At 36.7% G+C, this 72,089-nt stretch overlaps 3 protein-coding genes and 1 pseudogene across 4 annotated transcripts; 3 read left to right on the forward strand and 1 right to left on the reverse strand.

The window, feature by feature from the left end:
* The first annotated feature begins 4,143 nt into the window (after positions 1-4,143).
* On the forward strand, positions 4,144-5,082 carry LOC309401472 (olfactory receptor 5BS1-like; annotated as a pseudogene). The gene has a single exon. The product of its transcript is annotated as an olfactory receptor 5BS1-like (transcript).
* Positions 5,083-8,076: 2,994 nt separating this feature from the next.
* LOC309401474 (olfactory receptor 5V1-like) lies at positions 8,077-9,012 on the forward strand (the record flags this gene model as incomplete). The annotated part of the gene is made up of 1 exon (XM_081970537.1): positions 8,077-9,012. The coding sequence occupies one exon, from the start codon at positions 8,077-8,079 to the stop codon at positions 9,010-9,012; it is 936 nt and encodes a 311-aa protein (XP_081826663.1).
* A 7,942-nt stretch (positions 9,013-16,954) lies between these two features.
* LOC309401475 (olfactory receptor 5V1-like) lies at positions 16,955-17,890 on the forward strand (the record flags this gene model as incomplete). Its single annotated transcript, XM_081970538.1, has 1 exon — positions 16,955-17,890. The coding sequence occupies one exon, from the start codon at positions 16,955-16,957 to the stop codon at positions 17,888-17,890; it is 936 nt and encodes a 311-aa protein (XP_081826664.1).
* An 8,885-nt stretch (positions 17,891-26,775) lies between these two features.
* On the reverse strand, positions 26,776-27,696 carry LOC309402057 (olfactory receptor 13G1-like; the record flags this gene model as incomplete). Its single annotated transcript, XM_081971565.1, has 1 exon — positions 26,776-27,696. One exon carries the CDS (start codon positions 27,694-27,696, stop codon positions 26,776-26,778), a length of 921 nt encoding a protein of 306 aa, XP_081827691.1.
* Positions 27,697-72,089: the final 44,393 nt, after the last annotated feature.

Raw genomic sequence — 72,089 nt, forward strand, 5'->3', positions numbered from 1 at the left:
GCTTCCCTCAGGTAAGCAACTAAGTGCATGGAGGGGCAGCGAGGGTGGCAGGAAGCTAGTTTATGCCAGCTCGCGGCTTTTGCGAGGGAAGGCCTTCAGACCTTGCCTCGCAAAAGCCGCAAGCTGGTGTATGCTGCATGGCCGAAAGGGGGGGTTTGCCTAGCTTACACCAGCTCATGGCTTTCGTGATGGAAGGCCTGAAGGTTACGCCAGCTCGCAGCTGAAAGGAGGTGGCTGCTGGTGGCGGCGGCGGGGGGCGAGCTGGCTGTGCCGCCACTGACAGCAAGCCACTCCCACCCAGTCACATGGGCAGCAAGCCACTCCCACAAAGCAGGCCACCCCTACATAAGAGGTTCCAAAAAATTTTGAAACCCACCACTGGTATGTATGTATGTATGTATGTATGTATGTATGTATGTCAGTGACGTGCGGTGAGGTTTATGACTGGTGAGGCACTGACACAGTGCTGGGTTTCAAATACTTTTAGACTTGTGGACTTCAACTCCCAGAATTCCACAGCCAGGCATGCTCAGTTCCAATTTAAAATGACAGCATTTGTTTTTCTCCTTTGCTCCTTCTTTCTTTTTCTTTTTCTTCTCCTTTCCCTCCTTCCTCCCTCTCTCCCTTCCTCCCCCTCTCTCAAACACACACACACACACACACACACACACACACAGTAGTTGGATTGGACTATCTCTCCTACCCCTTCCCTCTCTCACTCACTCTCAAACAAACCCCCCCCACACACACAAAAGTTGGATTGGATATCTTTTCCAGTGGCTTGAAAGCAGCTCCTCTGCCACCACCACCACCACCCCATTCCCCTGCTGCCTTTCCCAAACACCTCCACCATTGCAAGTGCAGCCTGCTGTCTGGATGGGAAATGCCTGGAACACAATAAAGCCCACCCACCACCTCCTGCTGGCAGGCTGGGGTGAGAGGAGAGGCAGAGAAGCCGGAGGGGAGCCGAGCCGAGCCTTCCAAAAAAAAGAGGCTGGGGGGAAGTGTGTGTACTACAGCATGGCTCTTTGCCTGGCTTCCTGTCTCCTCCTGTGGTCTCCTCAGTGCTCGCTTGTGCTCTCCCTCCCCAAGTGTAGTTTGATTGCAGGTGGAGCCACATTGCCTTTTCAAACTTGTAATCAGTGAAGCTGGGCTAGATTTTTATATAGTTTTATCCAGCTGTCTGTGTGTGAGAGAGAAATGAATGGGGGCCTGTGGAGGAAGTCACTACACTTGGGGAGGGAGAGCACCAGTGAGGTTAAGCAGAGTCATCCACGGTGAGGCAGCAACTAGCTCAGCTTTTTCCTTTTACTTTTTTTTCATGATGAGAGTGGTGAGGCTGTGCCTCACCTGCCTCACCTGACTGCACGTCACTGATGTATGTATGTATGTATGTATGTATGTATGTATGTATGTATGTATGTTGGTCTTGTTGTATTTGGGTCTTTTCCATTGTAAGATAGAGATTGTCTTGGCAACATTTCGGCGAAGTCTCACCCGCCATCCTCAGGCTGGTGTTTTTGGCTTAAAAACTGGGACTGTTTTGTGTTCTGTTTTGGAGATTAATTTGGTTCCTTCAAAATCAATTTCATGTCCTGTTGCTTGATTGATTTTGATGGAACCAAATTAATCTCCAAAGCAGAACATTTCAACAAGAGAATAATTATGGAAGCCATTGAAATAGAGAAACACCCCCACAACATGAATAAACATAGCAATACCACCCACCTACCAGACATCTGGAAACCATCCCTAGTCAACAAACGAACCCCACCCACCACCCAGGCCATTACAACACAAAAGTAAACACCAGCCTGAAGGTGGCGAGTGGGACCTCACTGAAATATTGCCAAGACAATCTCAATATTACATAGGAAAAGACCCAAATACAACAAGACCAGCATACCTACACCCGTGAAAATCTACAAAAACAATATATATATATGCTGGTTTTGTTGTATTCGGGTCTTTTCCCGTGTAAGGTTGAGATTGTCTTTGCAACGTTTCGGCAGGATCTCACCTGCCATCTTCAAGCTGTGGGCTTAAAATGTATATATTTTATATTTATTTTTTTATATTATATATATATGAATAAAACCTAATTTATCTATCTAATGTTCTGATTCCTATTGCTCTATTAGATGCCCCTAACATTCTAAATTTAAAGAATGCAGTATATATACAACATTATTATGATTCAACAAATGAATACAACTAATTCATACATCTAAAGTTTATTTGCTTCAGCTGCTTACTCTGTATAGTCATCTCCCCTGTCTTAAAGTATCAAATTAGTGATATAATTCACCTTTTAATTAATACTTATATTAGCATTGTTATGTTCAACATTGTACAGATGTATTCCCTGACCATAGAAATTTAATTATAAAAAGTTATATCTAATATGGAACAATGGTAGTGGGGCAGGAGTTGAAATGATTTTTTTTCTTCTTTTGTCATTTTCAGTGCATTTGTATACATTTCAGATTTTATGAGAATGTTATCAATGATTCCACAAAATCTCTATTGTCATATAATCTTATATCAAATTCTTTATGCCAATTTAAATCTCAAGCTTACAGTCATGTCAGAACACACAAACCGGGGACTCCATCTTCTTCAATATATACATTCTTCAAAGAACAAACACTTTCAAACCAAAATATTTATGCCAACCTATTTGTTATCTTTAAAATCTGATAGGCTGCATCTCTCTTCTTCCAAAACTTCAAATGGAAGAGAGCAAATGTTCCAATGTGTCCTCTGTATTGAAAAGTAATGCATTCTTCCTCTGAGAAAATTCTGCAAATTATTTTTAATAGTGAAATGCAGAAATCTCTTTTAACAAATAACCATATTAAATAAAACTGTTTATACATACTCAAAGAGTCCCACTCACACACTATTAATTAGCCTTTGGGGATAAGTCTTTCCACTTCTTCTCCATGTTTTTGTGGTTCAGGAAATCTCCTTACCATTTGTTCCAACAATATAAATAAGATTTGTTCATGAGTTAAGTGAGCAATCAAACCTTTCTGAAACATATCAGGTATTTTTTCCCCAATTCTTTTTATATTATGTACATCTATTTTATGAATAATGAAATCAATGCATTTGTTATAACAAAATAGACGCAGATCTTTTTTTAAAAAAATCAGTGCATATGATTTTACATTGTTGCAGAAGAAGTATTGCTAACAAAAACATTCAGTTTAGTTACAGTATATGTAGATATTATTACATATTTTCCTTATATATACTATACTTTCAAGAAACAAAAGTGGTTTAGAAGTTTTAATAAATAATTGGTTTTATTGTTCTACATATTTTTATTCTTTTAAAAAGAATAAAAAGGAAGATTTTGAGGGTTTTCTCTTAAAATCAAAGCAAATAATCCTAATATAGTTTTCAAAAATTGCTTCAAGTATTACTTTCAGCTACATCATTCTGAGAGAAAAGCAGGGGGAATAAATAACACTTCCAGCTTGTAATAACTGTTCTCTCTCAGATGTTCTCAATATCATCAAAATTATGCTTTCAAGTTCATTCTTTGTGATAAAGAAAATATAAGAGCGAAGTGATATATTGTATGTATAGGTCCTGTATCAAAACACTTTCTATATGAACAACATAAACTGTTAGAGCCTTTTTGTAAAGATTGGATCACAAACTCTTAGATTATTGATGTTCATCTTCAATATGTCCTTGGTTTATCATCAACATTTATGCCTTTATTTTGCAATAGAAAGTATTTTTCTCCATACTACCAATCACAATTTCAAAATATATTTCTGTTGTCTTTTTTTAAAGACTTACCAAAAGAGCCATGAATCCAAAGTAATCACCTTTAAGAAAGCCATGTTTACACATTTTAAATAATGTAAGTGATTGGTTAATAAAAGTTGCTGATGATTGAAGTATCATTGATGGATTAACATAATTATTTTTATGGAATAAGAATATTAAATATTTGGTGAAGGTTACATGCTTATTATTCTTTTAATTATTTGATATATTGTATTTTATTTCTGTTCAGATAAGTCATCCCTATTTATTTACTACTTGTAATATTTTTATTGTACAATATTTATATTGTATAATATTGTAATGTTTTGTTCACACTGTAGATGGTGGTTTGCTGAAATGGAAAAGGAAAATCTGAATGCCACAGTGACTTATTTCATTCTATCTGGTTTTTCATATAATGTTCCAGTCCAGATCTTTCTTTTTCTTGTGTTTTCACTCATTTATGCAATAACATTAATAGGTAATATAGTCATCATAATAGTAATAAAAAACTGCAGTCATCTTCAAAGTCCCATGTACTTTTTCCTGAATCACCTTTCTTTTCTGGATATTTGCTATTCCTCAGTCACAGTCCCTAAAATTATCCTTGATTTCTTCAATGGCCAAACCATTTCCTATAACAAATGCATTACTCAGATGTTTTTTATCCTTCTAACAGGTGGGGCAGAAGTATTTATTCTAACAGCAATGGCTTATGACTGATACATTGCCATACATGATCCACTTCATTATATAAAAACAATGAATGCATTATTTTGCAAACAGTTAGTAGGAAGTGCTTGGACTACTGGATTGTTATATGCTATTGCAAATACTGTACCTGTACTAAAGCTCTTATTCTGTGGTCCAAATATTATCAGACATTTCTCTTGTGAATTTCCATCTCTTCTTGCCTTGTCTTGCACTGAGACCACAGCAAGTAAAATAATGTTCTATGTTACTGGTGCCATAGTTGGGATGTTCACATTCTCACTTACTCTAGTTTCCTATATCAATATTTTCATCACAATCCTGAAGATGAAATCAGCAGAAGCTAGGAGGAAAACCTTTTCCACCTGCAGTTCTCATCTCATTGTGGTGGCTTTATTCTATGTTACAGGCTACTTTCGGTATCTGAGACCCAATTCAATCTCTTCAGTTGTTATGGATGAACTCTTCTCTGTGCAATATAGTATTTCTACACCCATGTTAAACCCAATTATCTACAGTCTGAAGACTAAAGAAGTAAGGGAGGCCATTAAACAGCTGTTGAATATTAAACAAATAAACCAATGAATATCTATTCCAAGCTTTGTTTTCTTTATCTGACACTGTTTATATATTTCTCAATACATTCATTTCAGTTTAGATTATAAACATTGAGTTTTCCTCTAAAAGCTTCCTTTCCTTTACTCCCCTCCCTTCTCTTTTCTTCTCTCTTTTTTCTTTCCTTTCCTTGCCCTTTCCTTCCCTTCCCTTCTATTATTTTGTGGCTTATATCTAGAAATCTTCCCCTAAAATGTGCATATACTTATCCCTCCATCATTCAAGATAATAGTTGGAAAGCAACTCATGGAAGTTATATGGACTGTTTTCCAAACCCATCTTCACTGGTAAATTTCTCAATCAGGTACTTTACTACATGACTATTACATACACTTTAATTAGTTGCTGGTTCTGTATATTTAAGGAAAAATAATAAATAAATATATTTTAATAAATACATGAAAATCTAGAGAGCCAGATCAACTGGAAAGATAGCAGAAACATTGCTGGTTTGACAGTGGTTCATATAGAGGGAGACCATGAGTGAGACTGTGTACCCAACTCATTAACTGCTTATTTATCTCTAAATAGAAAGGGAATATACAATATGAATTTTATTAATAGTTCTATACATACACTTATACATATACAAATATACATACACATTACAGTGACATTTTGCGGGAATTTATTTATTCATTTATTTATTTGTTGTGGAATATTGTTGTGAGCCATTTAGTATTATCATATATAAGATAGGCAGCCATACAAGTGTAGCAGGGGTGGGTTCCTGCCAGTTCTAACCTCTTCTATAGAAGAGGTTCCACAAATTTACAGTGCCATTTAGAACCAGTTCCAGCTCCCTCCCCCTGCCTGTCTGCACATAATCAAGATGAAGAGTGAGAGGAGGAATTCTGGATTTGAAGTCCACAAGCCTTAAGCTGTCAAGTTTGAACACCCCTGGGTTTTTTTCTAAAAGGTTAGGGGTGCAAGGGTCTTGTAAATTGACAACTTTAAGACTTGCACACTTCAATCCCAGAGTTCCTGAGCCAACATGACTGGAGGAGGAATTCTGGGAGTTGAAGTCCACAAGTCTTAAAGCTGTCAAGTTTGAAGATCCCTGGGGTTTTTTTTTCTAAAGGGTTAGGGGTGCAAGGGTCTTGTAACTTGACAGCTTTAAGATTTGCATGCTTCAAATGCTAGACTTTTGAGCCAACATTTTGGTTGCTAAGCAAGAGCATTGTTAAGTGAGTTTCACCACATTTTACAAGTTGGCCACACCCACCCAGTCACACAGCCGGCAAGCCACTCCCACAAGGCAGCTACACCTCTACACCTACAGAAGAGGTTCTAAAATTTTTTGAAACCCACCACTGAAGTGTGGGTGTGAGTGTGTAACATATCTGATATACTTATATAAAAGGTTGAAAGAAGCCTGGGTGGGAGGAAGGAATTGGTTTGTTTCCATGATACATCAAGCTATTTACTGCCTAAATAGCTTTCAGAACCTGAATGCTTTCCTTGAATGCTTTCCTTGAAAGCATTCCTTGAATGCTTTCCTTAAAAAAACCTATTTTTTAAAAAATTATTTAGGTAATAAAAGTATGAGGAAAAGAAAAATGAAAAAAAAAAACCCACGAAGGCATCTTGTGTCATCTGACTTGGATAAGGTCATGTGAAATTTTGAAACCCACATGACCATCCATTACACTAATCACAGAAATCTCTAATCATACCCTTCTGCATTTTGTTGTTACAAACTGTAATCCCAAAACATATTGCCAAGGCAAGCTTCCATATACAATCCACCTCTGTGGATCTAATCTGATTGTGTGTACGCACATAGATAGCAGCACACTCATTTCAACCCATACTATTGGCTCCCACAATTAGCTACCATCCTCACCAATCACTTTAATCAACATTTACGATCATCACCTATGTTAGAATCTTAAAACAGTTAAGGAGGTAATCCGTCTAAACAGCCTAGCAAAATGCTACTACTAAACTAATCTTCACCCATTCCAGTAGATTCCTCTTGCTTTGCTCTGGATGGAGGATTTTCCTTAGTTTCTGAATGACTTTATTTTTTTAAAAAAAAAAGTCCTTTGAGAAATGACAAACTAGGGAAATTTCATGGGAAAAATTACACAAGATACATCCTTGTTACTCAGCTTAAAAAGAATCTGAGCAGAACTGATTTTGTAAGAAGTTCATTATGGGATCAGTTCACAAAGATTCTGAAAGTGGGCCGGAAAAGAGCTAGGTTGGGAAACAACAGTATTGTTTTAAAACAAATTGGCTGATGATCACAAAGTGTACAGGTGAGTCAAAGGATTTTTAAGAAGTGTGTTTAAATAATATGTGTCTATGTATAATATGAAGTAAAAATCTTTTAAAACTAATAGTAGAGTTTCAATTTTCTTAATTCTTTTTCATTGATTTGGATTTTCAGTATATATACACACAAACACACACTCTCTCACACATACACACGTGTGTGTGTGTGTGTGTGTGTGTTAATTTTTTTGAAGTTTTTTACCTTTGAGAGCTGACTCCAAATTCTCATTGACAACTATTTTTTAAAAGCGTTAAACATTTTCAAACACAGCATTGAGACAAGTTAGGACAGTGTGCAATGGGAGTCACAGAGTCTACTAATTGTAGTTTGTGTCAAGCTAATATAGGAAATTCAACTTATTCTGAAAATGTACTAACCTTAAAGAGAAGTCGTAATTTTTAAGCAACCTGTAACGTCAAAACTGCTAATATAATGCTTTGAATTCTTGGTAAAAATGTGCATGGCTTCAAGTGAAATATTTATATTATTTTAAAAAGTCTAAAAATCAATGTTTCACAGCAGAACACTGTAGAAATAAATAATAAACTTTAAATAAATAATATATAGTAATTTCAACACATTTTTTAACAGTAGAAATATTTATTCATGTTTTAAAATGTATGAACTCTTAATTTCATATTTTTTTCACATTTACAGACCTTACTGATATTGGCCAATTGTCAATGGAAAATCAAACCATGATTACAGAATTTATACTCTTGGGACTTTCAAGTAATCCTGAAGTACAGATGATTCTTTTCTTTATATTTTTAATTATATACACAATAACAGTGTTAGGAAACGTTTTGATCATATTGATAATCAGGATTGATCACCATCTCCATACACCCATGTTCTTCTTTCTCAGTCATCTAGCCTTCATTGACATTTGCTACTCAACAGTCACTGTCCCAAAGATGCTGACAAATTATATAGCAAGCCAAAAAACAATCTCTCTATTAGGATGCATTGTGCAAATCTTTTCCATTATTGATTTTGCTTGTGTAGATTTCTCACTGCTTTCAGTAATGGCATATGATCGCTATGTTGCAATATGCAACCCATTACATTATTCAACAATTATGAGAAAGCAAACATGCAGACAGATTGTTGGAGGATCCTGGATAATGGGATTCTTAGATGCGTTGATCAATACTTTACCTTTGAAACATTTGAGGTTTTGTTGGATGCCTTCAATCAATCATTACACCTGTGAACTTCCTGTGATCTTGAGCTTGTCATGTAGCCAGACTTTTAATAATTATATGTTGTTGATTGCCACAAGCATTATTTTTGTTTTTACACCCTTGTTTCTTATTATTTTGTCTTACATTTATATTATTTCTTCTATTTTTCATATTCACTCAGCAAAAGGCAGGAGCAAAGCGTTTTCCACATGCAGCTCTCATCTCATTGTGGTTTGCATGTTTTTGTTTTCAGTTGTTTTCCGATACCTGAAACCAAATTTTAAATCTCCCACAGATCTGGAAAAAGTGATCTCTATCCAATACACTGTATTAACACCTATGTTGAACCCAATTATATACAGCCTCAAAAACAAAGAAATTAAAGTAATAATTGGAAACAGTTTAAGAAACATAGGCAAAATTTCTATTTAGTTTACTGCTCAGAAATCTCAAACTAGTTCCATCCTCCACAGTTATGTTTATATAGTACCCTTATTAAATATTTTCTAAAAAAGTTTAGAACAAGCACAAATGCCTATCCAAATGTTTGCTTTCTGCTAATGAAAAAAAATCTTTTTTGGATTCTCTGAATTCAAATTGAGAGTTGACCCCATGGGAATAGCAAGGTTAGTTATCTGGAGGCTGTAAATGGGTAAAGCAATCTGTATAATGCACTTCTTCACCCAGCTTTCTAACTAAGATTGGCAGAAAAGGGATACTGCATCCAACCCATGCATTGAGATCAATGCTACAAAATAATTTTGTAATTGTATTCCATTTGTGGTTCATACAAGAAGATTAATAATCAAATATGGCAAAATATAACAAATGTAATTTTTTTCTCTTGTTTGCTGTCTTGTTTGCTGTATTTTTTAATAAATATTTTTATTGGTTTTTAAACATTTATGGGAAAAGGTAAGGGGATACATAGAATATTTTGGCAGCTCCCATGCTAGTGGTAGAAATAACTCCAAATCTCACAATTTTTACAATATTAAAAACAACATATAAAAGATAAGCAAAAAACAGAATTTTATTCTACGTTGTGTCAACCATGTGTTCAATCATTTTTCCTTTATCACTTTCTAGTATATCAACAATTACAAATATTTCAAATACTTTTTATTTTTGTGACCAGATCTCAATAACTCCTTTATTGTATAATTTCTTTGATAAGGAGGAGTATTTCCTCCTTCTTTCTCTTATCTTTTTCGGAATTTGCTTAAGAATGGTGATGTCTTCATCTTTATATTTTAGTGGTCCTTCCCTTTGGGCCCCTAGCACCTCATCTCTTGTGGTCCTCCTGAGAAATTTAACATGTACCTCCCTTGGAACATTATGACTTCTAGCATATGCTGAATTAATCGTATAGACCAGGTCCATGTCCCACCACAACTATTGTTTGTCTCTCTTAATATATTCTGCTAAAATTGTACTCATAATATCCTTAAGATCTTCATTTTCTGTCTCTGGTAGGTTCTGGAATCTGAGAAAAAAGGACATTCTTTCAAATTCTATTTTTGCCATGAGGTTTTCCAATTCTGCATTTCCCTTCCGGACTGCTTTAACCTCCTCCCCTAGCCCAGCCGTCCCCTCCTCCAACACCATAATTCTCTGTTTGTTTTCTGAAATATGATGTTGAACACCCCTGAGTTCATCTTTGAGATCTGTCACCTCTTTTTTCAACTCATTTTGACCCCTCATAATTTCTTGAAACATTTGGGTAACAGATAGCTCTTTTGGGGTTTCTCCATTCCCTTCTTCTTGTTGTAACAATAAAGTAATTTTTGTTTGCTGCAAGCTTGGACTGGAGGTGTCGACGCAGGGGCCACTGTCTTGTTTGCTGTCTTGTCTTTATACATTTTTTTTTTCCTCACAGTTGATAGGAAAGTATATTATATGTGTTAACTTTGAGGGATAGGGAGGAAAGGAATGAAGTCAATTGTATCTATAGTAATGAACATTCATATGGGTGTTTATATGCATGTAGTTATAATTATAGTTATTATCTGTTTTAGTAACACTGACTAAAGTGTTACTAAAGCTTAGCTTGTTGAATAAGACAAAAACAAGCCAAATTTAATGTAAGTAATATTTTATTCTAATGTTACTAAGTCCACATGTGATCAAATCTGAACAGGATAGGCAGCAAGGGTGAAACTTATAATACTCATTCACTTATATGTGAACAAGGACAAGATATAACTACCAAAATAAATTTCTAGAAGAAACATGTGTGTGCATATTTCTAACCAGGTTAAAGTGAATAAATATTTTTTGTTCTTCAAATCAGTGGATCTGATTATATAAAATATGATTGGAATAAAAGAAGAGATTGAAAATAGGATGACTGCCTTTCTTAGGGCCAATACTTGAAACTGTAATTACTTCAGAGTTTTTTTTTCAAAAAAAACAAAAAACAAAACTTCTTGCAACATGCATTTCTATACATTGAAAAGCTCTGAATAAAATTGTTTGGGAACTCATTGAGTTTATTTTGGAATTTGCAAAAACAAATGTTGGAAGTATCATGTTTTACCCCTGAAATAAGCACTTGGCCTTATTTTTGGGAAGGTCTTACTATTTTGGGGGTGCAGGGGGTGGCGAGCATGGTCACTTCCTGGCTGCTGCTGTGTTGCAATATTTTTGGAAGACTTATTTTCAGGAGAGGGCTTATTTTAGCACATGCTCTCAAAAGCCCAGTTAGACTAATTATCTGGGGAGGTCTTATTTTGGGGAAAACAGGGTACAAGTGTTCATGAATCCTCAAATATTGGTTGAAATAATTCAAAAAATATTATCTCAATCTGTCTAAATAGAGAAGCCAAATGGGGTTTGCGTTGAGTTTGAATGGTTTGGTTAGAAGAAACAAAAAGGCCAGAATATATTGCCTCCTGAAGATAATGTCCAGATAAGCAGGGGTTAACAACTAATTAACAGGCCAACAATTTTATTCTTTTCTTTTTCATCTGTTTTTGGAATGGTAAAGTTTCCTGGATGGCTAACTGATATTAAATAACAACATTTTTCTTTAAACACAGATAATGTCTGTATAGAAATGCATGATGCAGTTCAACACCAAAGGATGGTCATAATACATACTGTATATTCACAGTAACAATGTTAAACTATCTTCCTAGAAGAATCTCTGGACAGTCAAAAATTTCTATGCCATGGAAAATAGATTTGGTTTGCAATATTGGATTTATTGATTCAATACTTGGCACAAATTACAGCAAATCAATATAATTGATCTTAACACTAGGCAAGGCTTCCCAACAGTATGCAAAACCTCATTTCTTTAGCTTGAACATAATTTTTAGTGTCAGTGTGATGAAACTCATCCTGTACTTGTCAGAGTAAATACCATAAATCTTGTGCTGCAGAGGAAATTAAAGGAACTCGTAGACGGACATTGCAAAACTGCATTATTATTATTTTTACAAATATTATTGTCCATTAATTTTTGAGAGCTCCTCTGAGATCCATTGTGAAAAATATGAATCCTTTTCTGTTAAATTTAATTGAAAGTCCATGACTAATTAGGACAAGAATTTATTGCACTTGAGCACAAAAAATATGATGAACACCCATACCTCAGCCTTCCACAAGCAAATGGACATGTATATAAGTAATGGACACCATCTTCACACTAGCTTTAAATTTTCCCTCTATTCTAGACTTTTCTGATTTTGAGGAGAACCCATCAGACTCTCAGCCTGCAGTTTATAAATGTTCTATCTGTAGCTGGTCACTGATTCAAATGCTGAAGAGTCAAAGCCTGTTATCTGGACAGCATCAAGCCCTAAGTCAGGGGTCTCAAACTCAAGGCCCATAGGCCAGATCCAGTCTGCAATGTGGTCAGATTTGGTCACTTAGCTGTCCTGGAAATGGTAAGGTGCCAGTCTGCAATTTCTTTGGCCCAGTGAATCCTATCCTGGCAGGTGTGTGTGCGCATAGAAGCAGGTAGGCATATGTGTGCATACCAGGATGGGGTGGGCCAGGCCAAAGTGATTGGGCCAGCCCCTTACCATTTCCAGGATGACAGTGCTTACCAACCTTTCAAGTGTGTGTGTGTGCAGGGGGGAGGTGTATGGTAGCAGTGGCTCCACAGCTGGCCATCCAAGGTGCAGGCACAGTGGCAGCACCAATGGCAGACAGAGTCAGGAGGGATGGCAAGTGATGCAGACCACAGAATGTGCCTGCTCCATCCCATATGACTGGGACAGGCCAGGTGGCTTCCCGGTACATCCAGTTGGCCAGACCGCATGCCTCTCCACTGACCTCTGCCTTTGACTGCTGCTCTGGGCCAAAACAAGGTGAGAAGGTGTGGGGTGTTTGCTGCCAGACACCATTGGCCCACCTATCCTGTCCAATCTGTTTTGGCTTGCAGTTGTACAGCAGGTCACCATTGGTCATCTCTTCGACCCCTTCGCAAGTCTGGGCTCATGCATGGAGCACATTCCCCTCATGCACCCAATGCAGCTCAGCACCACTATGGGCTACTGCCACTAACGAGGTCACCAGCGGCTCACACAGGTCTATTAGGCTGCCACCATCACCCCCTGGAGCACTAGGCCGCCCAATCATGAATGAGGTGAAGCAGCCAGTTAGAAAGGCCAAGTGGAGGTGGTAGAGCACACCCAGGCCAAGCAGGCAAAAGGCAGCTACTGCGAGTGAGGAAATCCTCCCCATCTCTGGTGGACTTGGTGGCCAGGTCCGGGGATCTGGCTTTCTCGCTCATGGACATTCTACCTGGTCACTTCACCTCCTTTGGGCTGTGTGGGTTTGATGAGCTGTGGCAGCAGCAGCCCATGGCAGGCCCAAGTTGCATCGGGTGCATGAAGAGAACATGCTCTTCATGCAGGCCAAGGGCAAGACCTTCAAAGTGGCTGAGAAGATGACCACTGGTGACCTGCTCTTCAGTCACTAGCCAAAATAAACAGTGGGATGGGAAAATGCAGGAACTAGTCCAGGAGTCAAAACTGATTTGAAGGTGCACAAAGCATATGCTGGCCTGGAGCAAAACAAAGCATGAGTGTGCCTGTCTTAATTGTAGGAAAACATTCAGCTCACTTCTACACATAAACTCTCTGCTTGGTTGCATGCAGGGATCTCATTGCTTGCTTGCAAAGTTGGGGATAAAACCAACACGATGAATTCAATTTGAATGCCAACTGCATCTCCTAAACTAGCACTTTCTCCATTTCCATACTTGTCCATCCCCCACCCCCTGGGATCTCAGAAATCATGCTAGCGTAATGCTAGAGCTATGAGGAGATGACCTTCCTTTTTCCTCTGCCTTCCTTCCCTTGAAAGATCTCTATGGTCTGAATGCCCGTGTGTGCTGGAGAAAGAGGAGTGGCTCCCATCCCTGAGTGTTTTCCTTTGTACTCGTGCTCTGTAGATATGAGTGAAGTGGGTAGGATGTTGTAGGAAAATGAAGCCAAAACAGACAGTGGGACAAGGTGGCACATCCAGCTTTCAACATCATGTGTCCCCGCCTCTGCCTGCTGCTGATGCCACTGTTCTGCATGCTATTGGGATGGTGAGCCAAGTGAAGCTGTCTCCAGAGTCACAGAGTGTGCCAGATGAGGGGCTGGAAAACATGAGCCCTGCACACAAAGGCCTGTGAGCGAGTAATGGCTGACATTTTCCAGCATCAGCCACTCTACTCCTTGCATCACCTTATAGCAGCAGCACCTATTCTCCACCCCCTGCATCACCCCACCTCATCTCCTGGGTGATGAGCCTACCACCCACTGTCCCACCAGCTGGAGACCCCTGGATTCCCTCACCAACACTGGCCTGCCCCACAAGTGATGTCAAGCTGGCCACACCCCTCAAGCCACACCCAATCAGCCATGACCACCCCAGCCATGCCCCTGCCCTGGACCCCCAAGGACAACCACAATGTCAATGTGGTCTTCAATCCAATCGAGTTTACAGCTGAGTCATGCTGTGAACTAAGCAATAGTGCTAAGCATGGGAAAGCAGTAGAGCTAACTATGGCTGTTTCAGAGGCAAGGTTTTAAATTCTGTAATTATGAATGACCAGGAATGTTGGTTATGTAAAGAGCATGTTCCTAATCTCTTCCTTTGGTTGGAAACCACTCTCTTGTTTCCCAAGATGTGTTCCTGTCATATCCTATTCTAAATGCATGCTATATCTTGTATGTCATGAATTTATTCCGTTTTACTTTGGACCAACTTTTCTGCTATTCTTTAATGTAAAGTCAACCCAAAATGCAGATACTCCATTTTGCTCAGAACAGATAATGTGTACCTACACACGATGGCACCCAAGGTGTGATAATGGCAATTATTTTCCATTATAGCTTGTAGATATTTTTTTTCCTCTGATCTCAAATTGGCATTAAAATTCAGATCCAACCTCAAATTGAATCATTTTTTTTCTCTGAATATAAAACCTCCAGTTCAAAGTTTACTTGGTGTATGGCTTTTTTTTTTACAAATGGATCTCCTTCAAGAATTCTCAAAGCCGAAGAAATTTCAAGGGAAAATTTACACAAGACAATTCTTTGTTTCCCACTTCAAAAATAAATTGAGCACAATCTGATTCTTTAAAAAGGCTATCATGAGATCAGTTTATAAAGGTTTTAATGGTGGTGGCTGAGTAAGTTTATATATGAAGGAAACAGATTACTAAGGTAGTGAAATTGGGAAACAATTGGATAATTTTAAAATTAATTGGTTACTTAGCTCATTAAGATTACAGGTGAGTCTAAGGATTGTTTTTTAAAGTTACCTTTAAGCATAGTGTCAATTCACTACCTCATTTAAATGATTATTTTGATTATGGAAAATTACTTTTCTTTCATCTAAGGAACTTTTCATATTCTACCTAGATATGACTATTTTGAGCCATTCATATTACTTTCATTACAAACTAATAAGTAGCACTAGACATCTGTAGCTAAAATTACAAAAATCATAACTTGTCTTCAACTTTGATGGGGAAATGGATTGGATTTGGTCTCTTCTCTGACAAACTGCTAAAAAGCAAATTATATTGTTTATGATACAACAGCTTAGAATATGTAGAGAAAAATTAATTTAAAGAAAATTAAACATGAAAAATTAGCAATAATTTCAGTTTTCTGGTCACTATATTCTTGTGGTTAATATCAAAGACACTTTGAAATACATTTTTTTAAAAAAATATTTTAACTGAAATCTAAAAAGGCAACCTAATAGAAAGGACAAAAAATATTTACAATCATAATTAGAGATTAAAAGTATGTTTAATCACTATGAAAACTGTCATTTTAAAATAAAAGTTCTTTTTAATGTATTTTTTTAAGAATAAATGAGCTGGAAGGGACCTTGGAAGTCTTCTAGTCCAGCCCCTTGCTCAAGCAGGAGAACCTATATTATTTCAGATAAGTAACTGTCTAGTCCAGGGGTATCAAATTTGCATTGTCATGGCAGCATCACATGATGTATTGGGACATTTTCCCCCTTCGCTAAACTGGGTGTGGGTGTGGCCAGCTTGTGATGCATCCAGTCGGCAGGCCATGAATTTGATAGCTCTGGTCTAGACTCTTCTAAAAAATATTCAGTGATGGAACTCCCATGATTTCTGGAGGCAAGCTGTTCCACTGGTTAATTGTCCTCACTGTTAGGACATTTTTACTTAATTCCAGATTGTTTCTCTCTTTGATTAGTTTCCAACCATTGTTTCTTGCCCTCTTCTGCTTTGTAAAATAATTTGATCCCCTCTTCTTTTTGGCAGCCATCAAGTACTGAAATGTGGCTATCATGTCACTCCTGACTCTTCTCTTCTTTAGACTAACCAAACCCAAATCCTGCAATATTAGGCACTCACTTTTTTCAAGCATTCAAGCATTTTAAAAGATTATCGCCCCAAAACTTTAAAATAAATAAGAAATTTCAATCTAATGTTTGGTATTTTATATTGGCATATTTTGAAACAATGTACAATATTGTCACAATAATAAACAGAATATGTGTAATGCTCCTATTGAAATCTCAACCTATACCTAATATGGACTTCATTTTACCAAGAAGCTGCAATTTCTTTAAGTAATCTGTAACCAGGAATTAAATAAAATGTCACAACTTGTTAAATAAATGTACTGATATCTACATAACTTGTATATTAAGCATCAAGGTCTAACTAAAAGTCAATATTCTTCATAAATACAGTATATAGCTAAATATTTATTTTCATCAAATATATTCTAATATATTCAAAATATAATCATAATTACTTTAATAGATAGTACACCAACAGCAAATATATATTTATCTAGTAAATATTCATATTTTTAATATATATATGTGTGTGTTTTCTCTTCTGACAGACTATATTGTTGCTTGTCAATTCTCAATGGAAAATCAAAACATAACTACAGAATTTATACTCTTGGGACTTTCAAGAAATCCAGAAATTCAGATGATTCTATTCTTTGTGATTCTAACTATATACACAATAACAGTATTAGGAAACCTTTTGATCATACTGATAATTGGGACTGAACATGACCTTCAGACTCCTATGTTCTTCTTTCTCAGTCATCTAGCCTTCATTGACATTTGCTACTCAACAGTCACTGTCCCAAAGATGCTGGGAAATTATATTACAAATAAAAAAACAGTTTCTTTGGTAGGATGCATTGTGCAAATCTTTTCTTTTACCCATTTTGTTTGTGTGGATTACTTTCTGCTTTCAGTAATGGCATTTGATCGTTATGTTGCAATTTGTAACCCACTGCATTATTTATTAATTATGAAAAAACAAATGTGCAAGCAGTTGGTGGGAGGATCCTGGATAATGGGATTCTTGGATGCATTGATCAATTCTCTGCCTTTGAAATATTTGAAATTTTGTCGGGTGCCTTTAGTCAATCACTATACATGTGAACTTCCTCTGCTTTTGAGCTTATCATGCAGCAAAACATTTACCAATTATATGTGCTTACTTGGCTCAGTTATTATTTTTGCTATTACACCCTTCTTTCTTATTGTTGTATCTTACATTTATATTATTTCTTCTATCTTAAGAATTCATTCAGCAAAAGGCAGGAGCAAAGCCTTTTCCACATGCAGCTCCCATCTCTTTGTGGTTTGCATGTTTTTATTTTCAGCTTTTTTCAGGTACCTGAAACCAAGTTCTCAATCTCCTACAGATCTGGAGAAAGTGATCTCTATCCAATACACTGTGTTAACACCCATGTTGAATCCAATAATATACAGCCTAAAAAATAAAGATATAAAAATGGCAGTTAAGAAAAAATGGCAAACCTTGCGTAAAATGATGATGTAGTTGGTTGTTCAGAAAGGAAAAAGACAAGAACCACTTAAGAAATTAAAGAAAAAGAAGAAAAATCTTCCCAATAAGAAAAAAATCTTTTCCAGTATTATGTTTTGGCATATGCCCAAACCGATCCTCAGAAAATAAATTCATTTCTTATGCTCTGAATTTGTCTATGAAATTAGATGGATAATTCCTCAGCAGTCCTCACCATTTCTAGGGACCACAGCAATTGTGGCAATGGAGAGGGAATGGTTGTGCACGTGCAACCTAATGCCACGCGTGCACAAATGAAGCTTCACATGCTTACTTGCTGCTTGCATGGCCTGATAGTTAATGGGCTACAGACCAGTAACAGTCATGGACCAGGGGGTTGTGGATCCGTGATGTTCAATATCACCAATTATAAGAATAACAGAGCACTATTCTTTACTTATTTCATCAGCTTTTTCTACTTGTAATGGATTATTCACAATTTATGTTGCAATGAGTAGAAGTTCAATTCTCCAATTTTTTATTTTATTGTGAATATGCCACTATTAATCTTGGGAAGGAAAAAAGTGGTTTCCATAGCGTTTACAGGAAGATTTCTTTAATTTTATGTGAAATAACATCATTATTTTGCTTTTTATAATATTGTCAAATAAGACATTAACATTTTATTTCTTGCAAATTCTGCACAACAGTCAACATAGAATCAGGTAAAAATAATAGTAATCACAATGATAAAATACTTTCTACCTTCTTCAGCATTACTTTTTGTATCAGTGTTTTCCATTTTCTGTTCTAGTTTTGTATTTTTTTAAAAAAACATATATTTTTTTAATACAGGAAGCCTTTTGCTTTAACATATATTTTTCTTTTAAAAATGAAATATGTTTATGAACACACATATTTTTAGTATAAGATCTAATATTCATTTCAGCTAAGGAATAATAACAAGTTGTATTTACAATAATGACAATTTCTTTTTCATATTCTAATTTTATTCCAGTAATACTCAATTACTGCCTCTTCTTACCAGAATCACAAAACTCTTCTTCCATTTTTCTGTAACATATGGATAAAACTAATCTGAATTAATATCATTTTTTTTTTACATTTTTTCCTTGGAATCCCACTGGAGTAGAAGGGGAGAAAACCCAGATATCTTAAGATTCTGAAATTGTGATCAAAATACATATTAGCAGCATCTCCTCTGACATTCTTAGAAGGCAGCAATGATTTTGGACTTTGAGATGGGAGAAGGGATCTGATTCATTGTTTTAAATCCTATGTTAAACCTAGTTATATGCAGACTTAAAAAGAAAGAAATTAAAGACTTTATTTGAAAATAATTTCAAATATGTTCCTAGAGATACAAAACTATTTATATAAACATATAAATGCACAACCCTCATGTACAACAAAAAGTTGTTGGTTTATATTTCACATTGTTATATTACAATATTGATGTAGAGCAAATAGTCATTCTGAGTGTAACATGTAGAAAGTACTAGAAGTGTAATAAAATAAATAATAAGAAACATTTTATTGATTAAGTGACTGCACTTAGAATTGCATGCCATAATAAGATTAATGTGTTATTTTTCAAAGGGAAAATTTAAAAAATGAAATGAATGCTTATAAAATATAAACGCTTTTGTTAATTAGGTTCATTCTTCTATTGTTCAAGAAAAAAGACAAATAGAATGACTTAAATATTTCTTTATTGGTAAGTTTATTTAATAATAAATACACTTGGAGAATAAGAAACAATTAAAATTAAAAAAAGGTTCTTATTTAAGCAGATAAGGGATTGTTTATTTGAATTGGCTTAGGAAATTTTATGGTTATTTGTGATTTTTATTTATTGTCTCAATGTTTGCCATTGTATTTATGTCAAGTAAAGGTATATGATAATTGGCTTGTGGTCCTACTTGTTTGATAGAATATATTATATTTTTCTTTCCCTCCGTCCTCATCTTCACTTGGGATATAAAGTTAGAAAGGGGGAGACCATTTCTAGTCCCTCCTTAGGCAAGAAAGCCATCTGGGTGACTTTGAGCCATTCATTCTCTCTCAGCCGAACACATCACACAAGGTTATAGTTGTGGGGAAAATAGGAAGAGGAAGCTGCATTGGATATGTTCGGTGCCTTGAGTTATTTGTAAAAATAATAAAGACAGAATACAAGTAAACTAAATAAAAAATAAAATTAATAATAGAATCATGAGGATCAATAGCTAATGGTGGACATGATATAATATTATCCTTTTGTAAATCTGGGGGAAAGTAGCAAATATTTTCAGAAGTCATGGAACAGAGTAGTGAAATACATCATCTCTGGAAAAGCAACAAATAGTGATGACCTGCAGATAACATCCATAAAATACGATATAAGCAGCAAATCTACCAGCCATGTCTAAAATGAAGAGCCTAACCACACATCAAGGCTGGAAGTTAAATCTATAAATACAGAATTTATAAATCTGAGTAAAACAAAAAAAAATAGTAGACATCAAAACAATTCTGACCCTCAGATGGCTGATGCCTGAAGGTATGCTAATTTTCTGGGAGGACACAAGAGTCAGAATTAATACAACCATAGAGGCTCAGGCCTTTATGGAAAAAAATAGAGCCCTCCTAGATAAGCCTGATGATACTACACCAGATACACAAGACACGGGAGGGGCCGGAGCTCTGCTGGCGGGGGGAGAAGGGGCAACATCGAGAAAACTCAGATCACAAAAATGAACAAGAAAATCTGTTTGATGTAAAGTGATTGAAATTATTTGAAGATAAAAGTTTATATGCTGACAAAATACCATCGATTTGTAATAATCTAATGTATTAATAAATGAAATGTATGAGTACAGGGGGAGGGACCACCTCCTGCATATTGTAACTGCCAAAATTTGTAACTTATTCCACTACCCCTTTCCTTGTTTATTTTTTTTAAAAACCAATAAAATTTTGTTTAAAAAAAAAAAAATTCTGACCCATCCTCCCAGTGCTCATAGTGATATAAAATTTCAACACCAACTTAATACATCTGCCCAATTCAGGTTTTCACTTTCTAAACCATCTCACACCATATGTCTCATTTATTTGGATGTGCAGAAGGTTCTAAGCACATTTCTCAATCTCAAAAAATCTTTATTTATCACCAAAAGTCCTAAATGTACAATACTTAACTTTTTCACAGAGTGAAAGTGACACAAATAATGACTCTTCTTATAGCTCCACACCATCAATATTCAAGGGAGCATGCAATTCCAAGTAGTTGTAATCAATAATAATGCCTACTAAATAAGTCAACACATTCTCAGAAACCCATTCTGGAGGTATACCTTCACCTTCAAATATGAGAGCCTCTCCAGAACCTGACTCACAAAAGAAAGTTTCCTTCATCTTTTCTTTCACAGGAAAAGCCAAATAATGTTCTTCCTATTAAAAAATTGGAATCTCTGCTTGCCAGCAATCTACATTATGCTTTCCATTTTGCATTGATTCTGCCCATCTGTTTGCCAGAATCTAAAGCTCTCCTGATTTCTCATGAGAAAAAAAAACTTGATAAATGGATAGTGCAAAAGAGAGAGAAAAAACTTGATGTACCCTCTTTATGACCCCAAAGACAGATATAAAATTACAACTGGAAAATCAAAGACTAATTGAAACAAGAAAATATATTTGCAGATTTGCCATGTGTAAGCAACCAGAAGCATTCATGAATAGTCTCAGACAGAAGCTTAATTGTTAGTCATGTATGCTACAAGAATCTCAACAGATTGACTGGATTCCTTTAAGAATGATCAGATATTTCAGGGATTCAGAGAGAGGACAAACCTATGTAACTTTCAGCAGTGCAAGGACCTTAAGCTTGGCCCTATTTTAACAATTCCCTCCAGTCTAGCTGAAGAGCTTTAGGGAAGAACAATTCACAATTGATCAATAACTAGTGATCATCTCATTGAAATATATTCCTTCCATAAAACAATCTCCCCTTATTTGACATCTTCATAAACTTTGATTCCATATTCCAAGTTACATTGTGAAAGAAATTGAGGCTTCCTCAATTGACCAACATCTTTGGCATATACCAGCAATGGTGAACCTTTTTTGGCTCACGTGCCATAAGTGGGGGGGAGTGCAGGGTGGTAGTGTGCGGGCATGCTGCACCCATAATGCAATGTGTGACCCCCCCCCAGTGTGCATGCACACATGAGAAGCACTCCCCCCATTTTTTGTATGCTTTTTTGCCCTCCCTAGGCTCCAGAGGCTTTATAGGAGCCTGGGAAGCCCTCTGGAGGCTTGAGGGACCTTCAGGACGCTTCCCTGAAGCCTCCGGAGCAGTCAAAATAAACCTCCAAGCAAACTGGAAGTGACTTCCAGTTTGCTCAGAGGGTCGTTTTGAGTACTCCAAAGGTTTGAAGGACCTTTAGGGCGCTTCCTTGAAGCCTCCGGAGCAATCAAAACAACCGTCCGAGCAAACCGGAAGTCCGTTCCAGAACTTCTGGTTTACCCGTAGGGCCGGCTTTTTGCACTCAGGGAAGCTCATGAAGCCTCCAGAGGGCCTCCGGGTGGAGGGGGTGGGGGAGGCTCTTTTTACCCTCCCCAGGCTCTTATAAAGGCTCTAGAGCCTGGGGAGGGTGAAAAATGGCTTTAAAAAAGGGCGAACTCAGCTGGCCAGCACTCACATGCGCGCTGGCCAGCTGACAGGGCAGCGCCTCGCGTGCCCTGACAAATGGCTCCAAGTACCACCTGAGGCACGGGGGCCATAGGTTTGCCATCACTGGCATATACTGTGTATACTACATTAAGGAAACTCACTCAAAGTAAGATATAATTCCCAGGATCATCTCACCAGTGCCATTTCTGTTCTACTCTTCAAATGATGTTGCAATATTTTCAAGAGCACTCATTGACCTTAAAAGAGTACTGAAAACAGTTAATTCAGGGAAAAAATGATTTAAGTCTGGGAAAAGGGCCCCTTATCAATCAACAGGAGTGCTGATTTACTTATCAGATACTTATGAGACAGGACTTGGCAGCATAAGAAACAACAGCCATCAACATCCCAATCAACAACTAAAAAGCCATACACAATCAGGCACCACTATTGTGTAGTGCACTTCAGTAGGCAAGAACCAGACCAGCGTAGTTACAACAGCATTTATTAACTCAAACTGGAACTGATGAATAGCAGACATATTCCTGTAATTCATACTCTGGGTCTTAACCAATCATAATGCTTGAAAAACCGACCCAAATATGAATGCTCTAAGTTTCCCTCCAAAACAGTTGGAGTTTTAGTTAATTCTAACTGTTAGTTTCATTCTAGCAGGGCTTAACACAACTATAAATATTCAATATATAACAACCACACAAATACTATACATAGAATGCATTCTACTGAGAGAGAAGTTCCCTGAGACTGAAAGCATGAGTCTGAGGAAGACTAAACCACTGGTCCCGGTGACCAAACCAGATTGGATCCTGCAACATTATCCTGGGACATGTATATTTGCCTTCATTCTTATTAGAGTGTTGTGCTACGGTTGTGTACAATCCAAAAAGAAAGATCCTCCCAAGATATGGATTATGAAGGATTCTAGCATTTTCCCTTATTCTGAGAAGATTTTTTTATGGAGTGAATGAGGAGCTAATTTATGAATTAGGATTGTATGTCTATTCTGAGACTTTCCAGCAGTTCAGAGGGCTGCTAAGAGGGAAGGAAGGGAAGATCAGAGGCCTTTAAATTTCAAACACTACCGTCATGTCACCATTACTGCATAAATATCCACAGTTCATATGAGAATTCTATCCCTCCCGACTACTTTCAAATACCAATAATGTTACAATGTATGTTGCCAATAGCACTTAAAATGATGATGACCTATGCTATAACCTGAACTTAATGAGCATCTACCTCACCTTACTACAGCACTCTGTAATACATAATATTCCAGGTATTTACTTTCATGTTCCCCTACACCCACTTGAGGCTCCTACTCCTTCTTTTATATTGTTTTAGACTCTTGTTTTTATCTTCACTTTTAATATTTTGATGTATCTTCTATGCTATTTAAATTACCCTATGCTACCCTTTTTATGATGATCTAGGATTATAATACATGTTTGATTTGAGATGATAAATTGTACCATTAAAATATAGTTTTATATATACAAACCTTTCTGCCATCATGGAAGACTATCTAACAAACACAGAGACATTGCATTTATATGAAACAATTAGAAGTTATGTTTCTTTTTAAAGAAGTGGTGGTGGAATGAAAATTCTGTAAGGTAACACTATTATATTCTTTTAGAACACATTTTTATGATGATATTAAGCTTTTCCACAATACAGCAGTAACAGCATGCATGTTTTCAGAAGAAGATGAGGCGTTATGTTTCTGTTTTTAGAAAACAGAAATACTGTATACATTATTTTGGATGTTCTAATTGTTTTCATTATCTACAATAATGATGTGCCTCTGCTGTTGCTTGTTAAATAAAAATATGATGACATTTTTGACCAAAGAGTGGAATATGAAGATAATAATGATAATTACTCATTAAAGAAAAATAATACTCTTTTCTTAGAGAAATTGTTTTTACTTTTGATTTTTCCAAGGAGAAGATAATTTTGTGCAATTGCCATGAATGGAGTTGCAACTACCTTTTTGGGGTAGTTTGTATATATATCTCAAACATTCTGAGAAAAAAAAGATTAAAAAGGAAATTATTTTGCAAGAAAGTAAACTCAGAAATGTTAAGATGCATGTGTAATAATTCAGTAAAATTTATATTTTACTTTGACATAAATAAAAGTTTTATTTCTGGATCCCTGATTTGGATCTAAATTTAATTAATGTATATAAAAAAATCAAAAATATATTTCTTAGTTTTTTTCTAATATCTCATTTTTATTTTTTTATTTTTATCAAGTATTATTGTTTTGTTTTGTGAACATTTGTGAAGAAATAATCACTATACTATTCATGCTTATAATTGTTTCCCAATTTTCAGAAACCTTTATGAAACTTAATTACATCATTATGAAAAATCAAACTGCAATCACAGAATTTGCACTATTGGGACTTTCAAATGATCCACAGATACAGAAGTTTCTATTTTTTAATTTTTCCAATTAGCTACATTACAATTTTACTAAGAAGCTCTTCAATCATTTTAGCAATCAGGACTCAGTCTTTAGCTGAACATCTGACTCTGGCAGCTTACAGTTTAAAAAATCTATTACAATTAAAATGCAAAAAATAATTTAAAACAGTAAAAAAAATGGAAACATCCCAAATAAATATATATATAGCCATCAATACTTGTCCAGTAAGTACTCTGGTGTTGTATAAGAACTTGATGGTGTTTCATTAGCACTCAAGAGGAAAACAACTTCACTCAAATACAACTAGGGGCATCCATACTGCAGAGGAAAAGCAATCACATACCCGCTTTTGATTTGTTTCATTTATTCATATTTGTAACAAGTTATTCCTATTAGTTCTGAACTTTATTTGTTCAACATTAGAGGTTTTGGAAGAGATTAGACAATCATTTGTCTGAAACAGCAGAGTTTCCTGCCTAAGGTCTTTTCCAACTCTATTATTATGTTATTCTGTATACATTTTGGATTCTCCCACATTGCATTTTTTAAAAGAAAATTAACATAGCTATAATATTTATATTGCAAATTACACTGTTGCTATTGATATTGCTTCTATTATAAATATAATTACAATTATAATTACAAATTATTAGAACGACAATCACCCAAATTTCCAATCAGACATTTCCATACTGGCTAGAAAATATAGGAATTATAGTCGCAATGATTGTGAAAGTTTTAGGTTATAAAGAATACAGGAGAAATTAGGAAAATTAGGAAAATTAGAAAAAAAAAACAATGTATGCAACACAATTTATCATCATATAATCTCCTTATAGTAATCCATTTGGAGGCACACTTTTGAAGTCTGGGGTAAATAGTACTATTACGATGCTTAATGTAGGATTGTATTTTATTTTGTTATTTTATTTTATTTATTAGGAGATTTACAAATATAACAATTAAATGAACTGAATATATTTTACAATGCAGTTTCTTTGAAACTGATATACAAAGAAACACTAAGAATTTTTTTAAATATTATTAGAGAAAACCAGAAAAAATGTAACAATATATCTCTAACATAAAGAGTGTTCATTTGTATGCTATCTTTTTGTTTTGTTTATTATGGTAGTATTTTATCTCATCTATTTGATCTTACTTTTACAGTGGTGTTTTTTTCAAATTTTGCTAATCATTGACAAAATCAACAGTATTTGAATTTCAGTTTTCTGTTGGAATATTTTCCTATTTTAGAAGATAGTCTAATAATTTATTTCAATTTTGTCAGTCTTGGTACCCAACATATTTATTTAGAAAGTATAAGTAGAGCCAGAAGGCCAACTGTTATATTTACTGTACTAATCTTTCCACATATTTTTCCATTAGTTTGTTTGCTTTAGGACCATAATAATTCCAAGAAAATAATGCAGTCATGTCAACCAAAATTCTTCACTGGAAATAAGAACCCTGGAATTGGCCTTTCTAAATTACATAAGATTGATTTACACAAATGTGTTCAACTCTTAATGCTAGCATTCTGTGTTGCTCAACATAAAATACTGTAGAGAGAAAGCTCCTATTTCATCTCACCTGCAAACATACTTTGGAACAGTGTTAGTTCATTCATTGAGCTTCAAGTCATAAAGTGTTGGATAAACAAGTAATATATATTGTACATTCACATTTACAATTAGTACAATACTTAAAATAAATCAAAACAAACATGAAACTAAAATATAACACTGAATTTCTGCTGAAAGAACATGGGGAGACTTGCTTATCTAACTCATGTTATAAAGAAAACTTTTTTAAGAGCTGCCTGGACATCATTATTTCTCAGAGAATAAACTATGGGATTTAAAACTGGTGTAACCAATGTGTATAAGGCTGCAACTGCTTTATCTCTTTGAAAATTATAGCTGGAAGCTGGACGTATATAAGTATAAATGACTGTAGAGTAATACAAGGTCACAACAATAAGATGAGATGAACATGTGGAGAAGGCCTTTTTCTTTCCTTCAGATGTCTTAATTTTAAGGATTGTTCTAACAATGAAGCAGTAAGATAAACATGTTAGCAAGAAATTTCCCATAGCTAGGAAGATGTCTGCGGTGAAGACCCAGACTTCATTTAATCTTACTGGACTGCAGGAGAGAGCCAGAAGTGGTGGAATCTCACAGAAGAAATGGTTGATACCATTGGGACCACAGAAGGTGAGCCTCATAATTAGACCAGTATGAACCCATGAGTTACTAATAGCTATAAGAATCACCACTGTAGATAGTGCCATGCATACTTTCTTGCTCATCATGATGGCATAATGCAAAGGATGACATATGGCCACATAGCGATCATAAGCCATGATGGTGAAGAGGACCATCTCAGCTCCCAAACACCAGGTGAATGAATAGAGTTGAACAATACATCCAGAGTAAGAGATACCTTTGCTGGAGGTTGCTAAATTTCCTAGCATCTTGGGAATAATGGCAGAAGTGCAGATTATGTCTACCACAGCCAAATGGAAGAGGAAGAAATACATTGGTCTGTGAAGTTTAGGATAGGAAATGATGGCAGCAATGATGGCAAGATTTCCAATTAAGGCAATAATATAAACAACAAGGAATAGAACAAAGAGCACCAACTGCAGCTTAGGTTTTTCAGAGAGACCTATCATCACAAAAGTAGTCACACAGCTTCTGTTCCTCATTCCAGTTTTCTCACATGATCTGTTGATCCAAAATAATTTCCATGACATTTTTTTAAAATATCAGTCTCATTTGATTCTTTTATTCATTCATGTTTAAAACACAATATAAATAAATTAAGGTTTTAATATAAGACACATATAATCCTGTCTTCTTATGTATTTTTATTTGACTTGCTTTAAAGGGAAATTTAATTCTAAGAAAACTACATGAAAGTGTTTCAATTTCCTTTACAGTATTGAAGTAACTATTGAAAAGTATAATGATTACCATATTTTTACACAGTATCTGTTATATATTCAATAATATAGAATATATTAGTAATTCACTGCAAGGTCTAAAATAAAATCAGTGCTTGAATTACTCATCTTTATCAGTATCCATCAGTTTTAGGTAATAATGCTAAGAACAAAACAATAGAGTCTGTTGAAGGAAGACTTACTCATACATAGAACGCATTCATTAATGTTAATGTGATAGCAGTTAATTACAACAGATTTAGTTCCTCATATTTCACTAGGCCTTCCTAAAATAAAACTAAACCTGTATCTAACATCTAGAGAAAATATATGCAGTGTACTTCTTTGGGGGTGTTTTGGATTTCAGCAACCAAAGTTTGTGATCATTGAGCTGCCAACAGGCTTATGAGACACATGATCCAAAGCAGTTAAGTGATTGTCATCATCACATTACTACACCTTTAGCTGTTCATTTTCATTACATTCTAATTACTATTTATTTATTTCAATTGCATTAATCTAATTGCAAAACAAAGGTGACATTCAGAGAGTTCTCCTGTTTTGTTTGGCTTCCACTCATTGACTTCTCCATATATTGCCCCAATATATACTGGAACAATATGGGATGAGATGGGGCATTATCTTTCCTCTCTCTCTCTCTCTCTCTCTCTCTCTCTCTCTCTCTCTCTCTCTCTCTCTATCTATCTATCTATCTATCTATCTATCTATCTATCTCTATCTCTCTATCTCTCTCTCTCTCTCTATCTCCTATAATCTTATCCTCTATCTGAAAAAGTGATGCCCAAGCTGGGTTTAGAACCCTACTCCCTTCACTCAAAGTCCAGCACATTTAATAATTACAGCAAATTTATCATTATGCTGATCATCAACAGTTACTTTCATATATCTAAGTAATCTCAAATAGCTGTTCTTTTAAGTTTTTTTAAAATAATAGTTTCTCTCAAAACCTATACATTTGTGCTCTCTATGCTGTTCAAGAAAGAAGAGAGTAACCAACTTGGGTTTAAATTTATCTGTAATTTCTTTTAAACCGGGCTATGAAAGACATGATAATATATTCTTGTTATTGCTTCATGTCTTTCTTTAAAAAAATCCAAATTTTTTTGTTTATAAAAAAGGGACATCATGAAACAACTGTAACAACAATGCCTATATTGTCATATATAGTTCTTAAGTGATTGTTCATCTTTCCCTATTTTATTTTAAAATTTATTTAAAATGCAACTGTAATAAATGTTTAGGTAGTAAGCTTCATACCATATCTTTCAAAATTGGCCAAATAAAATAAGAATCCAATCAAAGAAATATTAGTTTTCTATCTGCTGGACAGATTATGTATAGAGGTCAGAAGTTAACATCTCTCACATATTCATACATACCCCATCAGTTATAAAATTGCAGTGAATGCTTCCAAATGATTACTTGTCTACATGAAATCTGAATGACTCTGAGTTCAATAAAATGGGGTTTTATCAACCCATTGTTAAATTAGCAGAAATTTAAAAGGACAAGACATATTCAATCACATGCAAATTAATAAGCAGCATCTTTGAAATGATTTTTCAATTTTTCATTCCTACATAAGAATGGTGGAAGTGCAGAGGAAGGGATGGTAGAAATACTGATATAATTCCCAATATTTTGGGCATTCCTCTCATGTAGTGGATTTTATTTATTTATTATTCCATCAATTTTGATGAGCTCTGGGTAAATAGCAACAAAATAAAATGTAAATGCAAAACGATCCATTTATGGAGGGAAAATGCAGGATGGGGATCATTTGTGCCTCAAACGCACAAATTACTTGTATATTCTATCAGTCATTAAGATTTCTAAAAACAAGCATGTATATTTAAACATTCCTATATATGGTGCTTGACAAACAGAATGTTTAGTTATATTAAAAAATGAATATTTTGCAAGATTTTCAAAAGGATAACTGACACTAAACATGGTTGATTGTGATATATCTGTATTGATTTTCAATGGAGACAGTTAAGGATTAAAAATCCACATATAATATTAAGTCAGCTATATACCTTAAAGGGTTTTCAGGAAAAAACAGTATGCATGTGCATGCATGCACCCCACCCCAACCCATACATATGCACAGACTTAATGGAAAAAAGAAGTATGCATGGGAAAAGTTGTTATTTAAATCTTTTCCATACAGCATTCATAATGAGGTTTTATGGGGAAAGGTGTAATACAGCATATTATACAATAAAAACTCATCTAATTCATAACCATTTTAAAAACAAAATTATTTACGTAAACAGTAGCAAACGTGAATGCTGATTAATATTACATTAGACATTTTTTTCTCATATTCTATCTTTATCAGTCTGCAAAATAAGAAAATATGCCCTATGAATCTCTTGCTTCATTTTTTTTTTAAAAAATCTTTCTATATGGATTAAAAGGGAATATACTTACAGGTAGTCAAAATATATCTTTTCCATTTTTGCAGTGTTTTCTTTAGAAAAGGAATCTGTATTAAGTAATTGAGAGGAGAAGTTTCTTAGTATTATTATGCTGCAGCAGACTGTAATATATAATAGAGATATTACAGTATATTATAATATAAAGATGGATGACATTCTTATTAAATCTTTATTCATCTTTATTCTATTGATGTGAAATCTAAGCTCTCTCACCTTTAACAGTTTACAGTGGATCAAAAATTTTAAAAAATGGTATAATATAGAACTCAGTATTCATACTGTGAAAAATAATGGATGATATGTAGAATAGTATATAGGTAGTATCTGAGAGAACAATTTCCTAAGTGTATTCCAACAATGACTTCATCTAGAATCCTTAAGGAGCAATTTCAGTTTAGGCTGAATGGTATCAGAGGTATTCCCATACTTCAACTTTTTCTTTAATTAATGGTAAACATTACTTTGATTACTTAGGTTCTCTGTTACTCTTGTTAGGATAACATAGCATTCTTTACAAAGTGATCCAATGTAAGGCCTAGTAATAAGGAACTCACCATTTTTTTTTCTAATCAGAACAGATCAGATGAATAACATTCTTGGTTTGGTACAACAATGACATTTATATTTTTTTCATACATACCTATTTACGTATGCACATATGTATATGCATAAATACATACATACATACATACATACATAAATTATCTAAAATGGATTTCTGCCTGCAACTTTTAGATAGTTTCAAGTTCTAAAGACAAATAACCTTTTATAAATGCAAGTAGTTTTCCACTTATGACCATAAGTGAGACTAGAATTACAGTTGTAAACCATGCCAGTTTTAAGTGTGCCTTCACATAATCATGCTCAATTCAACAACCTTTTTTCCAGCAGTTATTAAGTGAACATGTAGTTGTAAAGTGAATGCCACATTTCTTAAGTACGAACTTCAATTGTTAAATGAACCCAGTGCCACAATGGAAACCTTTTACTGGAAACTGGAAGTAAGCACCAGTTTCCGGGAAATAATATTGTAAATCAGGGTCACATGACTACGGGATTCTGTAAATGTTAACTTTCCAGATAGCATCCAAAATTAAATTAGAATCCAAGCGAAAGTACTACTCAAAGTTCCAATTTATTAAGAGAGCAATGTTGGCACATTTGGGGGAAAGCCCAAATCTGAAGCTTCTTCCATCCCCCCCCCCAGTTAAAGTTCATGATCTTGCCCCACACCCACAAGTCCATCACATGGTCCAATTTTCCACTGCCATGCTGGCAGTTCCACCCATCCAGTTCCAGTCAAGTGCAGAGTACCAAGACAAAGGATGATCTTGGCAATCTAGAAAAGAATGTTATTGTGGCTACATAACATTCTATTCCGTACTATCCCCCCTCCCATTTTCCCACTATAGAAACAGCATAGTAGAATAGAAGTATGACAGGCCAAAGATCCAAAAGGAACATGGCTGTAGGCCTGTAACTTCAAATTCTCTCCCAGTGACTGGTCAGAAATTGAAGTTTAAAATACAAGAAGAGCAAGTTAATGACATTGTTGTCATTAATATATGTTGCCATATATTGCAAGTAGTTTCAAAATACATTACAACAGGGATCCTAAATATTTTAGGACTGATGGCCATACTTGACATTTTGTGAATAACTCATGGACACAGAAAAAGAGATCAGAGGAAATTATTGCAGCAGAAGATAATGGGAGAAATTGCAGGAAAATATAAGAAACACAGCTAGCATAGTGCTTTTCTGGTGAGACCAGTCTACCCAAATATGGGAGGGAGCATTCTGCTTCCACAGCTAGCACAGGTTTAAAATAAAGCAATTTAAATACATAAGTTCTTTGTATTAAGACTCGCGTGAAGAGACCATTTTGAATAGTTAGTCAGGTGTTTAGATTGGATTTGGCATTTTAATTCACTTACTGAGTTCTTCCCAAGTACCCGGAATCTTATTTAATGGTGTTGTTACTATTATCAAATTTTGAACAAACTTACCAGTAATTAAATCAAGCAGTTCTTAGTGATATCATACTAAATCTTTTTTTATGTAGTTGCAACTTAAAATCTCCTATTAATGCACCAAAGGTGCTTTTTCAAGAGGCAACTAGACTTTGTTTTTCCCTGATGACTTTTAACATCTCATCCAAGAAGTGAAACCTCTTTAAAGAACAACAAAATCTACTTCCCCTTTGAAAAACCCTGTACCAGTTAACCGTGGTGTCTCCCAAGGCAGTGTTCTAGGACTTACAATCTTTATACTCTACATAAATGACCTTTGAGATTATCTTTTTTTTTAATTTTCAAAACAAACACAACACAAAGAATCCTCCTTCTTTACATATTGTAGAAAGTGTATCAGTTGGTTACAAAAGACTCTCATGCATCTCTTCCACAGTCATCAACCATGATTCATATTAACTCAGATATTTTAACTCAAATATATTTATAAATATTACCATCATCAAATCTCCATTTTCATTTGACTATAATTGTTTAAACGTCCTTCATCATAAAATATACCAAGATTTAAAACATAACCACATGCTGGCATTTCATTTGCTATTTCTAATATCCTCCAATAACACTAAATTCTTATGTCCTATTCTGGCTAAACATCCATAATATTTAGTAACAAAAAATTATAAGTCTCCTTTCCAAATCACTGTTTACAATTTACATCCAATTTCCTTATGTTGTATCTACACACACGCGCGCGCGCGCACACACACACACACACACACACACACACACACACACACACACACACACACACACACACACACATATATATATATATATATATATATATATATATATATATATATATATATATATATATATATATGCTGGTTTTGTTGTATTCGGGTCTTTTCCCGTGTAAGGTTGAGATTGTCTTTGCAACGTTTCGGCAGGATCACACCTGCCATCTTCAAGCTGTGGGCTTAAAATGTGATGGTGTAAGCCCATAACTTGTTTTAGATTATACACTTTCATCTATCAACCTGTATCTTTCCAGTAGCAAAACAATCTCATGTCTTCTGCCATTTGTGGTATCAGTCCTCTAATCATCTCCTTAATCAAATTTGCATGAACTCCTCTTTGCAGCTCATTGCTTATTAAGTATCTTATATAATTTCAATACCCTTCTTCTGTTTCCTTGATCAGCTTATCTTTAATTATCCGTGGTATTATCAATGATGTTACTGATAACTTTTCTCTCTTTAAATCCTTAATTCTTTTGTTTTTTCTTCTTCTATGTCTTGCCATCTGGGGTAGAGTTCCCTTCCATCTAACTCCCCTTTCTGTATTCCACTCTTTCTATTTCCAGACACAAACCATTCACCATCGATGTCAACAGATTTGATTTCTTTGTGATCATTTTTCTTTATGGTGTTTAGGACTTTAACCTCCACTTTTTCCACTTGATAAACATCTCCTTCATCATATTTTGCTATTAAATGCTCTAGGTTTTCCCACTTCCTTTCTATTCTCCCAGATGTATTTAATAATTTTTGAATTTCAAACATTATCTTTTGCAAACTTAAAGTTTATTTCTGCTGTTGAAATTGTGCCATTATCTCCAACTGACAAACACTGCTGCTCTGGCTTGGAAGGTTTTTACAAGATTAAGCATTAATTCACAATAAGGTCTTATTTTCCCTTTTCTCTGGTTAAATATATACTTCAAAAGAACATCTGTATAAACAATTCATGCTATATGACTTAAAATCGGACATTGGGAAACTGGAATCACTTCATCAAGCCCATCCATCACATTAAGAATTTACTGAACAGTGAAGTAGTTACTAAATTTTACTGAGTTTACTAAGTTACTAGTTACTAAGGTTCTTGATAAATGACTATCAGACTTTGAAAACCTGGTTATCATTGGATCATGTTCAACAATTTTGTTGAATTAACATTAACTAAAAAGTTTTTTAAATAGGATTTTGAATAAATGTGTAATTAATTGTTACAGTTTTGAATTTTACTGTTACTATCTTAGTAACTACTTCACTGTTCAGTAAATTCTTAATGTGATGGATGGGCTTGATGAAGTGATACCAGTTTCCCAATGTCTGGTTTTAAGTCATATAGCAGTAGTCTTAAATCACCACGTTCAGTAATCTGGAGTCGATTTCTTTATATCTAGTCACTAGATGATCTACGAAGTCCCTTCCAACTCTGTTAAGATCTACCCGAAGAATTGCTTGATTTGTCGGGAGCAGACTCTTTTAAAAAGGGGTCTGTTTTAAGGGGCTTCCCCCCTCTACAAAACCTTCCCAGCCCCACAGAGAAATTCACTGGACCAGCAAACTTGAGAGTCGTGTTTCTGGAAGATTAAAATCTTAATTCTTACCTTCTGGGACTGCACCCCCCCTCCCCCGGAATCCTTTTGGCACATCTGAATGAAGGCGTTATGGAGGGGCTTTTGAACTCCTGGACCCCCATCTCCTCCTCCATTCCCTCCTTCTCCCACTCCCACACACACCCTCCAAATTTGGAAATATTCAAAGTTCCCGTTCAGAGTTGGTGTAGCAGGTTTGATTTACAAACCTGTCCTAGGGGCAGCGGGGAAAGGGGGGCATTTAATGTGCAGTAGAGAATTGGAGGGGGAGGCAGAGCCACGAAGTTTCAAGCAGAAGCAAGCTACCTTGCTGCTGCTTACCAACCATCATAATTCCCCCCTCCCACATACGTATGTTCCCGAGACTTTGTTTTGACATGGGCTTCTCTCACCCCAAATCTTGCATCACTCCTCCCACCCCTTGCAAGGGATTCTCCCCCTCCCACTTGGAAAGCTCTCCTCACATGGGGAGGTGAGGTGGGAGGGGAAGCGGAATTTCACATCCAGCAACCAAGGCTGTTTAAACAAAAAAGGGGGGCATGTCCACAACTCTCCTGACCCCCTTCCCTGCTTCTCCTCCTTCTCTCCCTCCCTCTCCCAATCTTTGGAGAAGGATGAATCAGGGAGAGGGAGGGGAAGGGCCACTGACCAGGAAGCGGAGGGAGGAAGGGGATTTTCAAGAAAAGGTAGAAAGGAGCAACCCCCAGGCAGGAAGGGAAAATCAAGGCAGAGTTTAGTGCCCTCCAGCTTTGATCAAGAGAGGCTCCCCACCCCAAATTTGAAATGTGGAGTTCCCATGATGTATGGGAACAAGCAGACTCAGCTGGTTCTCCCAGGATCTCCTCCCGGGGTGAGGTGGGGGGTGTCAGAAAAGTTGTGCCCAGGGAAACTTTGTAAAGAGAAGCCAAAAGTCTCGGCTTTTGAGAGAGAGAGGCACCATCGTGGGCACTTCCAGTGGGTGAAAGAGCATGCTGAGATCACCGCCCCAAGGAGCATGTCGGCTCTGGATGCCCACTTGAAAGGCGTCAGCTTCTGAGGCTTTGGGGATCGGGGAGCATCAGAGGTTCCGAGTCTTTGGAGCAGAGACCCTAGAGCTGCCCAGGTGGGGCCAGGTGAGTACTCGCAGCTGCTTAGATGCTGGCTGGGAGTTTGCTTGGGCAGCCCCGTGGGCATGTGAGGGACGAGCTGAGGCCAGCGAGGTCTACAAGGGGGTTGGTGGTGCTTCTTTCCTAAGTTGCCCAGAAAAGCTGCCCCCTCCCTTCCCTCTCCTCCCCCACCCCCCAGCCTCTCTCTTCCTCTCTCTCCCTCTGTGTGTGTGTGCGTGTGTGCGCGCATGAGCGAACTTCCAAAGAGAAATCTGTAGATCTCTTGCCCTGGGCTGTGTCCCCTCTGTGAGCCTCCGATGTGGAGCTGCGGGCTGTTCACCAAGCTTCACCTGCCCTATGTCGCTTCCCTACAAAATCCCAGCACGGAGGGGGAGGGCGTTCTTTGCAGGGCGGATCACTACCTCTCATTTCCCCCTCCTGGGCTAAGTTCCCACACCACTCACTTAAACCACCTGCGTGGAACCCCCCCATCCTCCCCCAAAGCAGCATGTGCACCACGGGAAGGCTCTTGGGACAGCACGAACTGTGATTAGTGAGAAGGGGCTTCTCCCCCGCCAGGTAGGGCGATACCGGTTCTGGACTTTGGATTACAGAACAAGCCAACCCGTTTCTTCTGCCTTTGCATGTTGGAGTCGGACCCCTGGTGACTTTGCGGAGGGAGCGAGACGACACCCACCACTTGAAACGTGCAAAAACGTCACTCTAACAAAGGGGCCACCTCCACCACTCCCCTGCCACCCCCCTTGCCTCTTAGCGCCACCCCTAGATTATTCCACTGCCCACCAGAGGGCTGTACTGTCCACTTTGGAAACCACTGGTCTAATACATTGGTAAAAAAAAATTAGAACACCAAATACAAACTAGGCAGATAGGACCTTGTAGATGACCCTCACTCTTTCAAGGATCTTGGAGTACTCATAACAAACAATTTAAGCACTGGAGCACACTGTAACAGAATTGCCAAAAAGGCATTAACAGTTGTTAACCTAATCTTATGAAGCTTCTTCTCTGTTAATATTGTATTGCTAACTAGGGCATATCAAACCTCTGTTAGACCAATTCTAGAATAAAGCTCATCTGTCTGGAATCTGCGCTGTATATTGGACATTAATACAATTGAGCAAGTCCAGAGGTATTTCACAAGAAGAGTACTACATTCCTCCGCTCGCAACAGAATATCCTACACTACCAGGCTTGAAATTTTGGACTTGGACAACCTAGAACTATGCTGCCTACATTGGACTTTACAGTTCACAAAATTATCCACTACAACATCGTACCAGTCAATAACTACTTCAGCTTCAATAATACAAAGGCACACAATAGATACAAACTCAATGTAAACCGCTCCAAACTTGATGCAGAAAATATGACTTCAGCAACAGTGTAGTCAATACCTGACTCTGTTGTTACATCTTCAAATCCCCATAACATTAACCTTAAACATTAACTGTCTACTATTGACCTCACCCCATTCCTAGGAGTTCTATAAGGATCATTCATAAGAACACCATCATGCCTACCATCTCTGTCTTACTGTCCCCATTTATTCATATCCATTTCATTCTTATTCATGTTTATTCTGATACCGTTTATCAGAATCTTTGGTAAATATTTCTGTATTCCTGTATTGTCTTGAGCATGTTAAAATTGTATTTTTTTCGGATGGTGCCTTACTAATATGCTTACAACTGGCTTTGAACCATCACTAAATGAACTGCTGTAAGTTGAGGACTACTTCTAAAATCCAGCTTTGGTTGTACTTGTGGATACTGGACACAATATGTAAAAGATACTGCTAAATTCTCCTTATTATTCAAAGTAGTGGTTCCCTACTTTATATACTGGATATTGCAACAAGCAAAAAAAAAAAAAAGCCCAGGTGACACACTATTTTAAGTAGGCCTTCATTTGAGATGGTGATGGAGAAGAATATTGTTTGTAAAATGCATGTCACTTTGCAAATATTTGGTTTTGTTTTGCCAATTGTGAAATTTTCCAACATCTTTTGAACAATTACTTGTCATTAACAAAAGTTTACAAAATCAATGTCATTGAAGATAGTATGAGAATAATAGGTTGCATCTGGATTAAATAGATTCCTCATAATGCTGTGGCAAGTTCAGGTAGAAAAGGAAGAAAAACCTCTTCACTTGTGCGAACTAATAGAAAGACAGACAGACATGGAGAAAAAAACTAATGTCATGGATGGATGGATGGATGGATGGATGGATGGATGGATGGATGGATGGATGGATGGATCGATGGAAGTGTGTGTGTGTGTGTGTGTGTTTGTGTGTGTGTAAAATCATAATATACCCACTGTAACAGAATAACAGAGTTGGAAGGGACCTGGAGGTCCAACTCCTCTCAGCAGGAAACACTATGCCATTTCAGACAAATAGTTGTCTAATCTCTTCATAAAAACTTCTAGTGCTGGAGCATCCACAACTTATAAACAATCAATAGCCAAAATAGAAAGTGTGTGTATGTGCGTGTGGGTAGATTGGTGAATGGTCTTTTGAGAAACAAATTGTCCTTATCCACATCTTTAAAGTCTTTGAGCCAAACAAAGTTTGATATTGATATACGTTGTCATCAAATTTCCTTGAAACATTCTGAATAAAAATATATTATCTGAATTGAGTAAATGAATAAATAAAATAATTGAAAGAAGCATTTTTATTTTTCATAAATTAAGTGATCTTGCATGATATGGCAATGTATGTTGTATGCTACCTAAATACAAAATACAATTTTAAAATATGAAAGCACAAAACAGTTTAACAAGAAGTGTTGCTGTTTTTGAATACACAATAAATATAAGAGCCCTACCAGTGTTCATTAATACTGAAGCACATACCATAAGGACACAAGATATGCACTCTGAAACCTACTATCCCTACTCAGATGATACTTTATGGTAAGCATGGCACCTTGACTACAAATCTAAATAGGAAAAATAATAGGCATACATGACTGTATGTGAGAGAGGATTCTTTCTTGAAGGAAATCATATACAGAGGTCTATATTTCAAACTTGGTACCACAAAGAGGAAAAATATTTAGTATCTATATGTATTTCCCAGTATTTACTTTCTGTGTAAGTTTTGGAATTATTAAATTAACATATACAGAAATAAATACAGTCATTATACTGTACATGGACAACAGAAGAATCGGAATCGAATTTAGAAATACAACTATATAAAATGAAAAAGTGTTCTATTTATGTACAATGCGTTGGCTTCTATTAGGTGGTCTTGTTAACATTTTTTTCTTTTCTCAGACTTATTCTCAGTATTGAAGCCTACTGAACAGCCGGATTCTCCCTATAAGTGTTTTAAATCCTTCCTTAAAATCCTTGTTTCTTAGTGAATATATAACTGGATTAGCAAGAGGGGTTACCACTGAATAAAGAAGAGCAACAATCTTATCTTGTTCTGGAGAGTAGGCTGACGATGGCCTGATGTAAGTATAAATTACAGAGGAGTAAAAAATACTGACTATTATAAAATGTGAGGAACAAGTGGAGAATGCTTTCTTCTTCCCTTCAGTGGAACGGATTCTGAAGATTGTTCTTATTATAAAAAAATATGATGTTAAAGTGAACCCACAACAACCAACTCCCAATATCCAATCTGAGGCAGATAACACATATACATTTATAGTTGGATCTGAGCATGAGAGGTGCAATAAAGGGGGAAGGTCACAAAAGAAATGATTGATAACATTGGAGTTACAAAAAGACAGCTGGTTCAACAGTCCAGAATGAGTTGAAGTATTAATCAGTCCTACCATCCACACTCCAATAGCTATACAAGCACACACTTCCTTCCTCATGATCATGGGGTACTGCAAAGGGTGACAGATGGCAACATAACGATCAAAAGCCATAAAGGAGAGATGTAGAAGTTCTGTCCCTACAGCCCATATAAACATATAGGCCTGAATAAAGCAACCGTGAAATGAGATTGTCTTCCTTCCAGTCACAAAACTCTGGAGCAATTTAGGTATTGTGATTGAAATAGAGAATACATTCACTAAGGACAAATTGACAATGAAGAAATACATGGGTGTATGGAGTTTCCTGAAAGTCCATATGGTAAGGATGAGGATGAAATTGGCACTTAGGGCTGTAACATAGATGGTTATGAATATGCAGAACAGAAATAACTGCATGTAAATTGTTGCTGATAGACCAACCAGGATGAACTCCATTACGGTTGTCCTGTTCTTTATTTCAATACTGTTGATGCTGGTATTCTAGAGAGGTAAATTGTTTTACATTAAATAGAAATATGTAGTTGCATAATATTGGGATTTTTCTACATGTGACAACTGTTCTTAATTCTTTTAGCAACAAAATTAACATTTAATGATGTTATATCTTTATAATTCACAAACAATATAGATAAAATAAAATGTGGAAAATTTGTCCTTTGTTCAACATACAGACGCTAGATTTTCCTGATTATTATTATATCCATTTTTTCATCAGGAAAAACTGAGTTAAATTAAAATCAAATTCTTTTATAAGTGCAAATGATTATCCTGGATTGCTCAGGGTAACCAAAATACTGTATATGTATTATGTAACCCTGTTACTCTATGTGATTGATAGATAGATAGATGATAGATAGATGATAGATAGATAGATAGATAGATAGATGATAGATAGATAGATAGATAGATAGATAGATAGATAGATAGATAGATGATAGATAGATGATAGATAGATAGATAGATAGATAGATAGATAGATAGATAGATAGATAGATGATAGATAGATAGATAGATAGATAGATAGATAGGCATGCATGCATGCAGGCAGGCAGGCAGGCAGGCAGGCAGGCAGGCAGGCAGGCAGGCAGGCAGGCAGGCAGGCAGGCAGGCAGGCAGTTGAGGATATGTTCTTTTATGAAGAACAATACTGTTCTGAATTACCTCAGAATTCAACTGTTAAGAACATAAAAAGAGTCAATATGATTAGTTGTTTAGAAATCTTTTCAGAAAACTTGCCTCTTCAGAAGAAATGACATAAGGCTATTTGAGAGAACCTAATTACTGCTTACATACCATTTTAACAAACAAGCAGAAAGCAGACGAGTAGGAGAAAGTTCCTCTGCCAATTGTGAAATATGAGTTGAATCATCCTCAAAGCAATTTCAATTGACTTCTACATTCCCAGGTCACATGATAAGAATGGATAAAAACTTTGTTTCAGCTATTATTCTATGTCTTATTTTATTTTGAAATTGTAAAATAGTCAACTAACTAGATCTGTTTGATGAGATTTATTTTCACTTGCAGAAAATTTCCTTATCGGGAAAGATTATTTGGTTCTAATCAAAAGTTATTTCAATTGATCATAGTAATTTATTCCTACCTTCTCTTCTCCTCCTCCTTTCCTTCTTAATCATATGTCTTAAAAGACAACACACTAACCACATATACATTATAATAAATTGACTCATATACTGTACTATAGAATTACTATGTACTTACTAGAATTACTAGTCAGTACATAGCTGGAAAGAATGCTTCTGTTTCTACTATTGCTTTGAATTTGCTGAAAAGTAAAATGCCCCTTATTTCTCAAATACCAAGGACTACATATTTCAACCCTAATATATTCTCTTATATTAATACTCACAGTACTTATTACAATGGACTGGGAACATATTTTTCATGGTAAAAGTAGGCAACTATAATATGTGGGACTTTGGTTAATTATAAATCCCAACATATGATCCTAATTGCAAAGAATCTAATTTATGTAGGCTATCTGCACTCCAAATCTGTATCCAAATGAAAGTGTTTGGTCTACAAACATTTGATAGAAACCTTCACCTTATTTGTTGAAATTGGAGGAAATATTGGAGGAATTAGCTAGGATGAAGGAAAATGATAATACTTGCCATCATTGCTATTGTTGATGAGTTTTTCTTGAAATTTCCTTCTTGAAGTTCAGAATTACATTCAGCTTTGGCATCTGGAAATGATCAGATCCTATGCCTTTTAAGGAGCATAATTTCTGCTGAAAAATGAGTTGGTTCATTTAAGAACATACTTTGTCAACCAAAATAATGACTAGTGAAGAGACTTTTTTGCATATAATGATGGTGCCACTGGGAAACTGACCTTTGGGACATCATCATAATTAAACTACCCATGCAATACATTATTTTTTTAGAATAAATATCCTTTGCTTATATTGTTGGTTATACTATTGATTCCGCATATCTAACCCAGTGGTGGGTTTCTATCGGTTCAGACCAGTTTGGTTGAACCGGTAGTGGTTTGGTGGCTTGGATCACTGAAACCAGCAGTTGATCCAGGCCTGCCATGCCCCTGAACTGGTTCTGCTACTGGGCAACCCTCTTGATTTTTGGTTCTGCACATGCACAGAACAATTGTAATTGCAAAAACTAATTTTTTTTCTTTTTTAAATATTTTGCGTATGCATAAACCTATTTTTGTGCAAATGCGTACTCACGCAGAGCACACATCTGGTATTTATGCACTCACAACATTTTTTGCACACACTAAACCAGCAGTAATGCCAAGAGCATCCCAACCCTGATCTAACCTCTACACAAATTTCATCGTATTTAGGATATAAATAACAAAAACAAGAACAATAAATTGATTTTGTATGCCACCTAATTCTAAATCATTCTGGGCAACCCATAACAATAAAATAAATGACAATAAAATCAATAAACAGTTTTAAAAAGATAAAATATGGCCAGGGTGATAAAGCAAGGAGTCTCCACCTTCCTCCCCAGGCTTCAAACTTCTTCTAAACAAGAGCAGAATAGAGGTCATCTGGATCTTGGAGTATTATTGTTCCAGAGAATAGGTGCTACTGTAGAGCACCTACAGAGCACTAATGAAAGAGGATATTGTTTAACATACGAAACCATTTGAATAATCTTTCTGGTCAAATTGTTCAGGAAGATCTTATGGAACACAGGTTGTTCCTAATATAGGGCTTTAAATATAACAACCAGTACCTTGAATCGCACCCAGAAGCAATTGACATGCTCTAATACTGGACATTTTTAAGAAGAGATTGGCAGCCATTTGTCTGAAATGGCATAGGATTTCTTGCTTGAGGAGGAGGTTGGACTAGAAGACCTTCAAGATCCTTTCCACTTCTTTTATTCTGTTCTGTTATCCCTAACTTAGGGATAACTCAATGGTTCTCGGTAACCCATCACAATCAAATAGATAACAATAAAATCAATAAAATGTTTTTAAAAGATAAAAGATGGCAAGGTTGATGAAGCAAGGGGTCTCAACCTTCTTCCCCAAAGGCCTTGGTAAAGACCCAAGATTCAAAATTCTTCTAAATAAGAGCTGAAATGATGCAGTGGTTAGAATGCAATACTACAGGCTACTTCAGCTGACTGCTAGCTGCAGTTCAGCACTTCAAATCCCACCGGCTGAAGGTTGACTCAGCCTTACATCCTTCTGAGGTGGGTAGAATGAGGATCCAGATTGTTGAGAGGAATGTGCTAACTCTTTAAACTGCTTAGAGAGGACTGTAAAAGCACTATGAAGGGGTATATAAGTGTAAATGTTAAATGCTATTGCTATCCACAGCTTCTGCAGGTAAGTCATTTCACTGATTAATTGTTCCAACTATCAGGAAATTTCTCCTTAGTTACAGGCTGGGTCTCTATTCCATCCATTGCTTCTTGCTCTGCTTTCAGGTGTTTTGGAAAATAGGTTGACCCTGTCTTCTTTGTGGCAGTCCCTTAGATATTGGAACACTGCTATCATGTCACCCTTAGTTTCCTCCCCCCATTAGTCTAAAGATAAAGGCAAAGGTTGGCTTGCACATATGTGCTAGTCATTCCCAATTTGTTATTATCTATCTGTCTGCGCTGTTGGATATGTCTCCGTAGTCATGTTGCTGGCATGATTAAATGTCGAAGGCACATGGAACACTGTTACCTTCCCATCAAAGGTGATTCCTATTTTTTCTACTTGCATTTTTACATCGTTTCGAACTGCTAGGTTGGCAGACGCTGGGACAAGTAATGGGAGCTCACTCCGTTACGCGATGCTAAGGATTTGAACTGTCAAACTGCTGACCTTTCTGATCAATAAATTCAGTGGGTTACCCACTGTGCCCCTTACTTTAGACAGCTACTCATACTATAATCATCCCATGAATAGATTAGTTAAGGTATATTATATGAGGCTATTCTTGAAGTTAATCCAGAATTTAGTGCTACAGGCAGTATTGGACATATCTCATTGATGTCCATGTAACTCACCTGAATGTTGCAATGATTATTAATTACTTTTTTGTTGCAATTCAAGGTGCTGTTAATCAGAGACCAGGTGTTGCTCAACATAAACAAAAAGGCAGAAACCAGATTCTCTCTCTAAGTCACACATTTATTTAGTGCTGGACAGAGTTTGTGCTGGACAAATGTGGGTCCTCTAATAAGGCTGGAAAAATCCCAAATACAATTCTAAGCAAGCATATATAGGTTTCTTAGTTTTATTTGGTTACCTAACAGGAACATTGCTTATTAGAGATAAGGTATAAAAGTTATAAAAATGTTTGTGCTTCCATCCTGAAGTTGTGATCCTGTAGTTCAACTGTAAGCTTTGGTTTCTTTATCAAGATTTCCACAACTCTGAAGCCTGAATTTTATTTCTGTCATTTCAGCACAAGAATCCTTAAACCAGGCATCAATACAATACAATACAAGACAAGACAATATAATAGCAGAGTTGGAAGGGACCTTGGAGGTCTTCTAATCCAACCCCCTGCCTAGGCAGGAAACCCTATACCATTTCAGACAAGTGGCTATCCAACATCTTCTTAAAGACTTCCAGTGTTGGGACATTCACAACTTCTGCAGGCAAGCTGTTCCACTGATTAATTGTTATAACTGTCAGGAAGTTTCTCCTCAGTTCTAAATTACTTCTCTCCTTGGTTTCCACCCAAGGAGAGAAGCAACTCAAAAGAATTATCAGAGTTCAGATCAACAGCGCCGTTTATCACCTATAAGGTTATTCATAGCATAGACCCTGGCTATATAAGGGAGCATCTTTCTGTGGTTGTTTCTGCTCCGAGTCCCATTGCTTAAGCAGTGTCAGAAAGCATGCCTTCTCCCTTATGAAAGCTGCCTTGTGAAATGATTTATCCCCAGAGATCAAGATGGCTCCTATATAGATCATATTCAGAAAGCTATTAAATATTCCTTCAAAGATAAAGTAAATTGAGCCATTATTGGATGAATTTTCTTGATTGTATGTTATTGCTAATGCCACTCATAATTTTCCCTTGTGTTTTGTACCAATTTTCCTGTTAAATTTTGCAAACTGAAGTATGTTGCTGTCTTAATTTTAGTGGTTACTGGAGGAGCATTACATTTTATTAAGAGTTCAAAACATTTATTTGGATATATTTACTTTACTTTACTTTATTTCATATTTCTAGACCGTCCCCTCTCGGGGCGGTGTACATTTGTGTACAATATACATTTGTGTTTTCAATTAACTTTGCAAACACACAAACATGTACGTGTGTGTGTGTGTGTGTGTGTGTGTGTGTGTGTGTATGTGCATATGCATATATGTGCATCAGAGGTGGTTTGCTCCCGGTTCAGTCCAGTTTGGCTGAACTGATAGTGGCAATGGTGGGAGGCTCTGCCCACCCACCCGGATGCTTCTGTGCATGCACAGAAGTATTGCACATGCACAAGCATGAGCACAAGCACAAGCGAACTGGTAGAAAACCAGTTAGCAATTCACCACTGGCATGCATGTATATTTTCTAGTTAAAAATATGCAATATATCTTTTATATCTATTCATTACAAATTCTGCTTTTCCATATTTACACTGTAGAATATAGCTCAGTGTTCTGACCCCCCTTCTTCCCTCGCCAACACAGAACACACTCCGGACCAAAACTACTTCAACAGGATTTATTGCACAGACAGACAGACAGATCCTTGGCAGCAATCCACCACGACTGGACTCTCAGAACCCTCCGGCATGGAGACATGATAGCAGCTATCCAGCCTGCCAAGCTCACAAGATGGAACTTTCCCAATAGTTCCTACATTGACTTCTGCAAAGGGTGTATGCACAATCAGTCCTTCTATAGACTGGAGAGGAGTCTACTTATCAGCAGCTGAGAGCAATTACCGCCGGTAACTGCGCACTTGCTCCTTGCGCCTGTGGGCATGGCGGTAACGAGCATCTAATAACTCCCTGCTGATGTCTGACTCACTGTGACTCCTCCCCACTGCTCCAAGGCATGGCACCAGGAGCCCCCTTCCTTTGGCTCTCACCACTGCTCCATGCCTCAGGTGTGTCCTGGTGGCCAACCAGACTCTCTGATCCCTGCTCAGAGTCAGAACCCTGCCCAGGGTCTTCCTCATCCCCCAGAGCCAACTCATAGGGACCCTCGCTGTCGGAGTCTGGTGGCAGCTCCAATGGCTCCTGCTGGGCCACAACAGCTCAGCATTGAATCAATTGAGTAGTCCAATTGTCTTTGGGAGTGCTCTCAATCCTTCCTTGAAATCTTTGTTTCTCAGTGAATATATGATTGGATTAGCCACAGGAGTTACCACTGAATAAAGAAGAGAAATGTGTTTGTCTTGGTCTAGAGAGTAGGCTGAAGAGGGCCTGATGTATGTATAGATGACAGAGGAGTAGAAAATACTGACTACAATAAAATGTGAGGAGCAGGTAGAAAATGCTTTCTTCTTCCCTTCAGTGGAACGGATTCTGAAGATAGCTCTTATTATAAAAAAGTATGATGTTACAGTCAACCCACAACAACCAATCCCAAATATAACATCTGAGGAAGATAAAACAATCTCATTTAGAGATGTATCTGAGCATGAGAGGTGCAGCAATGGAGGTACATCACAGAAGAAATGATTGATAACATTGGAGTTACAAAAAGACAACTGCAATATAAGTCCAGAATGTGTAGAGGAATTGACCAATCCTACAACCCATACGCCAATAGCTATGGAAGCACACACCTGCTTCCTCATGATCATAGTATACTGCAAAGGGTGACAGATAGCTGCATAGCGATCAAAAGCCATAAAGGAGAGAAGCAGAAGTTCGGTTCCCAAAGCCCATATAAACAGATAGCCCTGGGCAATGCATCCATAAAATGAGATGGTCTTTCCTCCAGTCCAAAGACCAAAGAGCAATTTAGGAGTTGTAACTGAAATAGAGATTACATTCACTAAGGACAAATTGACAATGAAGAAATACATGGGTGTGTGGAGTTTCCTGAAAGTACATATGGTAAGGATAAGAATGAAATTGGCAGTGAGAGCTATAACATAGATGAATATGAATACCCAGAAGAGGGGTGTCTGAATTTCAGTTGTCGTAGATAGCCCAACCAAGATAAATTCCAGTATGGCATGCTTGTTCTGTATTTCAGTATTGTTGTAGCTGCTATCCTAAAGAGACACATAATTTACTATAATAATCAACATAATTCAATAATTTATCTAGCTATTCTTCCTACCTCTTTTAATTTTCTATCAAAAATTGAAATCTGATTATTTTATGTGATTATTTTAAAATATGGAAAAATCTTCCACTCACATTAGTGATGAACCTGGGTGTTTCTGAACCCTTATGGTTCTGGTAATATCAGTGGTAATCAACAGAACTGCAATCCACTAAATTAATGATTATTTTAAAGAAAAGAATGTTTCTTATATATTTTTGGAATGTGGAATAATAAATAAATAGAAACTTTAGTGATAAAATGAGGTTAATAATACCACATACAATTTGTAATATAACATTTTAGCTGTTCCAGCACTGAAAGTGTATTTACATATTAAGGTGCTAAATTTCTTTACCTCTATTATTTCCCCTCCCCAAATTTTATAGAGAAAAAATGTAACTGTAGTGTTATATAGAATCATATGAATTGTTCATTCATGTTTTGCCATCATATGATAATTCTACTTTTAAAATTTATTAATTCTGTTCAGATACTTTATACAAAACAGAAAGAAGATGAAAAAGTTAAGATATGACATGAAGTTAAATGATTGCCTTCATCCCTATTTATTCTTACATGTAGAATAATAAACAGGAAGCTTTTTGTTATGGTGGAAGCTGTTTCTTAATATTTGGGGGTATGCTTACTTGCTTAATTTTTTCTGTACTGACATTAGGAAGATAATAATTGCTTTCTATGAGTATGAATGAAGGATTATATTAATGCAGACATTTTGAAATACTTAGTGAAATAAAGTGATTATACCTCTAAAAGAGGGACCATGAAAGAATCCCAGGAGTTGAAATCCACACATCTTAAAGCTGACAAGCTTAAGAAGCACTGATCTAAATAATATTTAGTTGTATTTATTTTTCTTTTTTTCACTGTCATCTAATGGTTTAGGCAATTTCAAGATAAAGCAATATATCACAATCATTGTAAATATAAAAGGGATTAAAATTAGATTGTGGAAAGGAGAGATGGGGTACCTACTCTGACCCAACTACTTCCAGCTAGCAGCATCTCCTTCAGGATTCATGCCAACTGACGTAGCTAGTTTATAAGGGATTAAGAAAGGCTTTTTAGGGGGCAAGGGACATATTTTACCTCTTGGGTCAAGATGTTCCAACAACAAGACCCATGACAGAAAAGACTCGTTTCCTGGATTCCACAAGAAAATTGATTGGTGGGATCTGCAGTAGAACACTTTTGTCAACATGAGTGGGGCAAGTCAATCTCATTTGGAAAAGATTGTTGCACAGATATACTGGACCCATGAGATAAATACATTTAAAGGTAATAACCAACACCTTGAATTGCACCCAGAAGCAGATAATCAACCAAAGCAGCTTGCATAACAGTGCCATTCTAGGGACTTCTAAAATTGTCTGTGCTGCTGCATTCTGGACCAATTACACATTCTAAATACTCTTAATAAATCATATTTATTTATCATCACCATTCTATAACTCTCCTGCTCCATTGTCTACCTTTCAATATTGAAAAATGTTCAGATGAAGTATTGAGAAACTGATGCTCATTTTTCAGAGAACAAAGCACTGGAATATTTTCTATTTTTCAGAGGAGAGATGCAGCTCTTAATTCTCACAATGTAGCGGGACATTTTTCCACATATAGTATTCAATTCACTTACCCATGGACTTCTTATACATTATTCTAAACAGATTTGCATATAATTGCATGCTAGTCTTACTAGCTCCATACAAGGATTCAAATAGATTCTTCAGTTTCCTACTGCTGATAATGAACACTTGTATGAAGCAAAGGGACTCCTTATTTCCAAAGGAAAGACAAGGAGATGTATTCTTTTTGTTTTACGTCACTTAGAAGCTGTCTCCATACGCTAAAGGGGCAATTTAAGGTGAACTTCTGAAAAAACAACAACAATGCATTGAAGCATTTCCAATTTAATTGTAAGTGCTCAAGGTGATTCAAGTTACCATGAAAAGGCAAATTGGTACCAAGTTCACAATATTTATTGCTATGGATTGGAAATAGATCCATTGTGATAAAGTAGGTAACTATAATATGTGGGACTTCGCTTACTTACGAACTTCATTATTTCCAAAAAAATCATCCTAATTAAATTTCATTGTTGTTATTCAATCATGTCTGATTCTTGGAGACTGCTTGGAAAAATCCCTACAGTCTTTTTTGCAAGGTTTTTCAGAAGCTTGTTGTTACCATTCCTTCCTTCCAAGGTCTGACAGAAAATGACTGGCCCAAGGTGACTCAACTGGATTTGGGTCTGAAGCAGGATTAGAACTTCCAGTTTCTAGCTTGATGTTTTAGCCACTACACCAAACTGACTCTCATGATTTAGGCTCACTCTAATTCCAAATCTAGATGCCAATGAAATAATTTTTCCACCATCATATAGCAAAAGCCTTGAGACTCTTTGATGCTTCACATATAAATTATGGAAGTACCTGGGATGAAGGAAAATAATTATATGAAATACTTGCCTTCATATTTATCATTGTTGAAAGTTATACCATTTCCCCCTTTGTTAGTTTATAATTAATGTCAGCACTGGCAACTGGCAAGGTTCAATTCCTAATCATTTCTACATCATAATAGCCTTTGACAATTGGCTTTGTCCTGTTATAAATCTTGTTTATGAATCAAACCAGTGATGAATGGAAACTTGCATTATATAAGTCAGGATGCCAATGGGAATGTGATCTCTGGAGCTTCATCATAATTGTTCCAATCAGGCTTTTCAGAATTTCCTGGTGCAATTATATTAATGAATCATTATTGTTGGACAATTTTGTTGTGTTTTTATTTCCTTCAAGGTAGATGAAGTTCTGTAGCAACTTAGTCATGTACTGTAACTTAGTGTTACACATCTTTAGTTTCTCTGGAATGAGGCAACATTTCCAAATAATCAGCTATTTCAAAAAATCTGCTTACTTTACAGACAAAACCCAGAACTGATATACAGAAATAAAGTATTCTTACTCCCTCTAGTCTTCCAGATAGAAAGCATGATTTAATTTTGAAGCAAGTTTTGTTATATTTTTTCCTGAAAGCTAACCTAAAAATCCCATGCTCTAGTCATCTCCAGTCTTCATTATGTCCATGTCTGTCCTTGAAAAAATATTACTGTCATGTCTGTTCTTTGTTTGGTTCAAAATATGGTGGCCTACATGGTTTTGTGCAAGTCTAGATTTGCACAGGTGTGACTTCATTGCAAGAATTGAATTGGCTGTCAGTTTCCATATGGGTCTAACTCAAGTTGTTGATTGTCACCTTTAAAACCCTATATAGCTTGGGACGACGTTATTTGTCTTTTCCCATTTATATCTACTTGAGAGTAGGAAGATAGGATATGAGCTCCAAATATGGGTTGCCGCCAGTTTGGCCAGGATTAGGTGAACCAGTAGTAGTGGCAGCTGGAGGCTCCGCCCACCCACCACGACGCTTCTGTGCATGTGCAGAAGTTTCTGTGCATACGTAGAAGCATTGCGCACCCAAACCAGTAGTAAAAATTGGCAATCCACCTCTGATGGGCTCTCTCTATTAAGGAGGTCCATTTGGTGGGACCAAAAAGACCCTTCTGCATAGTGTCTCTCTCTATGTTCAACATCATTTCTGCAGAAATAAGATTGTTCCCCACTTTGACATTCCTTTGAAAGATCTTAAAGACATGAGTTTGTCAATGGGCCTGTGGTGGAGCCTGTCAAGTGGTTGATTTGAACGTTGTTTCATGGGAAAGAAGGTATTGGTTTTTGCATTTGGATTTTATTTTTTAAGCTGACTAGGGGGCCATGCTCAAAGCCGAAGAGCCAGTGCTGTCCAAAGACATCTCCATGGTCATGTGGCCAGCATAACTAAATGTCAAAGGAGCACTGAAAGCTGTTACCTTCCCATCAAAGTGGTCACTATTTTTCTACTTGCATTTTTACATGCTTTCAAACTGCTAGGTTGGCAGAAGTTGGGACAAGTAACAGGAGCTCGCTCCATTATGCAGCACTAGGGATTCAAACTACCAAACGTCTGACCTTTCTGATCAACAAGCTCAGCATCTTAGCCACTGAGCCACCACGTCCCTGTTTCCATGTAGCATGTAAAAATGCAAGTAGAAAACTAGGAACTACTTTTGGTGAGTAGGTAACAGCGTCCTGGGCACCTGCGGCATTTAGTCATGCCAGCCACATGAACACGGAGACATCTTCGGACAGCACTGGCTCTTTGGCTTTGAAATGGAGATGAGCACCACCCCTTAGAATTGGGAATGACTAACACATATGTGGAAGGGGAATGTTTACCTTAAACATAAATAAATATTTTAATGTTTTAATAATTCCCATGAAACAACGTTCGCACAGTCACTCATGCGCTTGTGATGTCCCGGCTAGACTACTGCAACGCTCTCTACATGGGGCTCTCCTTGAGATGCACCCAAAGGCTGCAGCTGGTTCAGAATGCGGCCGCGCGGGCAATTTCAGGAGTCTTTAGCTACTCCCATGTAACACCTCTCCTGCACAGGCTACACTGGCTGCCTGTGGCTTTTCGGGTGCGTTTCAAGGTGTTGACCATCATCTTCAAGGCGCTCCATGGCACAGGACTTAGTTATTTCCGGGATCGTATCCTGCCCCATACATCCCTTCGGCCGATTCGCTCACACAGAGAGGGACTTCTCCGGGTGCCGTCCACTAGGCTGTCCCAGCGGGCGATGCCTAGGGGAAGGGCCTTCTCTGTGATGGGCCCGACCCTCTGGAATGACCTTCCCCCTGACATTAGAATGACTACGGATCTCCGCTTTTTTAAAAAAAAATTATACCTGTACACCGCCCCGAGTCCCTTCGGGGAGAGGGGGCGGTCTAGAAATCTAATTAAATAAATAAAGAAATAAATAAATATCAAAGAGTATTCAGCATTAAAACGTGATATATTACTCAGTTGCTTTTACTGAGAAAATGCAAAAAAACAAGGGTTCCTCCCCCCGTAACTTTAGCCTTGGTCCTTAGCCACATTGGTATTGGGAGGAAGATCTCATTTGATATTTGAAGTTCCCACTGACAACTTCAATTTGAGGATCACTATCTGATAAGCAATTTTTATTTGCTGTAATAGCCTTAGAAAACAACACACATTACAATTGTGTGAATTTAAAAGATCAATTTCATTGAGAGAGCCACTTCACAAGGGATCCAAGAGTCAATGACTATGCTTCATAAGCACGTCTTATATTCAACTATTAGCTGCTTTGAAGAAAAATTCTAAATCCACACATACAATATATCATGCATCCTGCTTGCCTTATTCCCTTTCTGTGGAAAGCTATTATTATGTGTAGTTATATGACATCATTATTTGACTACTTAAATTTGTTACATTATGACTTAACTTCTGCAACATGGAAAAATTTAAAATTATTCAGAAACTCAAGATATTTGCAAAAAGATTCACAATATTAGTGTAACATGCTGAAATATTTGCCTTAATGCTTAACCATCATCAAAGCCATAAAAAAGTGAAAGTTAGAGTATTTTGGACATGTGATGTAACAACCCAGAAAAATATAGCATACTTAATTTAATCCTCCCAGGAAAGATTGAAGGCAAACAAAGTCAGGCAGAAGAAAAACATCATAGCTTCAAAATCTAAGGGACTGATTTGGACAAAACTAAACAGCACTTTTTTATGCAGTTGTTGATAAAAATGGGATTGCCAACATCAAATGATGGATATGGCACAAGAAGTAGAAAAATGCTTAACCACTGATACAGTAATATAAAATTTACCAAGGAGAGATATAGATTGACTAGAACTTTTCATATGTATGAAGTTTACATATTCATCTGAGTGAAGACCCACTTCTGACTGAGATCATTTACCATTGAGACCAATATTATTCAGTGAAAATGCTCTAATATAAGAACAATTTGAATGAGAACAACTCAAAAGAGCTCTGGGTGCTATATCTGTTGATCCCAATAATTTTTCAAGGAGATACACACACACACACTTGTGGTGTGTGTGTGTGTGTGTGTGCGTGTGCGTGTGGGTGTATCTGCTGGTCTTGTTGTATTCAGGTCTTTTCCCGTGTAAGATTGAGATTGTCTTGGCAATGTTTCGGCGAGGTCCACTTGCCATCTTCAGGCTGGTGTTTTCGGCTTGGTGCTTGTGCGAGTAAAGCATGGTTGGAGCTGCCGTCTTTCTATAAATCTTGGGGGGGGGGGGTGGAGTGCTGGCTTTGTTGCTGTAATGGGGTTGATTGGCTGTGTAGTTGCATCCTGATTGGTAGATAGAGTTGATGTTTGTAGATTTGTTGGCTGTTTTGTATCATCCTGTGTGGCTGAGGTGCTGGTTGTTTGCCTGTTGTTCTTTTGTGTTGTAGCAACCTGGGTGGTGGGTGGGGTTCATTTGTTGACTAGGGCTGGTTTCCATATGTCTGGTAGGCAGGAGGTATTGTCACGTTTATTCATGTTGTGGGGGTGTTTCTCTATTCCGATGGCTTCCATAATGCTTCTCTTGTTGAAGTGTTCTGTTTTGGAGATTAATTTGGTTCCTTCAAAATCAATTTCATGTCCTGTTGCTTTAAGGTGCTGGAAAAGGGATGATGGGTCTTGTCTACAGAGTTGATCTGTGCAGGTTGGTGATAACAAGCCAAACTATCCAACCTACTCCAAGTCCCCACTTACAAGCCTCTAAACACAGATCCCTATCTGGAAAAAAACATCAAATCCAAAATAAAAGCCTCTTCCATCAGTGAAGAGATCCAGCAAAGTGAAAGAATCATCCCCATAGAGAAATCATCCAGATGCCCCAAGCTCTATGGCCTCCCCAAGATACACAAAGAAGGAACACCACTCAGACCCATAGTCAGCTCCAAGAATAATTATGGAAGCTATCGAAATAGAGAAACATCCCCACAACATGAATAAATGTGACGATCGCTCCCACCTTTTAGACATCTGGAAACCAGCCCTAGTCAACAAATGAGCCCCACCCACCACCCAGGCCAGGTTGCAACAATAGACACACAGCCAGCACAAATCAGCACCAATCTACCAATCATGATACAACCACACAACCAATTATTCCACTTACTGAAACAAAGCCAGCACTCAATACACACCCCCACCAAGATTTATAGAAAGACGGCAGCTCCGATCACACTTTAAGCCCAAAACCCAGCCTGATGATGGCAAGTGAGACCTAAATAAACGTGATGATACCTCCCACCTACCAGGTCAATATAGGTCAATTTCAGACATCAAATGAACCCCACCCACCACCCATGTCATTACAACACAAAAGAGCAACGAACAGACAACCAGCACATCAGCCACACAGGATGATATGAAGCAGCTGACAAATCTACAAACATCAACTCCATCTACCAATCAGGATGCAACTACACAGCCAATCAACCCACTTACAGCCACAAAGCCACATCCACTCCCCCCCCCCCAAGATTTATGGAAAGAAGGCAGTTCCGACCAAGCTTTACTCACACAAATACGAAGCCGAAAACAACAGCCTGAAGATGGCGAGTGAGACCTCACCGAAACGTTGCCAAGACAATCTCAATCTTACACAGGAAAAGAGTCAAATACAACAAGACCAGCATACCTACACCCGTGAAAATCTATGAATACACCCACACACACAGAGACATATCACACACATATGAGTTTCATAAAACTTTCTGTTACAAATATTAGAATTTTAATGTCCTACACAGAGAAGGAAAAAGCCATTATGGATAATAATGTATATACACATTTATTATATATAATTATTGAATACACACAAAAAACAAATGAAAAACAATGTTCTATTTAAGAGAAATTGTTGGACTTTTGTCTACTAGATTTTTTTCTCCAGATTGGTGTTTCAAAATATAGGTCAATTTAGCAACCTAATTCGCCTTATAAGTGCTTTCAATCCTTCTATAAAATCTTTGTTTCTCAATGAATATATGACTGGATTAACAATTGGAGTTACCACTGAATAAAGAAGGGAAATTAGCTTGTCCTGATCAAGAGCGTAGACTGAGGAGGGCCTGATATATGTGTAGATCACTGAAGAAAAGAAAATACTGACTATAATGAAGTGTGAAGAACATGTGGAAAAGGCTTTCTTCTTCCCTTCAGTGGAACGCAATGAGCTAATTGTTTTTAATATAAAGAAATAGGATGTGAAAGTTAGTCCACAGCTGCAAATCCCAAATATCACATCCGAAATAAATGTCATAGTTTCATTTGGATGTGTATCTGAACATGAGAGTTGCAATAAAGGGGGTATATCACAGAAGAAGTGATTGATAACATTGGAGTTACAAAAAGAGAGTTTTAACATAAGTCCAGCATGGATTCCAGAATTGATCATTCCAAAAATCCATACAATACTTGCTATGCCCAAGCACACTTCCTTCTTCATAATAACAGAGTACTGCAAAGGGTGACAGATAGCAGCATAGCGATCAAAAGCCATGAATGACAGAAGGAGGAGTTCTGTTCCCAAAGCCCAGATAAACAGATAGACCTGTGCAATGCATCCATAATATGAGATGGTCTTTCTTCCAGTCAAAAGATTGTGTAGCAATTTAGGTATTGTAATTGAAATGGAGAATACATTCACTAACGACAAATTTACAATGAGGAAATACATGGGGGTGTGAAGTTTTCTATAAGAGTATATGGTAAGAATGAGGATGAAGTTGGCAATTAGGGTCATAGCATAGATGAAAATGAATACCCAAAAGAGAAGGGTTTGCATTTCAGTTGTTGTAAATAGCCCAACAAGGATAAACTCCAATACAGCAGTCTTGTTCTTTATGTCAATATTGTTGATGCTGGAACGCTAGAGAGATACATAGGTTTGCATTAAAATATATTAAGTATCAAATTAAATATTAATTTTAGTATGCTTGATACTTTTGCTCATTCATTCAAATGTTTATAGAAAAAAATATCTACAACTGTTACAAATAATAAATAAGATTATGAAATGTTATAACATGGAATAAAATGAAATGATTACCTCCATCCCTGTTATTTTTAAATTTCTCAATAAAGAACTTATTCTCTTGCTTATGACTGAGAGATATACTTGGCTGTTTAATTTTTCTTGGACTGATATCTGATTTTTCCTTCTAACAATTTAATGAGTGATTATCTCAATGGATGCACATCATCACTGTAAAATCTTCATTAATTAAAATAATGAAACCACTAGGAGGGAGACCTTGGAGGCATCATCTAGGTGATATCTATTAATCATCACCAGGAAAAAAAAACACAAAATATTCAAATTATGAATTGAAACCTAATGCTTACTTGCACTTTTATTTTATTCATGTTAACATGTGCATCATATTATGTTTATTACAGGGCTGAAGCTACAAATTCTGTGGGTGACCATGATACTAATTTGGGGCATTTGTTCTCAGAATGGCCCTGGAGTATTAAATGAGGCTCCATATCACTTTCAGATTTTATGTTATCTGATTTTCACAAATTACATTTGGTCCAGAATTCATTTCATCACACTGGATAGGTTTCAGTCTGTAAGTCTTCCCATAGTTCCACTCACATAATTTCCCATTTATTCATTTTATTTTATTTATTTCACTTCACTTTGTTATTTATTATTTTATTTTATTATTTTATTTATTTTTATTTATTTATTTATTATTCATATTTATAGACCGCCCCCTCTCCCGAAAGGGACTCGGGGCGGTGTACAGTCACTAAAATGCATTATAAAATACATACAAATACGTAGGTGGAGGAGGTTGCAAGACTGTATATAATTTAAAAACCCCTTAGCTTCCGTTTCCTGCACCTCTCGGGGTTGACAAACCCGTCATCGAGGCGGGCCCTTGAGAGAGCCAAGGGCCATGCCTGCGAGAGAGGGGCCTCCCGCAGGCGGAGCAAGTCTGACCTCAGGTCTCAAGAGGCGACTGCCATCGCCGGAAGCTCCTCCTCCTCCACCCACCATTTATTTATTTTTGTAAAATGTATTGGCCATTCATCTTATCTCAGGCTAAGTCTGGGCAGCTTACAGCCCACCTTAAAACTCTATTTGCCAACTTCCTAAATTGCGCCGTAGTTTTATGATTGGATAAAGTAACATTTTATTTTATATTTTTGCTCATTAGGGCTATAGAATTTATGTGGAATTAAATGGGGACTTTAATGGCCACCCTCAGCACATCAGCAGTAGGGTTGATCTACTTCACAGTAGAATACTCTGTATATCTCAATAGCTGCCATACTAATAAGTTAGATGCCAGACTCAACGACACCATGAGGATTATCAACAAATGCATTAAGCCACTCTGACTTGCTGACCTCCTGCTTTGAGTCATATCATACCACCATCTTTAAGAAGACAAGATGCACTAGTGAGAGAATACATAAACATTATGAACAACTTATTCCCACTATACATGCCAACCTTCCTCATTTATCAGCAGGAAGATAAAAATTTAGGAAGCTCCCACTGGCACTTGCACAAAAGCTGCTCAACAATTTTAACATAGATTGCCAATGGAAAGCCAAATGGTTCACTGAATGCCTAACCATAGGAAGATACATACAGTAAATGATCTCACACAAAAAGTGTCAGGCTTTGAACTACCACATCAGAGATGGAAAATCTTGAAAAGGATTTGCACCTCACATAGTGTCTGCCAGGACTCTATATAAATATCACCTTCTCAGTGTGACTGTAGGGTTCCACATCAAACTGTAGATAACACTGACCGGCTGTAAGCTGAGAGTGTATACAGTCTAGCATCTGCTGCACTTCAATGGTTAGATGGAATAGACATTGGCCTTTGAACATAGATCTTTTTAACATTTCTATTTTATTATGTTCTATTAATCTAGATAAAATGTTAATATATATTGTTAATCCATGTATGATATTCCGTATGCTAAATAAATAATAGAGCTATGGGTGAAGAATATTTGCTTCTCTCTGCTGTGCCTGCTGAATACTGTGTTACTATGATTACCCTTTGCAACACATAGTTACCATAGAGAAATAAATAAGGAAATGGAAATAGGAATACTTGTCTGGATTATTTGAAAGGCCCATGCTGGCTTTTGACCTCTGTATATTTGTGCAACTCCAAAGCCATGCTCAGATACAAGTCCCAGAGTATCTCTGACATTTTCTAAACTTTAGTAAATTATTATGGTATGTAGATTAGACCATTACCATTACTAATGGGGCAGCTGTAAATTTGGTCTTGTATGTTGTAATTATGATGTACTGTTGTGTGTTGATATGTCTGATTGACCAACTTTGACTTTATGGCACAGATACAGATATGATATAATGGGACTGGAGCTGTGGCTTGTTATTAACATTCTATTCAGTGACGGGTTACTAACCAGTTTACTAATGGTTCGCTCGTGGATATGCTCATGCTCGCCGGCAAAGAAGGTTCTGGCATGTGCAGAAGCATCCGGGTGGAGCATCCCACTGCCACTACTACCAGTTCAGCTGAACCAGACTGAACCGGGAGCAACCTACCCCTGATTCTATTCATATATACTGAGCTGTATTTTCAAGATCCTTCCACTGAAATAAAAAGAAAAGGCTTACACAACGTTCTTCACATGTCATTGGTTCAGTATTTTTTCCTCTGCTGTGTATGATAATTTAGATATCTAAGGAAGGAGATCTATGGTAATAATTTAGGAAGATAGGGTGGGGGGATTTTTGTTTTGCGAAGAAAGGTCCTTTAAACTGACACAACCTTATTTACCACATCATGTGTATCTCTTTTAAGTCATCATTAAAATTGGAGCATTTACCTCATTCATTCATTCACTTATTTACTTATTTGATTTCAATAGCTGCTCATCTCAGCAAATGCTGAGCACAGCTCCCAATTCAAAGCATATTACAATTAACATTTAAAAATATTTTAAACAATATAAATAGTTAAAAAAACAGTAGAAAACATTAAAATATCTAATTTGAAGTATACACAAAAACAATATTTCTTGCCCGTTAACAATATAGACAACATGACAGGGCCCTTGGCACATGTAGAATCACCACCACCCAGCTCAGGAACATAGAAAGATTTTTAGAGCTTTACAAAAACATGTGCATGTGAGATAAACTCAATCACATGGATGTTTTTCAAATTGTGCAAATTTGTGCAAATTATGCAAATCAGGGTCCTGGCTTACATGATAGTCAACATATCATAGGTACTACATGCAAACTTTTCTTTTTGTTTTTTAATCATAGAACAGGTGAGGTTTCTTCTTAAAGGACTATATTACTTGTGCACTATCACTGATCAGCATTGTGAGTGCATTGTGAGTGCTGCAGAATTAATGAAACTTGGATGCAGTTCATACAATGATATGCATATTGAGTCATATGGGATTTAAAATACCTTGGTTTTTTTATTATTTTTCCCTTCTACAACACCTTACACTCATTATATCAATATTATTTTGTCATCATACCTGTACATGTAAATATTATTTTGATTCTATATTTATAAACCTTTATACACAATTATCTATCTATCTATCTATCTATCTATCTATCTATCTATCTATCTATCATCTATCATCTATCTATCTATCATCTATCTATTATACATATACATATACATATACATATACATATACATATACATACACATACACATACACGTACGTACGTACGTATGTATGTATTTGTGTTACAACCCCCTGGTATGCCTAAATATGGGAGGAAGGTCACTACTCCCTCTTTCTGTCCTTCGGCTCATCACAGAAGACCATATGCAGGCAGAAAACCATATTTTTATTTTTAATGTTGCCTTTTTATATTTGTGTTGTATTTGTACTGATAAATAAATAAAGGGAGACTAGTATAGATCTATTTCAAGCTATTTAGCTCTCATCAGCTAGCCATACCCTTACTGGGATTTGAACCTGGGCTGTATTATATCTTAGGCAGGAGTCTTAGCCACTAAGACACAGGCTCGCCTCCTTATCAGTTGAGCCAGGGAAATAGGTATGTATTTGTGTTACAACCCCTGGTATGCCTAAATATGGGAGGAAGGTCACTACTCCCTCTTTCTGTCCTTCAGCTCATCACAGAAGACCATGCAGGCAGAAAACCATATTTTTTATTTTTAATGTTGCCTTTTTAAAGAGGGAGTAGTGACCTTCCTCCCATATTTAGGCATACCAGGGGTTGTAACACAAATATATATTTGGCTTAATTAATTTTATTCTTGTTTTGCAGTCATTTGTACCAATTGTTTCAAATTTCATAATATTTTGACTCTTCTTTGTCTTTTAATTTTAGTGTTAATTTGTCCATCTCTGCACAATCCAAAAAAAATGTATCACTAATTCTTCCGAGGGGATATTATTTTGTTTCCAGCATTGGGCAAACGCTATTCTAGCTGTGGTCAGCAGATGTGTTAATATGTACTTAATTTTCTTTGTATATTTCACTTTGATTATACGCAGCAGAAAGATTTCGGTTTTGTATTTTATTTGTTCTCCTGTAATTTCTTGCACCCATTTCCAAATTTTTGTCCAATATATTTGAGTTTCCGGGCAGGTCCACCATAGGTGATAGAAAGTCCCTTGCATTTTTTACACTTCCAGCAGGTTGGATTCATGTTTGGGTACATTTTAGCCAATCTTGTTGGTGGTAAAGGCCAATGATAAAACATTTTATACATATTTTCTTTGAGTGCTACTGATCGTGTTAGTTTATAATTTGTGTTCCAAATTCTTTCCCAATCCACTAGATCTATATTGTGTCCAAAGTTTTTGGCCCACGCTATCATGCAACTTTTAACTTTTTCTTCTTCTAATGTTACTTCTAATAAATATTTGTAAATTTTCATTATGAATTTATTTTCTGGGACAATTAAAATTTTATCTATTTGTTGTAATTCTGTGTATATTCCATATTCTTTTTGTATCTCGATTGTAGTTGAAGGTATGGCCACCAGTCTATATTTATATTTTGATCCTTTAATTCCTGATTTGCTTTCAAATTTCATTGGATGTCTAAAATTTCACTATATCTAACCATTTTCGATAGATTTCCATAATGGAAATCCATGTCAGTATTTTCATGTAGTATTTTTCTCTAATTTTATTCCACACTTGTATCAGTGCATCTCTAATATGGTGTCTATTAAAGTATTTTTGTTTCTTTTTACCCTCTTCCCATAAGAAGAAGTGCCATCCCGTTTGCAAATCGTGACCCTCTAAAGTTAGTATTCTTTTATTTTTTTAAATTTATCCAATCCCTAATCCATTTTAATGCTGCTGCTTTGTAATAAAGCTCCCACTCAGGGAGTCTCATACCACCTCTGCTTCTGTCATCCTGTAGAGCTTTCAACTTTATCCTGGCTTTCTTCCCTTGCCATATAAATTTTAATATAATCTTGTTCAATTCAATTATTTATTATTATTTATTATTTATTAGCATTTATATACCGCCCCCTCTCCCGAAAGGGACTCGGGGCAGTGTACAGTCCGTATCAAGATACAACAAATTAAAACATAGTAATAACTACATAAATACATGTATGAGAGGAGGATAAAATATGCCAAACTGTACAGCTAAATAAATAAATCGATACAAAAGTTTAAAATCCCAATGTCATATCAGGTTAAATTTAAAACACTATCCCTCTAAAAACCAGTAAGAATGTATATGCCAGGAGGTAGACATTACAAATTATGCCAGACCAGCCAGTCGGAACAGGTGTGTATTAAATTCTAATTTTATGGGGATTGTTTGAAAAAAGTATAGTAGTCTGGGTAATACATTCATTTTATTGCTGCTATTTTCCCTAATAATGATAGTTGTAGTTTCCCCCATAATTCTAGAACTTTTTTTTATTTGTTGCACTAATTTTGTATAATTATTTTCTTTTAGAGTTGAGCACTTTGCAGTTAGCCATATTCCAAGATATTTAACTTTCTTTGTCACTTGCAGTTCTATTATTCTTTCTAATACTCTATTTTGTTCTTCCTTCAATTTTTTAGTTATCATTTTAGTCTTTTCTCTATTAATCTTTAACCCTGCTACATCTCCATATTTTTCTAATTCTCTCATTAAACTATTTCCTGTTTCTAGCAGATCAAATCATCTGCAAAGGCCTGAATTTTATACTCCTCTCTTTTAATTTTAGTTCCTCTCATGTCTGAATTTTGTCTAATTCTTATTCGCAGACTTTCAAGCATCAGAATAAAGAGCAGAGGTGATAGTGGTCAACTCTGCCTTATTCCTTTCATTATTTTAACGGCCTCTGTAGTTTCCCCATGTAATAATATATTTGCCCTTTGGGTAGAGTATATTGTTCCTATTGATCTTTCCAATTGGTCCCCTAATTTCATATTCTCTTTTTTATATATAAAACAAAGTTTCATTGGTTTTTGAATGTATAGGGAAAGGTAAGGGGATGTACAAAAAATTTGGCAGCTTCCACACTGATGGTGGAGATCCCTCCTAGAAACTCACAGATTTAACAATCTTAAAAACCAAATATAAAAGAAAGCAGCAGAGCAAATCTTACTGTATATTATCAATCATGTGTTTCTACATTTTTATTTGTCACTATCTAAAATATCACCAATTGCTATTGTTCCAAATACCTCTATTTTTGTGATCTGAGCCTTTTCAATATTGCTCCTTCTTCCCTGCCCCCAGAAGAGGCCTCTACGCCTCCCTCCCTCCCAGCCTGCATCTTGCTGTCCTTTTTGCTACTCCCACTAAATTCCTCCTCTGAGATATTGGAACACTGCTATCATGTCTCCCCTAATCCTTCTTTTCATTAACTAGACATACCCAGTTCCTGCAACCATTCTTCATATGTTTTAGTCTCCAGTCCCTAATCATCTTTGTTGCTTTCCTCTGCACACTTTCTAGAGTCTCCACATCTTTTCTACATCATGGTGACCAAAACTGAATGCAGTATTCCAAGTGTGGCTATACCAAAGCATTATAAAGTGGTATTAACACTTCACATGATCTTGATTCTATCCCTCTGTTTATGTAGCCTAGACCTGTGTTGGCTTTTTTGGTAGCTGCTGCACACTGCTGGCTCATATATAAATGGTTGTCCACTAGGACTCCAAGATCCATCTCACAGTTACTACTATTGAGCAAGGTACCACCTATACTGTACCTGTGCATTTCGTTTTTCTTGCCCAAATGTAGAACCTTACTCTTTTCACCATTGCATTTCATTTTATTAGATAGTGCCCAATGTTCAAGTTTGTCAAGATCCTTCTGTATCTTAAGCCTATCTTCTGGAGTGTTGGCTATTTCTGCCAGCTGGGTGTCATCTACAAATTTGATGAGTTCCCCATTTATTCTCTCATTCAAATCATTGATGAAGATGTTGATGAGTACTGGGTCTAAAAGAGAGCCTGCATACTTCCCTCCATGTAGATGCAGTTCCATTGAGGACTATACATTGAGAGCAATTGGTCAACCAGTTACAAATCCATCTGGTGGTGATGCTGTCTAACCCACATTCTACTACTTTATCTAGTAGTAGGTTATTGTCTACCTTATCAAATGCCTTACTGAGTCCAAGTAAACTATATCGACAGCATTCCCTGGTCCACTAATTTTGTCACTTTGAGAAAGAATGCAATAAGTTTAGTCTGACATGATCTGTTTTTGACAAACCCATTTTGGTTATTACTTTGTTTACTTCTAGGTGTTTGCTAATTCGTTGCTTGATTATCTTTTCCAGAATCTTTCCAGGTATTGAGGTCAGGCTGATAGGTCTGTGGTTTCCTGGATCTATTTTTTTTTCTCCTTTTTTGAAGATGGGAACCACATCAGCTCTTTTCCAGTCCTCTGGCAGTTCCCCGGTGCTCCAGGAGCTATGAAAGATATAATTCAGTGGTTCTGAGATCTCGTCTGCCAGTTCCTTCAAAATGCTGAGGTGTAATCCATCTGGTCTGATTTTGTAAGAACTGCATTAATAGTTAACTTTTGGTAAGTTGTTATTAATCTCTTTAAGGGTGACTTATCATATTATTATTTCTATAGAAGATTATTCTGGTTTCAGAAACCCTTCAGGAACTCTTCTGGCCTTCAGTTTCTTGCCTTTTGAAATCTACACAAGGCAGAACTTTTTAGTCAGGCATTAATATTTTATGATTCTCTCCCTCCTTTTCTCACTTGGTTTTATATTCTTTTACATTGAAAATCAGCTGAGCTATCCATTTTAAATACAACTGAATGTGAATTGAGTCAATAAAAAAATTCCATTCAAAGCAAGTGTTTTCTTTGTACATAGGTTGGAAAATTTGAAGATGCACAATAAATGGCACATAAATACAATATAGCATGTCAAAGCATGAAGGGACAATTAGGTGTAGTTGTTGCTTTTGCACACAATAAATATTTGAACCTAATGCATATAATGATACATTGTGTAATAGACAATATGGGTTTAACATGCAGCATCCTGCATCAAAAAGCATAATCTGATTAGCATTTTCACAATCAGTAAAACTCTAAGTAGGACACTAGGCACAGATGGCTATACATAGTTTGACTCCATTGTGAGTCAGGCTTCTGTCCCGAATCATGTGGTTTGAGAACAGGCAAAAGTGCAATTCACTTATATGATCTAAAATTATTTGCAAGCAAGGAAAGATATGGATTGTTTATATATTGTTTTATATATATTAATTTGTTGGAAATGTTCTACCTCTTCCAATAAAGTATTTGAGACCTTCTTTGACTTCTTTATTTCTTAGTGAATATATGACTGGATTAATAACTGGGGTTACCACTGAATAAAGGAGAGAAATATATTTGTCTTTGTTTAAAGAATAAAGTGAAGTGGGCCTAATATATGTGTAGATGACTGCTGAAAAGTAAAAACTAACTACAATAAGATGGGAGGAACAGGTGGAGAATGCTTTCTTCTTCCCTTCAGTGGAATGAATTCTGAAGATGGCCCTTATAATAAATCCGTATGATGTTAGAGTCAGTCCACAACTGAAAACAGCAAAAACTATATCTGCCACAAAAGCCATTCTTTCATTCAAGCTGGTATCTGAGCATGATAACTTCAGAAGTGGAGGCAGATCACAGAAGAAATGATTGATAATATTGGATTCACAGAAGGACAGCTGTAGGAGAAGCCCAGAGTGAACTGCAGAATTTGTCAGTCCTAAAACCCATGCTCCAACCACTATTGCAGCACACAGTTCCTTCCTCATGACCAGAGTATATTGCAATGGGTAACAGATAGCAATAAAACGATCAAAAGCCATGCTTGTCAGCAACATCAGTTCTGTCACCAGGAACAATTTGAAAAAATAGACCTGAATGATGCAGCCATAAAATGTGATGGCATTTCTCTGTGAGAAAAGAGTGTTCAGCAATTTGGGAGTTGTGGTTGTGATGGAAAGTGCATTCACTAAGGAGAGATTGGCAAGGAGGAAATACATTGGAGTATGAAGTTTCTTAGAAGTGCATATGATAAATATAAGCAGGAAGTTACCCATCAGAGCAGCAACATAGCTAAGTATGAATGACCAGAATAGAATTCTCTGTATTTCAGGAGACCGTGTTGAGCCTAACAACAGAAATTCCCTCCTAGCTGAATGGTTCTTTGTGTCATAGCCTCTGAGTTTGACAACCTATACAAACAAATTATATTTGTGAATCAATTATTATGATACCCCTTCAAGCTTTCTCCATTCATCCTTCTACAATAAATAAAGAAATATGATGTACCAATTAACATTTATTAGACAATAGAATACTATGAAACATTATAAAATATTCTTATAATTGTAAAGATGAAAAAATATAGTCTCTTCCACTTTCTACCACATTTTTATCATCTAAAAGAAAGAGAGGGAGGAGATTGAGAAGGATGGGGGAGTTGAGATAAAATGTTACTATGTGAGTTATGGACTACATCTACAGTATATAGCTAAACCAATTTTATTTAACTTCAAGCTTGCCAAGAACCAATAACAATATAGAAAATGTGCTGGAGATTTAACATATATATATCTGTGTGTGTGTGTGTGTGTGTGTGTGTGTGTGTGTGTGTGTGTGTGTAATCTCCTTTGTCAGTCTAAGATCTATTCTAAATTCTGTTCTAAATTGGAGAAATTCTTCTGTCAGGAAAGAAACGTCTGTCTGAAACAAAAGCAGAAATGTATCAAATAATAAAATTACTTTCAATAATCTTTACTATTGAAAGTAAATTCCTCTATCAAGTAATTTGTTACACTTAATTCTGAATAGGTTGTCATAGAATTACTTTGTAAGCCTTAGTGGATGTCTAAAATACCAAAGAGTAGTTCCTTGAGTTTCCTACACATTAGGAGAAAGCATTGCTCCAGCTTACTGCTTACCTCTAAATGCAAAGAGAGTTGATGCATTGTTTTTTTCCCTTTCATTCCAGAGGCAACCTTAACCAGCTCTCAGATGATGAATTTGGAAGAGGAACCTTCATCAAACTATCTTCGAGTTATTGAAAGACCTGTCTGTGCCTGAAAAATGGATATGAGACGTTGTGTGTGAGATGGGTGGCAAATAAATTTCATTTAAAAAAAAAAAAGTAAGCAAACAAGTGACAGAAAGTTCCAAGAAAAGGCAAGTCAGTAGTGATTGTTTCATACATGTACGGTACTTAGAGTTATCAGCTGGATATAGATGCTAAATGTTTGTTTGGAGAAATTATAATCGTGTTCACAGTCTTGATAATAGCAATAGTAATAACAAATGGGACGACAGTTAGTTATACAGTTCCCACTAATCACATGATTGCAATTGTTTAAATAAACAAATTCTGGATCAATATCAGATTCCAATGATATATTTGGGTCCCCCAAAATCCTTACTATACTTGCCTTCATATTGTAGCTATTATTTTCCCCCTCCTTGAAGGTTGAAAGGTTTTTATAAGTTTTGCACCTTGCAAGGATCAGTTCCTCATCTTTTCTACTATCATAATGCTGACAACTAGTTTGCTTTATTTATAAGCATTACCTAATAACCAAACCAGTTTTATTGAATGGTTTCTTCTTATAAAGTGATGGGGCTGTTAAGGAACATACCTTTGAGACATCATTATCTTTGCTTTCCCAATACTTTTCTGGTAAATATTATATTTTAGAATAAAAGCTGAATGAATGTTTGTTTGAATGAATGAATGAAAAGAAGAGAAAAGGAAATCTATCACCTTCTAGAATATAATAAATTATTTATTTTACTCATCTTTCTGGCTTTGCCTTATGGTCTTTGAACATCAAATGTTCCTCTTTCTGAGGATCTCAGTGCAGACATAACTTTCTCAATTCATTTATTTAGGTTACATTTACAAGCAAGATTACAGGATAGTCACTTTCTGACTGCTCGTGCATATGTTAAATCATGACTTGATGACAACTTGATTTCAAAATTCAGTCACAAAATCTCATTATGCAGCATGGTACAAATCTGACCAATGAACTTCCTTGAAACTGAACATTTTTCAGAGAGATTGGTAATATTCTCATAAGAGGCAGTTTGTGCATTTAATATCTCAAATATATGAAAGTAGGTTTTCAGAACTCAATCAATTTGTAGGGTATCTGTGATCATTTAAGGTAAATAAAATCTGCCTCTGTATTTTCCTATTCTTATATAAGCCCATGCAGACTTTTTTAAATTATACATGTTTTTTGTAATAGCAGATTATGCTGCAGTCACTGTGAGAACATTCATGGTATTCAGGTGTTTTCTTCTTTCTTTCTTTCTTTCTTTCTTTCTTTCTTTCTTTCTTTCTTTCTTTCTTTCTTTCTTTCTTTCTTTCTTTCTTTCTTTCTTTCTTTCTTTCCAATTAGCAATCATGTAACATTAGGACTATATTCTATGTACTGCTTGAAAAATCAAATATTGTTATATCATGACTTGACTGCCACAATTTGTTGAATGTATGACTATAATTGGGGTGGTAAGTAGCAGCTCTACTGTACACAACACCAAGATCACCTTATGGGCTTCTTGAAAAATCTGGTTATCTGAGGGACCACTATATTCTTGCAAAGTGGGTGTGCTCTAGGTCTCCTCTATTAAATATTGTCATTCTTTGTTTCTGAGGAAACATGCATTCTCTGTGGCATCCCCCACCCTCTGGAACAACATCCCCCTCCCCAAGAAACAAGAACTATAACATCTAGGGTCAACAAAGCTATTAAAAACCTGGGTTTTGTCCGAAGCCTGAGGTTGGCTTATCAATGTAATATGGCATTTCTGGAGCCCATGCTTTTGTCAGTGTGGGCTGCAAAAGTGCTTTATCTGTATAATAGCATATGGGAATTATCTTTGGAGAAAAGGGAAAAAGTGTCAACTTAGACAATGGTCTTCTAAATTATTTCTGAGTTTGAAAGGAGGAGGGAAGATCCTGGCAGAGTGGGTTTCAATTTTTTAACTACCTATTTATGGGTGTGGCCTATTTTGTGGGTGTGGCCTATGTTATGGGTGTGGCCTATGTTGTGGGTGTGGCTTGCTTGCCTTGTGACTGGGTAGGAGTGGTTTGGCAGCCATATGACTGGGTGGGCGTGACTAGGTGGTTATGATAATCTGATTGGGTGGGCATGGCACAACTCAATGTCACTCACATGGAGGGGCACCTCGCCTGGCTTCTCCTTGCCCCTCCCCTCCCAGCCAGTCTTCACCTAGTTTTGCATGTTATGGTGGGAGAGGAAGCATTTTCAGAATCATCTTCCCCTTGATACTAGCCAATAAGATGAGATTTTGCTGTCAGAAGACCACCTGATGTACATTTCCAAATATTGTTTATCACCATTCTTTTGGTAAGACTGAGTGGAAAGATTTATAAAGAATAACAGAGTTGGAAAGGACTTTGGAGGATTTCTACTCCAACCCCAGCTGAAGCATGAGATGAGCCCCTATTAATCTCAATAGATGAGACTATTATGGACAATTTTTTTCTTAAAAACCTCCTGAAAGCACCCGAAGAGAGCTCAAAGGATTTATCTGTTCACCAAATGCTTCAATCTCTTTTAAAGGGACAGGACGAATTGAAAAAAACAACTCATAGATCTAAATGACCAGCTCAGAGAAACACAACAACAAACCACGGAAAACAAACAGAGAATAGATGTACTGGAGGAGGGTGTGGTTCGGATGAGGGAGGAGGTTAAGACAATCCAGAGGGGGAATATAGAATTTGAAAATCATATGATAAAAAAATGGAATTTGAAAGGATGTCTTTTTTCCTTAGATTTCAAAACTTGCCAGAAACCGAGAATGAAGATCTTAAGGAGATTATGACTACAATTCTAGCAGAATGCATTAAAAGAGATAAACAGCAGCTGTGGTGGGATATTGACCTGATTTACAGGATCAACTCAGCATACGCTAGAACACACAATGTTCCCAGGGAAGTCCATGTTAAATTTCTTAGAAAGACTACAAGAGATGAGGTTCTAGGAGCTCAAAGGGTGGGACCACTAAAATATAAAGACAAAGAAATAATCATTCTTAAACAGATTCCAAAGAAAGTAAGAGATAAGAGGAAGAAATATTCCTCTTTAGCAAAGAAATTATATAATAAAGGAGTCTGGTTCAGGTGGTTATTTCCAGAAGGTATGCTGATTTTCTGGGAAGGCAGCAGAATTAGAATTAACACAGTTGTGGAGGCAGAAGCCTTCACTAAAAAACACAATGCTCTCCTAGATGAAACAGGGGATGGTACACAAGAAATGAAGGAGTGAGGGGCCGAGGCTGTGCCAGCAGACGGGGAGGAGGATGCAACATCTAGAAGACTCAGGTCACAAAAGTGATTTGAAACATTATTGCAATTGTTGTTATAATGTAACTTTATGGAAGTGATACAAGAAAATGATTGAATATACTGATGATTTAGTGTAAAACTCAAAACTGCCAATGTTTATTCAAATGTTGATGTTTGTTTTTATCTTTTTTTGTAAAAGTTGTGAGATTTGGGGGGACTACCTTCCCCCGCATGATGTAGCTCTCAAAATTTTCTATACCTTTTTTAACCCCTTTTCCTTGAAAAAAATTGTAAAAACCAATAAAAACTTGTTATAAAAAAATTCTCACAGATCCTTCACATAGAACCAGTTCTAATTTAACTGGAATACAAAACAATCTTTTTGGTCTGGAATTTCCTGACTCACTCACACACACACACACACACACACACACACACCCCTCAGCTCCTCAACACTTCTCAATGTTTTCCTTTCCTTTCTGTTATGTATAGAAATGTGCTTCTCTTTCATTGCTTATTTTCAAATAAACCCTCCCCTAATGCTTATACCTGAATTTCATTCAGGTAAACCCAAAAGACAACACTTCTTTCCTAAATTGTCAAAATGGAAAGTGCTCCAAAGGGAATTACTCAGAATGGTGATATTAGCAATTCATAAACATAATTATGAATTATGGGGCCTTAATAAGCGAATTAAGCAATGAGTTTGAGACCAACAATGATACAAGCAAAAATCAGTCTTGTTAGGAAAGGCTGTCTAATAAAAACATACCTGGGTCTTCTCTTATTATAAAATCTACCTGGACAGCAGCAGACTTCCTCCCCTCCCTCTTTTGGGGAGATTTACAAACAACTACCAGCCAGGTTCACCCTGCAGCCTTACCCACTCCTATCCGGCAGCTCTTGCCTGGGCAAGGTTTAGCTTTACCTTCCTCCCATGGCAGGTGGCTGGGGGAAGGCCAGCCCCTTCAGCTGCAGCAATGTCCTGTGTGTCAAGTCCCAATTTGGAGCTTTCCATACCTGGAGTGGTGGCAGGGGGGGCAAAATCCAGTTGTTTTCATCAGTGAATGGGGCTATAGAGCCAATGGAAGGGAGTTTTAGTGATTTTTAGCACATGGCTTGGGCACGCTGACAGCTGGCGGTGATGGCTGGGTGCCCTGGAACTCCTGTGGAGATTCAGTGTGCAGAGTTTTAGCGCACAGCTTGGGCGCATTGACGGCTGGTGGCAGTGGGGCATCCACAAAGCCCCCTCCAGCCTCGGCTCCTCTGAAAAAGCCCTGCACCCGCTTCCTTCTCTTTGAGAAGCTCCTTGCAAAATGTCAGAAAATTCCCCATTTTGCAAGGTGCTTCTTAAAGAGAAGGAATTGGGCACATGGCTTCTTCAGGGGAGCCAAGGTCAGAGCAGTGTTGAAGCTCCCTCCAGCCTTGGATGCACCCAGAAGCAGTGATGGCAGCAGCAGTGGGGCGGGGGAGAGCTTTCCTGGGCTCTCTGCCATCCTGGAACTGTACCACTCTGGGGAGTTCTCCTGCATAGATGTGCTTGACAGCAGCAACTGCAACAGTCGCAACAGATCACACCTTGCCTTTGGGGGTCGTTCCCAACTATGGCGGCATCAACAAATGGCAGGATATTCTTTCTTTCACCAGCGGAAGAAGGAAGAAAGTGCTCCTGGACATGTGCACTGCCTACCCTCCTGGAGTACTTTCTTACTTCTCCCACTGCCTGATGGTGCCACTGAGGTTGATTCAGCTGGGGGAATGGGCCCCTGAAGGCAGAGTGTGCTCTGCCATTGCTGTTGCCACTGCTGCTGTCAGGCGTGAACTCCCCAGTATGGTGCAGCCGCAATTCCGGAATGGCGGGATATTCATTCTTTTCCTGGTACAGGTACTACGGGGGAATGGCCAGGCCATCATCGCTACTGGTCCTATTGGGTA

Source organism: Natrix helvetica (genome assembly GCF_964273705.1).
Source record: "Natrix helvetica genome assembly, chromosome: Z".
Classification (NCBI taxonomy): domain Eukaryota; kingdom Metazoa; phylum Chordata; class Lepidosauria; order Squamata; family Natricidae; genus Natrix; species Natrix helvetica.